This window comes from Triticum urartu, chromosome 5 (assembly GCF_003073215.2).
Source record: "Triticum urartu cultivar G1812 chromosome 5, Tu2.1, whole genome shotgun sequence".
Classification (NCBI taxonomy): domain Eukaryota; kingdom Viridiplantae; phylum Streptophyta; class Magnoliopsida; order Poales; family Poaceae; genus Triticum; species Triticum urartu.
In genome coordinates this window covers 449877771-449949257 of record NC_053026.1, presented here as the reverse complement: position 1 = coordinate 449949257, position 71487 = coordinate 449877771, and the positions used below count along the sequence as shown (strand labels likewise).

At 47.4% G+C, this 71487-nt stretch overlaps 4 protein-coding genes and 1 pseudogene across 4 annotated transcripts in view; all 5 read left to right on the top strand.

The window, feature by feature from the left end:
• The window catches only part of LOC125509702 (peptidyl-prolyl cis-trans isomerase FKBP16-4, chloroplastic), a 2242-nt gene extending 665 nt beyond the window's left edge, over positions 1-1577 (top strand). Inside the window, exons 3-5 of the mRNA XM_048674726.1 lie at positions 176-253; positions 1139-1179; positions 1260-1577. Coding sequence (XP_048530683.1) covers positions 176-253; positions 1139-1179; positions 1260-1287 — 147 coding nt within the window. The 3' untranslated portion in view covers positions 1288-1577. The remainder of the gene's footprint in view (positions 1-175; positions 254-1138; positions 1180-1259) is intronic.
• A 21355-nt stretch (positions 1578-22932) lies between these two features.
• On the top strand, positions 22933-25420 carry LOC125509701 (probable polygalacturonase). Its single transcript, XM_048674725.1, has 3 exons — positions 22933-23664; positions 24077-24408; positions 24736-25420. Exons 1-3 carry the CDS (start codon positions 23111-23113, stop codon positions 25221-25223), a joined length of 1374 nt encoding a protein of 457 aa, XP_048530682.1. The 5' UTR covers positions 22933-23110; the 3' UTR covers positions 25224-25420.
• Positions 25421-26272: 852 nt separating this feature from the next.
• On the top strand, positions 26273-26993 carry LOC125509700. Its single transcript, XM_048674724.1, has one exon. It carries the CDS (start codon positions 26392-26394, stop codon positions 26749-26751), a length of 360 nt encoding a protein of 119 aa, XP_048530681.1. The 5' UTR covers positions 26273-26391; the 3' UTR covers positions 26752-26993.
• Positions 26994-34161: 7168 nt separating this feature from the next.
• Positions 34162-37109, top strand: LOC125507121 (annotated as a pseudogene).
• Positions 37110-62859: 25750 nt separating this feature from the next.
• LOC125509699 lies at positions 62860-67909 on the top strand. Its single transcript, XM_048674723.1, has 8 exons — positions 62860-63224; positions 64458-65572; positions 65650-65950; positions 66077-66283; positions 66366-66539; positions 66695-66895; positions 67039-67152; positions 67263-67909. Exons 2-8 carry the CDS (start codon positions 64482-64484, stop codon positions 67593-67595), a joined length of 2421 nt encoding a protein of 806 aa, XP_048530680.1. The 5' UTR covers positions 62860-63224; positions 64458-64481; the 3' UTR covers positions 67596-67909.
• The last annotated feature ends 3578 nt before the right edge of the window (positions 67910-71487 follow it).

Genomic DNA, 71487 nt, shown 5'->3' with positions numbered 1-71487 from the left:
TATAAAGATTACATAACAATTATTTCTCGGTTCCGATGAATTATTTATTTTCAGTGACCACTTTATACATGTGAGTATTTTGAGGCATGAACACACATACAAATTCGGCTCCTGACATGATTTCTTATGTGGAGATCACTTTCATTCTGCAATATGACAATAATGAAAATTTCAGAGGTTGGTTATTGTTCCTCCTGAGCTAGCTTATGGAAAAAAGGGCGTTCAAGAAATTCCTCCTAATGCAACTATTGAGGTAAACAGTCATTTATCTTCATGGAGTAGGATTTTCTACAATAGCTTACCACAGAACTAGTTCTCAAAAGTTCTCAAAAATTTTGAAAAAAATACCGAACCAACACACCTATAATATAACATGATCCAACGGTGGGATTGAAAAAATATGTCTGGATGTGTGCTGGACAAAAATAACAAATGTTTCAGTATATATTGATCCTGCAGTGAGTTGAAATGCTTGTTTTTTTCGCCGAGGACACATCAATGCATATTTTCACAATCACACCGTTGGATTATTTTATTAAATTAGAGTGAGCCTCTCCTATTTATTTCATATTTTTTAATAACTTTTAAACCGTTAAATGTTTAACAAGTCTTGACTAGTTCTGTGGCAAGCTATGATAGACACAGTTTTACCGCCATTTACATCAATAGTTATTCCATTCTTCTTCAGCTTGTTGCCAGTGTAACTTTGTTGGGATGTGGGGTTGGTGATGGATGGGATCTAGGCTGACGGCGGGGATGTAGGGCTGATGGCACGGGTCAGCTCCGACGGGAGGCCTCGTGTGCGGGGGATCTTTTTTTCCCATGGGGGAATTTTATTGACGGGGATAGAACTGATAGGTGCCCCCCCACCCCCACCCCCCCCACCCCTGGTCATAACACGTCCAATGTAACGGTCAAACAAACGGTGTTGACTTTTATGCCACATTAGTGCTTATACGCGGGCCATCCCTGTTATAATCGTGTCAACTTAAAAAAAACAAGCATACATGTTTTTTGCTAAATTTTGCTCCAATACCAGTAGGTTTTAGCGAAGAAAAAAAGTGGTAATTTTTTGAAATCCTAACGCCAATTGTGGTGATTTTTTGCTATTTACTCAATGTTTATCTGTTTTTAACAGCTGGATGTCGAACTACTATCAATCAAACAGAGTCCATTCGGGTATGTGCAGTTATTAGATAATATGCACATGATATTATTTTTTTCTTGCCATTACTAATGAAAAACAATCTGTTCCACAGGAGTCCTGTGAAGATCGTTGAAGGATAATTGTGCATTGACTTCTGCAGAAAATGATGTATATTTGAACATGCTGGAGAGTGTTACTGCAAGAAAGGGGGCTAGATGTATCAGATTTCAGTGGTGCTATTGTGTAAATAAGTGCACCATAATGTAATATTTGACTTTGGAGGCTTTTTTTTTGGCTGGTTGGAGAATAAGCAAGTTCCATAAATTATAGTATATATTCAATTCCTTTTTGCATTTTTTTCAGGTACAATCCCTCTCTGTCTCTGTCTGTAACACACACAGTTCTCACTTGTATAGCCTTTGCAGCTTCATCATCTTGTTCTGACTTTTGATATTATTTTTTAGTTCCAGTACTTGATTTTAAGGGTTTCAGTTCCTCTGCAGTTGACTTTTTGCCGGTACTATAGCTGTCAAAATATGCCTCCTATTGCAATCCAATGGCTGCCCTTAGTAGTGATGCGAGCGCCAAATAGGAAATTCCTAGATGCTCTTAGTAGCGATATGTATTCAGGCAATACGGAATAACACACGCGTTAATTCGGATAGTTTCTGCAGACTATAAGCATGAGTACTTGTAGACGTTCACCACAAAAAACTGGTAGGTAGTAGTCATAATCACAAGATAATGAGCCAATGGTAAGAATAACTGACCTACATATGATGATGTAAAAAATGTAAAATGAACAGAATAATAATGCTCATTTCGAAAGGAATCAATTGGATTATGGTGTGAAATGTTGGAATAACCCTAAACTGAGTAATAGCTTGTAAAATATGCCATATTGAGTTTTTCTTTTGGAAAATGCAAAAAAATGCATCAAATATTACACAACAAACCGCTCGTCACGGCGAGAATAGCCCCTGGTGGGCGCGAGAGAATGGTGAAGAGGGAAACGTGTGAGGCCTTAGGGCACAAGTCATCCCCTCTAAGGTATAGGTGCTTAGGAAGGTGTTGTTGGGGATCGTAGCAGAAATTTAAAATTTTCTACGCATCACCAAGATCAATTTATGGAGTCATCTAGCAACGAGAGGGAGAGGAGTGCATCTACATACCCTTATAGATCGCAAGCGGAAGCGTTCAAGAGAACGGGGATGATGAAGTCGTACTCGTCGTGATCCAAATCACCGAAGATCCTAGCGCCGAACGGACGGCACCTCCGCGTTCAACACACGTACGGAGCGAGGACGTCTCCCACGCCTTGATCCAGCAAGGAGGAGGGAGAGGTTGAGGAAGAGGGCTCCAACAGCAGCACGACGGCGTGATGGTGGTGAAGCAGCAGTACTCCGGCAGGGCTTCGCCAAGCTCTTACGGAGGAGGAGAGGTGTTGGGGAGGGGAGGGGCTGCGCCTTGGATGTTGTATGCAGCCCTCCCCTTGCCCCTCAATATATAGGGGAAGGAGGAAGGGGGCTGGGCCCCTCTAGATGAGATCTAGAGGGGGCGGCGGCCAAGGGGAGGGGGCTTGCCCCCCAAGCAAGGGGGGCGCGGTTTCCCCCCCAACCCTAGGCGCATGGGCCCAAGGGGGGTGCGCCCAGCCCATGTAGGGCTGGTTCCCTTTCCTCAACAGCCCATTAGGCCCTCCGAGAGAGGTGGCCCCTCCCGGTGGACCCCCGGAACTCCTTCGGTGGCCCCGGTACAATACCGATACGCCCCCGAACATTTCCGGTGACCGTATGACAACTTCCTACATATAAATCTTCACCTTCGGACCATTCCGGAACTCTTCGTGACGTCCGAGATCTCATCCGGGACTCCGAACAACATTCGGTAAACACATACAAGTCTTCCTAATAACCCTAGCGTCATCGAACCTTAAGTGTGTAGACCCTACGGGTTCGGGAACCATGCAGACATGACCGAGACAACTCTCCGGCCAATAACCAACAGCGGGATCTGGATACCCATGTTGGCTCCCACATGTTCCATGATGATCTCATCGGATGAACCATGATGTCGAGGATTCAAGCAATCCCGTATACAATTCCCTTTGTCAATCGGTACGTTACTTGCCCGAGATTCGATCGTCGGTATCCCAATGCCTCGTTCAATCTCGTTACCGGCAAGTCACTTTACTCGTACCGTAATGCATGATCCCGTGACCAACTACTTAGTCACACTGAGCTCATCATGATGATGCATTACCGAGTGGGCCCAGAGATACCTCTCCGTCATACGGAGTGACAAATCCCAGTCTCGATTCATGCCAACCCAACAGACACTTTCGGAGATACCTGTAGTGCACCTTTATAGCCACCCAGTTACGTTGTGACGTTTGGTACACCCAAAGCACTCCTACGGTATCCGGGAGTTGCACAATCTCATGGTCTAAGGAAATGATACTTGGCACTTAGAAAAGCTCTAGCAGACGAACTACACGATCTTGTGCTATGCTTAAGATTGGGTCTTGTCCATCACATCATTCTCCTAATGATGTGATCCCGTTATCAATGACATCTAATGTCCATAGTCAGGAAACCATGACTATCTGTTGATCAACGAGCTAGTCAACTAGAGGCTCACTAGGGACATGTTGTGGTCTATGTATTCACACATGTATTATGATTTCCGGATAACACAATTATAGCATGAACAATAGACAATTATCATGAACAAGGAAATATAACAATAACCATTTTATTATTGCCTCTAGGGCATATTTCCAACAGTCTCCCACTTGCACTAGAGTCAATAATCTAGTTACATTGTGATGAATCGAACACCCATAGAGTTCTGGTGTTGATCATGTTTTGCTCGAGGAAGAGGTTTAGTCAACGGATCCGCGACATTCAGGTCCGCATGCACTTTACAAATATCTATGTCTCCATTTTGAATATTTTCACGAATGGAGTTGAAGCGACGCTTGATATGCCTGGTCTTCCTATGAAACCTGGGCTCCTTGGCAAGGGCAATAGCTCAAGTGTTGTCACAGAAGAGAGTCATCGGGCCCGACGCATTGGGAATAACTCCTAGGTCGGTAATGAACTCCTTCACCCAGATTGCTTCTTGTGCTGCCTCCGAGGCTGCCATGTACTCCGCTTCACCTGTAGATCCCGCCACGACGCTTTGCTTGCAACTGCACCAGCTGACTGCCCCACCATTCAAAATATACACGTATCCGGTTTGTGACTTAGAGTCATCCAGATCTGTATCGAAGCTAGCATCGACGTAACCCTTTACGACGAGCTCTTCGTCACCTCCATAGACGAGAAACATATCCTTAGTCCTTTTCAGGTACTTCAGGATATTCTTGACCGTTGTCTAGTGTTCCATGCCGGGATTACTTTGGTACCTTCCTATCAAACTTAAGGCAAGGTTTACATCAGGTCTGGTACACAGCATGGCATACATGATAGACCCTATGGCCGAGGCATAGGGGACAACACTCATCTTTTCTCTATCTTCTGCCGTGGTCGGGCATTGAGCCGTGCTCAATCTCATACCTTGCAATAGAGGCAAGAACCCCTTCTTGGACTGATCCATATTGAACTTCTTCAATATCTTGTCAAGGTACATACTTTGTGAAAGACCAATGAGGTGTCTCGATATATCTCTATAGATCTTGATGCCTAATATATAAGCAGCTTCTCCAAGGTCCTTCATTGAAAAACACTTGTTCAAGTAGGCCTTTATGCTTTCCAAGAATTCTATATCATTTCCCATCAATAGTATGTCATCCACATATAATATGAGAAATGCTACAGAGCTCCCACTCACTTTCTTGTAAACACATGCTTCTCCATAAGTCTGCGTAAACCCAAACGCTTTGATCATCTCATCAAATCGAATGTTCCAACTCCGAGATGCTTGCGCCAGCCCATAGATTGAGCGTTGGAGCTTGCACACCTTGTCAGCATTCTTCGGATCGACAAAACCTTCTGGCTGCATCATATACAATTCTTCCTTAAGGAAACCATTAAGGAATGCCGTTTTGACGTCCATTTGCCATATCTCATAATCATAGAATGCGGCAACTGCTAACATGATTCAGACGGACTTCAGCTTCGCTACGGGTGAGAAAGTCTCATCGTAGTCAACCCCTTGAACTTGTCGATAACCCTTAGCGACAAGCCGAGCCTTATAGATGGTCACATTACCATCCGCGGTTGTCTTCTTCTTAAAGATCCATTTATTTTCTATGGCTCGCCGATCAACGGGCAAGTCAGCCAAAGTCCATACTTCGTTTTCATACATGGATCCTATCTCGGATTTTATGGCTACCAGCCATTTGTCAGAATCTGGGCCCGCCATCGCTTCTTCATAGTTCGAAGGTTCACCATTGTCTAACAACATGATACCCAGGACAGGGTTGCCGTACCACTCTGGTGCGGAACGTGTCCTTGTGGACCTTTAAAGTTCAGTAGCAACTTGATCTGAAGTTTCATGATCATCATCATTAACTTCCTCCCTAGTCGGTGCAGGCACCTCAGGAACAATTTCTTGAGCTACGCCACCCTCCGGTTCAAGAGGCAATACTTCATCAAGTTCTACTTTCCTCCTGTTGGGGAACGTAGTAATTTCAAAAAATTTCCTACGCACACGCAAGATCATGGTGATGCATAGCAACGAGGGGAGAGTATGATCTACGTACCCTTTGTAGATCGCAACGGAAGCGTTGACACAACGTAGAGGAAGTAGTCGTACGTCTTCTTCCCGATCCGACCGATCCAAGCACCGTTACTCCGGCACCTCCGAGTTCTTAGCACACGTACAGCTCGATGACGATCCCCGGGCTCCGATCCAGCAAAGCGTCGGGGAAGAGTTTCGTCAGCACGACGGTGTGGTGACGATCTTGATGTTCTACTGACGCAGGGCTTCGCCTAAGCACTACAACGATATGATCGAGGTGGAATATGGTGGCAGGGGGCACCGCACACGGCTAAGGAACGATCTCAATGATCAACTTGTGTGTCTAGAGGTGCCCCCTGCCTCCGTATATAAAGGAGCCAAGGGGGAGGGGTGCGGCCAGCCCTATGGAGGCGCAGGAGGAGTCCTACTCCTACCGGGAGTAGGACTCCCCCCCCAATCCTATTCCAACTAGGATTCCCAAGGGGGAAAGAGGGAGAGGGGTGGCCGGCCACCTCTCCTAGTCCTAATAGGACTAGGGGAGGGGGGGAGGCGCGCAGCCCTTATGGGCAGCCCTTTCACCTTTCCACTAAGGCCCACTAAGGCCCATATGATTCCCGGGGGGTTCCGGTAAAATCCCGATTTCACCCGAAACACTTCCGATGTCCAAACATAGGCTTCCAATATATCAATCTTTATGTCTCGACCATTTCGAGACTCCTCGTCATGTCCGTGATCACATCCGGGACTCCGAACAACCTTCGGTACATCAAAATGCATAAACTCATAATATAACTGTCGTCGTAACCTTAAGCGTGCGGACCCTACGGGTTCGAGAACAATGTATACATGACCGAGACACGTCTCCGGTCAATAACCAATAGCGGGACCTGGATGCCCATATTGGCTCCTACATATTCTACGAAGATCTTTATCGGTCAGACCGCATAACAACATACGTTGTTCCCTTTGTCATCGGTATGTTACTTGCCCGAGATTCGATCGTCGGTATCCAATACCTAGTTCAATCTCGTTACCGGCAAGTCTCTTTACTCGTTCCGTAATACATCATCTCACAACTAACCATATTAGTTGTAATGCTTGCAAGGCTTAATGTGATGTGCATGACCGAGAGGGCCCAGAGATACCTCTCCGACAATCGGAGTGACAAAACCTAATCTCGAAATACGCCAACCAACATGTACCTTGGAGACACCTGTAGTACTCCTTTATAATCACCCAGTTAAGTTGTGACGTTTGGTAGTACCCAGTGTTCCTCCGGTAACGGGAAGTTGCATAATCTCATAGTTATAGGAACATGTATTAAGGTCATGAAAGAAAGCAATAGCACATACTAAAACGATCGGGTGCTAAGCTATGGAATGGGTCAATGTCAATCAGATCATTCTACTAATGATGTGACCTCGTTAATCAAAACAACTCATTGTTTCATGGTTAGGAAACATAACCATCTTTGATTAACGAGCTAGTCAAGTAGAGGCATACTAGTGACACTTTGTTTGTCTATGTATTCACACATGTATTATGTTTCCGGTTAATACAATTCTAGCATGAATAATAAACATTTATCATGATATAAGGAAATAAATAATAACTTTATTATTGCCTCTAGGGCATATTTCCTTCAGTCTCCCACTTGCACTAGAGTCAATAATCTAGATTACACCGTAATGATTCTAACACCCATGGAGCCTTGGTGCTGATCATGTTTTGCTCGTGGAAGAGGCTTAGTCAACGGGTCTGCAACATTCAGATCCGTATGTATCTTGCAAATCTCTATGTCTCCCACCCGGACTAGATCCCGGATGGAATTGAAGCGTCTCTTGATGTGCTTGGTTCTCTTGTGAAATCTGGATTCCTTTGCCAAGGCAATTGCACCAGTGTTGTCACAAAAGATTTTCATTGGACCCGATGCACTAGGTATGACACCTAGATTGGATATGAACTCCTTCATCCAGACTCCTTCGTTCGCTGCTTCCGAAGCAGCTATGTACTCCGCTTCACATGTAGATCCCGCTACGACGCTTTGTTTAGAACTGCACCAACTGACAGCTCCACCGTTCAATGTAAACACGTATCCGGTTTGCGATTTAGAATCGTCCGGATCAGTGTCAAAGCTTGCATCAACGTAACCTTTTACGGTGAGCTCTTTGTCACCTCCATATACGAGAAACATATCCTTAGTCCTTTTCAGGTTTCAGGATGTTCTTGACCGCTGTCCAGTGATCCACTCCTGGATTACTTTGGTACCTCCCTGCTAAACTTATAGCAAGGCACACATCAGGTCTGGTACACAGCATTGCATACATGATAGAGCCTATGGCTGATGCATAGGGAACATCTTTCATTCTCTCTATCTTCTGCAGTGGTCGGGCATTGAGTCTTACTCAACTTCACACCTTGTAACACAGGCAAGAACCCTTTCTTTGCTTGATCCATTTTGAACTTCTTCAAAACTTTGTCAAGGTATGTGCTTTGTGAAAGTCCAATTAAGCGTCTTGATCTAATCTCTATAGATCTTTATGCCTAATATGTAAGCAGCTTCACCGAGGTCTTTCATTGAAAAACTCTTATTCAAATATCCCTTTATGCTATCCAGAAATTCTATATCATTTCCAATCAATAATATGTCATCCACATATAATATCAGAAATGCTACAGAGCTCCCACTCACTTTCTTGTAAATACAGGCTTCTCCGAAAGTCTGTATAAAACCAAATGCTTTGATCACACTATCAAAGTGTTTATTCCAACTCCGAGAGGCTTGCACCAGTCCATAAATGGATCGCTGGAGCTTGCACACTTTGTTAGCTCCCTTTGGATCGACAAAACCTTCCGGTTGCATCATATACAACTCTTCTTCCAGAAATCCATTCAGGAATGCAGTTTTGACATCCATCTGCCAAATTTCATAATCATAAAATGCGGCAATCGCTAACATGATTCGGACAGACTTAAGCATCGCTACAGGTGAGAAAGTCTCATCGTAGTCAACCCCTTGAACTTGTCGAAAACCTTTCGCGACAAGTCGAGCTTTGTAGACAGTAACATTACCGTCAGCGTCAGTCTTCTTCTTGAAGATCCATTTATTCTCAACTGCTTGCCGATCATCGGGCAAGTCAACCAAAGTCCATACTTTGTTCTCATACATGGATCCCATCTCAGATTTCATGGCTTCAAGCCACTTTGCGGAATCTGGGCTCACCATCGCTTCTTCATAGTTCGTAGGTTCATCATGATCTAGTAGCATGACTTCCAGAACAGGATTACCGTACCACTCTGGTGCGGATCTTACTCTGGTTGATCTACGAGGTTCAGTAGTGTCTTGATCTGAAGTTTCATGATCATTATCATTAGCTTCCTCACTAACTGGTGTAGGTGTCACTGAAACAGTTTTCTGTGATGTACTACTTTCCAGTAAGGGAGCAGGTACAGTTACCTCGTCAAGTTCTACTTTCCTCCCACTCACTTCTTTCGAGAGAAACTCCTTCTCCAGAAAGGATCCATTCTTAGCAACGAATGTCTTGCCTTCGGATCTGTGATAGAAGGTGTACCCAACAGTCTCCTTTGGGTATCCTATGAAGACACATTTCTCCGATTTGGGTTCGAGCTTATCAGGTTGAAGCTTTTTCACATAAGCATCGCAGCCCCAAACTTTCAGAAACGACAACTTTGGTTTCTTGCCAAACCACAGTTCATAAGGCGTCGTCTCAACGGATTTTGATGGTGCCCTATTTAACGTGAATGCGGCCGTCTCTAGAGCATAACCCCAAAACGATAGCGGTAAATCTGTAAGAGACATCATAGATCGCACCATATCTAGTAAAGTACGATTACGACGTTCGGACACACCATTACGTTGTGGTGTTCCGGGTGGCGTGAGTTGCGAAACTATTCCACAATTTTTCAAATGTACATCAAACTCGTAACTCAAATATTCTCCTCCACGATCAGATCATAGAAACTTTATTTTCTTGTTACGATGATTTTCAACTTCACTCTGAAATTCTTTGAACTTTTCAAATGTTTCAGACTTATGTTTCATTAAGTAGATATACCCATATCTGCTTAAATCATCTGTGAAGGTGAGAAAATAACGATATCCGCCACGAGCCTCAATATTCATCGGACCACATACATCGGTATGTATGATTTCCAACAAATCTGTTGCTCTCTCCATAGTACCGGAGAACGGTGTTTTAGTCATCTTGCCCATGAGGCACGGTTCACAAGTACCAAGTGATTCATAATCAAGTGGTTCCAAAAGTCCATCAGTATGGAGTTTCTTCATGCGCTTTACACCGATATGACCTAAACGACAGTGCCACAAATAAGTTGCACTTTCATTATCAACTCTGCATCTTTTGGCTTCAACATTATGAATATGTGTATTACTACTATCGAGATTCAATAAGAATAGACCACTCTTCAAGGGTGCATGACCATAAAAGATATTACTCATATAAATAGAACAACCATTATTCTCTGATTTAAATGAATAACTGTCTCGCATTAAACAAGATCCAGATATAATGTTCATGCTCAACGCTGGCACCAAATAACAATTATTTAGGTCTAATATTAATCCTGAAGGTAGATGTAGAGGTAGCGTGCCGACTGCGATCACATCGACTTTGGAACCGTTTCCCACGTGCATCGTCACCTCGTCCTTTGCCAGTGCCCGCTTATTCTGTAGTCCCTGTTTCGAGTTGCAAATATTAGCAACAGAACCAGTATCAAATACCCAGGTGCTACTGCGAGCTCTAGTAAGGTACACATCAATAACATGTATATCACATATACCTTTGTTCACCTTGCCATCCTTCTTATCCGCCAAATACTTGGGGCAGTTCCGCTTCCAGTGACCAGTCTGCTTGCAGTAGAAGCACTCAGTTTCAGGCTTAGGTCCAGACTTGGGTTTCTTCTCCTGAGCAGCAACTTGCTTGCTGTTCTTCTTGAAGTTCCCCTTTTTCTTCCCTTTGCCCTTTTTCTTGAAACTAGTGGTCTTGTTAACCATCAACACTTGATGCTCCTTCTTGATTTCTACCTCCGCAGCTTTCAGCGTTGTGAAGAGCTCGGGAATAGTCTTGTCCATCCCTTGCATATTATAGTTCATCACGAAGCTCTTGTAGCTTGGTGGCAGTGATTGGAGAATTCTGTCAATGACGCAATCATCTGGAAGATTAACTCCCAATTGAATCAAGTGATTATTATACCCAGACATTTTGAGTATATGCTCACTGACAGAACTGTTCTCCTCCATCTTGCAGCTATAGAACTTATTGGAGACTTCATATCTCTCAATTCGGGCATTTGCTTGAAATATTAACTTCAACTCCTGGAACATCTCATATGCTCCATGACGTTCAAAACGTCGTTGAAGTCCCGATTCTAAGCCGTAAAGCATGGCACACTGAACTATCGAGTAGTCATCAGCTTTGCTCTGCCAGACGTTCATAACATCTGGAGTTGCTCCAGCAGCAGGCCTGGCACCCAGCGGTGCTTCCAGGACGTAATTCTTCTGAGCAGCAATGAGGATAATCCTCAAGTTACGGACCCAGTCCGTATAATTGCTACCATCATCTTTCAACTTTGCTTTCTCAAGGAACGCATTAAAATTCAACGGAACAACAGCACGAGCCATCTATCTACAATCATAAACAAGCAAGATACTATCAGGTACTAAGTTCATGATAAATTTAAGTTCAATTAATCATATTACTTAAGAACTCCCACTTAGATAGACATCCCTCTAATCTTCTAAGTGATTACGTGATCCAAATCAACTAAACCATAACCGATCATCACGTGAGATGGAGTAGTTTTCAATGGTGAACATCGTTATGTTGATCATATCTACTATATGATTCACGCTCGACCTTTCGGTATCCGTGTTCTGACGCCATATCTGCATATGCTAGGCTCGTCAAGTTTAACCTGAGTATTCTGCGTGTGCAAAACTGGCTTGCACCCATTGTAGATGGACGTAGAGCTTATCACACCCGATCATCACGTGGTGTCTGGGCACGACGAACTTTGGCAACGGTGCATACTCAGGGAGAACACTTCTTGATAATTTGGTGAGAGATCATCTTATAATGCTACCGCCAATCAAAGCAAGATAAGATGCATAAAAAAGATAAACATCACATGCAATCAATATAAGTGATATGATATGGCCATCATCATCTTGTGCTTGTGATCTCCATCTCCGAAGCACCGTCATGATCACCATCGTCACCGGCGCGACACCTTGATCTCCATCGTAGCATCGTTGTCGTCTCGCCAATCTTATGCTTCCACGACTATCACTACCGCTTAGTAATAAAGTAAAGCATTACATCGCGATTGCATTGCATACAATAAAGTGACAACCATATGGCTCCTGCCAGTTGCCGATAACTCGTTACAAAACATGATCATCTCATACAATAAAATTCAGCATCATGCCTTGACCATATCACATCACAACATGCCCTGCAAAAACAAGTTAGACGTCCTCTACTTTGTTGTTGCATGTTTTACGTGGCTGTTACGGGCTTAAGCAAGAACCAATCTCACCTACGCATCAAAACCACAACGATAGTTTGTCAAATAGACTCTGTTTTAACCTTCGCAAGGATCGGGCGTAGCCATACTCGGTTCAACTAAAGTTGGAGAGACAGTCGCCCGCAAGCCATCTATGTGCAAAGCACGTCGAGGGAACCGGTCTCGCGTAAGCGTACGCGTAAGGTTGGTCCGGGTCGTCTCGTCCAACAATACCGCCGAACCAAAGTATGACATGCTGGTAGGCAGTATGACTTGTATCGTCCACAACTCACTTGTGTTCTACTCGTGCAAATAACATCAAACCATAAAACCTAGGCTCAGATGCCACTGTTGGGGAACGTAGTAATTTAATTTCAAAAAATTTCCTACGCACACGCAAGATCATGGTGATGCATAGCAACGAGGGGAGAGTATGATCTACGTACCCTTGTAGATCGCAACGGAAGCGTTGACACAACGTAGAGGAAGTAGTCGTACGTCTTCTTCCCGATCCGACCGATCCAAGCACCGTTACTCCGGCACCTCCGAGTTCTTAGCACACGTACAGCTCGATGACGATCCCCGGGCTCCGATCCAGCAAAGCGTCGGGGAAGAGTTTCGTCAGCACGACGGCGTGGTGACGATCTTGATGTTCTACCGACGCAGGGCTTCGCCTAAGCACTACAACGATATGATCGAGGTGGAATATGGTGGCAGGGGGCACCGCACACGGCTAAGGAACGATCTCAATGATCAACTTGTGTGTCTAGAGGTGCCCCCTGCCTCCGTATATAAAGGAGCCAAGGGGGAGGGGTGCGGCCAGCCCTATGGAGGCGCAGGAGGAGTCCTACTCCTACCGGGAGTAGCCCCCCCAATCCTATTCCAACTAGGATTCCCAAGGGGGAAAGAGAAGAGGGAGAGGGGTGGCCGGCCACCTCTCCTAGTCCTAATAGGACTAGGGGAGGGGGGAGGCGCGCAGCCCTTATGGGCAGCCCTTTCACCTTTCCACTAAGGCCCACTAAGGCCCATATGATTCCCGGGGGGTTCCGGTAACCTCCCGGTACTCCGGTAAAATCCCGATTTCACCCGGAACACTTCCGATGTCCAAACATAGGCTTCCAATATATCAATCTTTATGTCTCGACCATTTCGAGACTCCTCGTCATGTCCGTGATCACATCCGGGACTCCGAACAACCTTCGGTACATCAAAATGCATAAACTCATAATAACTGTCATCGTAACGTTAAGCGTGCGGACCCTACGGTTCGAGAACAATGTAGACATGACCGAGACACGTCTCCGGTCAATAACCAATAGCGGGACCTGGATGCCCATATTGGCTCCTACATATTCTACGAAGATCTTTATCGGTCAGACCGCATAACAACATACGTTGTTCCCTTTGTCATCGGTATGTTACTTGCCCGAGATTCGATCGTCGGTATCCAATACCTAGTTCAATCTCGTTACCGGCAAGTCTCTTTACTCGTTCCGTAATACATCATCTCACAACTACCATATTAGTTGTAATGCTTGCAAGGCTTATGTGATGTGCATTACCGAGAGGGCCTAGAGATACCTCTCCGACAATCGGAGTGACAAAACCTAATCTCGAAATACGCCAACCCAACATGTACCATTGGAGACACCTGTAGTACTCCTTTATAATCACCCAGTTAAGTTGTGACGTTTGGTAGTACCCAAAGTGTTCCTCCGGTTAACGGGAGTTGCATAATCTCATAGTTATAGGAACATGTATAAGTCATGAAGAAAGTAATAGCAACATACTAAACGATCGGGTGCTAAGCTAATGGAATGGGTCATGTCAATCAGATCATTCAACTAATGATGTGACCTCGTTAATCAAATAACAACTCATTGTTCATGGTTAGGAAACATAACCATCTTTGATTAACGAGCTAGTCAAGTAGAGGCATACTAGTGACACTTTGTTTGTCTATGTATTCACACATGTATTATGTTTCCGGTTAATACAATTCTAGCATGAATAATGAACATTTATCATGATTATAAGGAAATAAATAATAACTTTATTATTGCCTCTAGGGCATATTTCCTTCACCTCCCACTTACTTCTTTCGAGAGAAACTCTTTCTCTAGAAAGGATCCATTCTTGGCAACAAAGGTCTTGCCTTCGGATCTAAGATAGAAGGTATACCCAATAGTTTCTTTAGGGTATCCTATGAAGACGCATTTTTTCGATTTGGGTTCGAGCTTTTCAGGTTGAAGTTTCTTGACATAAGCATCGCATCCCCAAACTTTCAGAAACGACAGCTTAGGTTTCTTACCAAACCACAATTCATACGGTGTCGTCTCAACGGATTTCGATGGAGCCCTATTTAAAGTGAACGCGGCAGTCTCTATAGCATAACCCCAAAATGATAGCGGTAGATCGGTAAGAGACATCATAGATCGTACCATATCCAATAGGGTGCAATTACGACGTTTGGACACACCATTACGCTGTGGTGTTCCAGGCGGCGTGATTTGTGAAACTATTCCACATTTCCTTAAGTGCGTGCCAAATTTGTGACTCAAATATTCTCCCCCACGATCTGATCATAAGAACTTGATTTTCCTGTCACGTTGATTCTCAACCTCACTCTGAAATTCCTTGAACTTTTCAAAGGTCCTAGACTTGTGTTTCATTAAGTAGACATACTCATATCTACTTAAGTCATCAGTGAGGGTGAGGACATAACGATAGCCACCGCGAGCCTCGACGCTCATTGGACCGCACACATTAGTATGTATGATTTCCAATAAGTTGGTTGCTCGCTCCATTGTTCCGGAGAACGGAGTCTTGGTCATTTTGCCCATGAGGCATGGTTCGCATGTGTCAAATGATTCATAATCAAGAGACTTCAAAAGTCCATCCGCATGGAGTTTCTTCATGCATTTGACACCAATGTGACCAAGGCGGCAGTGCCACAAGTACGTGGGACTATCATTATCAACCTTACATCTTTTGGCATTCACACTATGAATATGTGTAACATCACGTTCGAGATTAAATAAGAATAAGCCATTGACCAGCGGGGCATGACCATAAAACATATCTCTCATATAAATAGAACAACCATTATTCTCATATTTAAATGAGTAGTCATCTCGCATTAAACGAGATCCAGATACAATGTTCATGCTCAAAGCTGGCACTAAATAACAATTATTGAGGTTTAAAACTAATCCCGTAGGTAAATGCAGAGGTAGCGTGCTGACGGCGATTACATCGACCTTGGAACCATTCCCGACGCGCATCGTCACCTCGTCCTTCGCCAGTCTCCGTTTATTCCGCAGTTCCTGTTTTGAGTTACAGATATGAGCAACTGCACCAGTATCAAATATCCAGGAGCTACTACGAGCGCTGGTTAGGTACACATCAATAACATGTATATCACATATACCTTTGGTATTGCCGGCCTTCTTTTCCGCTAAGTACTTGGGGCAGTTCCGCTTCCAGTGACCGTTTCCCTTGCAATAAAAGCACTCAGTCTCAGGTTTGGGTCCATTCTTTGACTTTTTCCCGGCAGCTTGCTTACCGGACGCGGCAACTACCTTGCCGTCCTTCTTAAAGTTCTTTTTACCCTTGCCTTTCTTGAACTTAGTGGTTTTATTCACCATCAACACTTGATGTTCCTTTTTGATTTCCACCTCCGCTGATTTCAGCATTGAATATACCTCGGGAATGGTCTTTTCCATCCCCTGCATATTGAAGTTCATCACAAAGCTCTTGTAGCTAGGTGGGAGCGACTGAAGGATTCTGTCAACGACCGCATCATCCGGGAGATTAACTCCCAACTGAGACAAGCGGTTGTGCAGCCCAGACATTTTGAGTATGTGCTCGCTGACAGAACTGTTCTCCTCCATCTTACAACTGTAGAACTTGTCGGAGACTTCATATCTCTCGACCCGGGCATGAGCTTGGAAAACCATTTTTAGCTCTTGGAACATCTCGTATGCTCCGTGTTGCTCAAAACGCTTTTGGAGCCCCGGTTCTAAGCTGTAAAGCATGCCGCACTGAACCAGGGAGTAATCATCACTACGCGTCTGCCAAGCGTTCATAACGTCTTGTTCTGCAGGGAAAACAGGTGCTTCACCTAGTGGTGCATCAAGGACATATGCTTTCCTGGCAGCTATGAGGATAATCCTCAGGTTACGGACCCAGTTCGTGTAGTTGCTGCCATCGTCTTTCAGCTTGGTTTTCTCTAGGAACGCGTTGAAGTTGAGGGCAACATTAGCGTGGGCCATTTGATCTACAAGACATATTGCAAAGATTTTAGACTATGTTCATGATAATTAAGTTCATCTAATCAAATTATTTAATGAACTCCCACTCAGATAGACATCCCTCTAGTCATCTAAGTGATACATGATCCGAGTCAACTAGGCCGTGTCCGATCATCACGTGAGACGGACTAGTCATCATCGGTGAACATTTTCATGTTGATCGTATCTTCTATACGACTCATGTTCGACCTTTCGGTCTTTCGTATTCCGAGGCCATGTCTGTACATGCTAGGCTCGTCAAGTCAATCTAAGTGTATTGTGTGTGTAAATCTGGCTTACACTCGTTGTATGCGAACGTTAGAACCTATCACACCCGATCATCACGTGGTGCTTCGGAACAACGGACCTTAGCAACGGTGCACAGTTAGGGGGAACACTTTCTTGAAATTATTGCGAGGGATCATCTTATTTATGCTACCGTCGTTCTAAGCAAATAAGATGTAAAACATGATAAACATCACATGCAATCAAATAGTGACATGATATGGCCAATTTCATTTTGCTCCTTTTGATCTCCATCTTCGGGGCGCCATGATCATCGTCGTCACCGGCATGACACCATGATCTCCATCATCATGATCTCCATCATCGTGTCTTCATGAAGTTGTCTCGTCAACTATTACTTCTACTACTATGGCTAATGGTTAGCGATAAAGTAAAGTAATTACATGACATTTATGTTGACACGCAGGTCATAAATAAATTAAGACAACTCCTATGGCTCCTGCCGGTTGTCATACTCATCGACATGCAAGTCGTGATTTCCTATTACAACAACATGATCAATCTCATACATCACATATATCATTCATCACATCCTTTTGGCCATATCACATCACACGGCATATGCTGCAAAAACAAGTTAGACGTCCTCTAATTGTTGTTGCAAGTTTTACATGGCTGCTATAGGTTTCTAGCAAGAACGTTTCTTACCTACGCCAAAACCACAATGTGATATGCCAATTTCTATTTACCCTTCATAAGGACCCTTTTCATCGAATCCGATCCGACTAAAGTGGGAGAGACAGACACCCGCTAGCCACCTTATGCAACTAGTGCATGTCAGTCGGTGGAACCAGTCTCACGTAAGCGTACGTGTAAGGTCGGTCCGGGCCGCTTCATCCCACGATGCCGCCGAATCAAGATAAGACTAGTAACGGCAAGTAAATTGACAAAATGAACGCCCATAACAACTTGCGTTCTACTCGTGCATAGAAACTACGCATAAACCTGGCTCTGATACCACTGTTGGGGATCGTAGCAGAAATTTAAAATTTTCTACGCATCACCAAGATCAATCTATGGAGTCATCTAGCAACGAGAGGGAGAGGAGTGCATCTACATACCCTTGTAGATCGCAAGCGAAAGCGTTCAAGAGAACGGGGATGATGGAGTCATACTCGTCATGATCCAAATCACCGAAGATCCTAGCGCCGAACGGACGGCACCTCCGCGTTCAACACACGTACGGAGCGAGGACGTCTCCCGCGCCTTGATCCAGCAAGGAGGAGGGAGAGGTTGAGGAAGAGGGCTCCAACAGCAGCACGACGACGTGGTGGTGGTGAAGCAGCAGTACTCCGGCAAGGCTTCGCCAAGCTCTTACGAAGGAGGAGAGGTGTTGGGGAGGGGAGGGGCTGCGCCTTGGATGTTGTATGCAGCCCTCCCCTTGCCCCTCTATATATAGGGGAAGGAGGAAGGGGGCCGGCCCCCTCTAGATGAGATCTAGAGGGGGGGCGCGGCGGCCAAGGGGAGGGGGCTTGCCCCCCCAAGCAAGGGGGGGGGCCCTTTAGGGTTTCCCCCCAACCCTAGGCGCATGGGCCCAAGGGGGATGCGCCCAGCCCATGTAGGGCTGGTTCCCTTTCCTCAACAGCCCATTAGGCCCTCCGAGAGAGGTGGTCCCTCCCGGTGGACCCCCGGAACTCCTTCGGTGGCCCCGATACAATACCGATACGCCCCTGAACATTTCCGGTGACTGTATGACAACTTCCTACATATAAATCTTCACCTCCAGACCATTCCGGAACTCCTCGTGACGTCCGGGATCTCATCTGGGACTCCGAACAACATTCGGTAATCACATACAAGTCTTCCTAATAACCCTAGCGTCATCGAACCTTAAGTGTGTAGACCCTACGGGTTCGGGAACCATGCAGACATGACCGAGACAACTCTCCGGCCAATAACCAACTGCGGGATCTGGATACCCATGTTGGCTCCCACATGTTCCACGATGATCTCATCGGATGAACCACGATGTCGAGGATTCAAGCAATCCCGTATGCAATTCTCTTTGTCAATCGGTACGTTACTTGCCCGAGATTCGATCGTCGGTATCCCAATACCTCGTTCAATCTCGTTACCGGCAAGTCACTTTACTCGTACCGTAATGCATGATCCCGTGACCAGACACTTGGTCACTTTGAGCTCATTATGATGATGCATTACCGAGTGGGCCCAGTGATACCTCTCCGTCATACGGAGTGACAAATCCCAGTCTCAATTCATGCCAACCCAACAGACACTTTCAGAGATACCTGTAGTGCACCTTTATAGCCACCCAGTTGCGTTGTGACGTTTGGTACACCCAAAGCACTCCTACGGTATCCGAGAGTTGCACAATCTCATGGTCTAAGGAAATGATACTTGACACTTAGAAAAGCTCTAGCAGACGAACTACACGATCTTGTGCTATGCTTAAGACTGGGTCTTGTCCATCACATCATTCTCCTAATGATGTGATCCCGTTATCAATGACATCTAATGTCCATAGTCAGGAAACCATGACTATCTGTTGATCAACGAGCTAGTCAACTAGAGGCTCACTAGGGACATGTTGTGGTCTATGTATTCACACATGTATTATGATTTCCGGATAACACAATTATAGCATGAACAATAGACAATTATCATGAACAAGGAAATATAATAATAACCATTTTATTATTGCCTCTAGGGCATATTTCCAAGAGGTGTTTGGTAAAATAAACCGAGTTTTTCTCAAGCATCAGTGTTTGTCTCTATAGGAGGGGTACCTGATTAAGGCCCAGTTCTTTTCAGCTTTCAATTCTTGCCCACAGAATCTGATGTCCAGTTCTTTTCTGAAATTCCAATCTGAGATTGTAGGATGAGTTGTGTTTTGACATGTTTGTAATGTCCCCGTACTAAAATTGTGTGCTAAATTGCTAACACTTAGTTGTTTCGAACAGTTACTCGTCGAATATGAGCATGAAAATGAATATCATAGAGTGCTAAATATTACAATTAGAGTGGTTGTAAAGTTTCTTTCCGTGCAGAAGGGGTCAACTACAAATAGAAGGAATAATCTCAATGTATAAGACTGACAGTAATAGACATTCATCAATTTAACACCATTGACACCGGCCATCGATTTAGCAGAGAGGAGGAGGGCATGGGAGACAAGGAGCCAAGGAGGAAGAGCAACTCGAGGGAAGAGGTGGCCTCCGACGAGCTCATGCGAGGGCCAGCCGAGTTCCGGCGAGGCGAGGCCAGAGCCGCTCAACGAGATCGGGCGAGCTCCGGCGAGGCGAGGCCGAAGGTGCTTGGCGAGACCGGGGCGGTGGCCGGCGCTGGAGGGAACTCAGTGGCGGTTGGGAATGGAGGGAACCTAGTGGCGGCTGGAGTCTAGCAAGAGAGAAAGAAAAACCGTCTGACACGATTGTTTTCGTGCATGCGGTGGTGTTCGGTGAGAGTGGCATATTGGATGTAATTCCAAGCTCTAAGGGGTAGCAGCTTAATTCGAACCATTTTCTTTTGCGGGAGCTCGTAGAATCACTGGAATCATGGGTTTGAGCCAATTTTTCATTGCACTGATTCTGATGATTCTTGGAAAATTTTGAAGAAGCAGTTTAGGGCTCTTTTCAGCTTATTGATTCTTCAAACTCAATTGTTGGGAATCACCAGAAAAGAACTGGCCTTACATATTTTTTTTTCTAAGCACCCTGCATTGTACGTGGTCTAAGAGCATCTCCAGCCGCGCCCCCAACAGGCCCCCCTAGGCCATTTTTCCGGCGCCGACGCCAAAAAAACGCCCCAGTCGCACCCCCATGACGCCGAAAAGTGCCGCTTCGGCCCGTTTTTGGGCCCGGTGATCGCAGACCGAACCCGGCGCACTGGGGGGCGATCAGGGGCTCCGGCGCAAGGGAAAAGCGTGGCTGGCCCACACGGTCAGGCGAAAAGTTTTCTTCCCCGACTCGCCTCCCGCCCCTCGCGCCCTCGGCCGCCACTAGCGGTATCCCGGCGCCACCCGCCGCCCTTCACCGCTAGATAGTCAATCCCCGCCGGAAAAGTAGCAAAGGTTTGCCGAGGCAGCCCCTCCACCAGCAGCTGGGCGATTCCGGCCGCAGAGGGGCAGTTTAGCGGCTGGGTACACGCCCACCGGGCGCAAGGTGTTCGGCGATTTGCCTGCCTCGGCGATGGACTCGGATGACGAGGAAGCGTTCGCCGCGCTGCTGGAGGAGGAAGCCGAGGCCGACATCCATGAAGAAGAGCATCTCATGGTGCTCGCCGCCCTCGCCCAGCTACTGGCGAGCAATGAAAAGCCGCGGCGAGGTGGCTCGGCGCCGGGGCGGGTGAAAGCAAAGAACCGACATCGTCTCGAAGGCTACTGCATGCTCTACTCCGACTACTTCGCCGATGCTCCACTTCACGGTGACAAAACATTTCGGCGCCGTTATCGAATGAGCCGAAAGCTATTCTTTAGGATTGTGAATTCCATCCGGGAGTTCGACGGCTACTTCAAGTGCAAGAAGGATTGCACCGGCAAACTTGGATTCACCTCGATCCAGAAGTGCACGACAGCAATGAGAATGCTTGCATACGGAGCTCCCGATGATTCACTTGACGACTATGGGCGCATGGCCGAGTCCATTAGCATTGAGTGTTTCTACAAGTTCTGTCAGGCAGTGGTGGCAGTGTTTGGACAGCAATACTTAAGAACATCCAATGCGGAAGACACTGCTCAGATCCTAGCACAGAATGCAGCAAGAGGATTTCCTGGGATGCTTGGAAGCATCGACTGCATGCATTGGAAATGGAAGAACTGCCCATTTGCTTGGCAGGGGATGTATAAAGGCGTCAAAGACGGTTGCAGTGTGGTACTTGAGGCGGTGGCCACACAGGACCTCTGGATTTGGCACTCCTTCTTTGGTATGCCAGAAACTCACAATGACATCAACGTGCTGCAGTGCTCCCTTGTCTTTGCCAAACTTGTTGAAGGTCATTCTCCTCCGGTGAACTTCGAGGTCAATGGGCGGCACTACAACAAGGGGTACTACCTAGCTGATGGCATCTATCCGAGATGGTCTACATTTGTGAAGACTATCTCAAACGCTGTGCCAGGAGACAAGAAGTCCTACTTTGCCAAGATGCAGGAGGCTTGCAGGAAGGATGTCGAGCGGGGTTTTGGTGTGCTCCTATCTCGATTTGCCGTTGTCCGCTATCCTGCTCAGACCTAGTCAAAAGATCAAATGTGGGAGATCATGACTTGCTGTGTCATCTTGCACAACATGATCATCGAGAGCGAGCAGGAAGAGCCAGTGTTTAACACTGAACCATACTACATGCAGGGTCCTCTAGCCGAAGTTGATCACCGGCTACTGGCAATCTGGACTGCCTACCTCAGTGTGTGTCAGGAGATCTGAGACCCACAGGTGCATCATCAACTGCAGCAGGATCTGGTGGAGTACCTATGGAGGCTCAAGGGCGACGCCGGGCTCGACGTGTGATGAAATATGAGTTTTTATTTGTTGAACTATTTGTTGTTGCACTATTTTATTGAACTATTTGATTTTCTGTGATGAACTATGTGATAAAAAAAATTATGTTCATAATTGAACGCCGAGCCACGACGAACCACGCCGAATATGGACCGATTCTTGCTCATATGAGGTATTTATTCGTCGAAAGTAGGCCGAAAATTGGGCCAATCTCGATGCCTGGGGGCGACGAATGGACGCCCAACCGCCCCCAGCGCCGATTGTATCGCCTGCTCGTCCTTAAAGGGCGATTTTTATGCCTTGTGAAAGGCAAACGGCTGGAGATGCTCTAAATATCCCCGCTTCAATTCAGGAAGAACAGGTGGGCAGAAACTACTATTTCAAGTGCATTTCACTCATTTAAGCAAGTCAAAAACAGCTCCGATTGATTCGCACAAAAACAGCCGGTCCGACTCCAATCAGCTCCGAGTCACTCTGCAACAGCTTTATGCGGTCACCCGCTTTCAGCAACAAACCCCTTTCTCGCCCCCACATCATCTTCCTCCTCCTCCTCCCCATGACGGCGACATGTCCTCCGATCCAACCGCAAAAGCCGAGCGCCTCGCGTGCGGTTCCTTCCCACCCCATGCTCCCACAGCAGCTCCACCATCGCTAGCTCGGGGACGAGCACAAGCGTCAACACCGCAATGGCGGCACCCCCTCTCCTCCTGCTCGCGGCCCTCCTGCTGCTGCTCCCGGCCGCCGCGCGGTCCGCGCCCGCCCGCGTCTTCTCCGTCGCGGACTACGGCGCGGCGGGCGACGGGTCGCGCTACGACACGGCGGCCATCCAGGCGGCCGTCGACGCCTGCGCGGCGGCGGGGGGCGGCCGCGTGCTCCTCCCGGCGCCCGGGGACTACCTGACGGCGACCGTGCGCCTCCGCTCGCGCGTGGTGCTCGAGGTGGCCCCCGGCGCGCGGCTGCTGGGCGGGACCCGGCAGCGGGACTACCCGCCCGAGTTCCGCCGCTGGTACGTCGTGCTGGCCGAGAACACCACCGGCGCGGGCGTCACCGGCGGCGGCGAGATCAACGGCCAGGGCGGCGCCTTCGTGGTCACGCCCAGCGCGCAGAAGAACGTCATGGTCAGCTGGAACGCCACGGGGGACTGCCTGGGCGACGAGTGCCGCCCGCGGCTCCTCGGCTTCATCGACTCCAAGGACGTCGCGGTCCATGACATCACCCTCAACCAGCCGGCCCTGTGGTGGTCAGCTCTTCTTGCTCCCTAGCTTCGCTCTGATCCAACTCATAGAAGATACATTGGCAAAACCTATGTAGTGTAGTGTAGTCATGTAAATGCACTGACTTGTCTAATCCTTGCACGGTGTCTGGAGTCTAAACTCAAGTGATACTAGAATCAATTAAGTACACACATTCAACATCACCTGCTGTTATTAGTTGTTACTTGTTGTGGGTTCACTCGAGACAGATCGATATTTAGGTAGGATTGGGCGATATTTAGTAGTTAACCAACTACACACATTTGCAATCAGTTGCTGTTATTAGCTCTTACCTGTCATATGTCCACTACAGACTTAAACACACTTTGGTACAATCAATGAACTAGAAAAAGGAAATTTTCTTTCAACGGTTACTTGATACGCTTGAATTCTCTGCAGCCTGCATCTTGTCAGGTGTGAGAACTCGGTGATCCGCAATGTCTCTATATACGGGGATTTCGACACTCCTAACAATGACGGGATTGACATCGAAGATTCAAACAACACGGTCATCACCGATTGCCACATAGACACCGGAGATGATGCGATCTGCCCAAAGTCTAGCACAGGGCCTCTTTACAACTTGACAGCAACAAATTGCTGGATCCGTACTAAATCGTGCGCTATCAAATTTGGAAGTGCAAGCTTTTTCAACTTTGAGAAGCTGCTCTTTGACAACATTACTATAGTTGATTCGCATCGAGGACTTGGAATGCAGATCCGTGATGGAGGTATTGATTTTTTTGCTTCCAATTGTCAATGAACTGTCATACTATCAGGCGGCATAACTGAATATCTTATTAAAGAAAACTGCTATGTTGATTGCCACTTTGAGGCATTGGGGGGTGGGGGGCACCGCCCCCCTCCACTCCTAGCCCAAGCAATAGATAATAATTATCAGTTAGTGCTTGGGCTTAAATTTGTCTCTGGATAAAGTGTTGAATTGGTTTGGCACCTTGAATTTTTTACTTAGCAGTGATCCTATGTTGTACTTTGAGCTATTGCTTTAATTAGTGGGTCATTTAAGCATCCTGATTTGGAGATACATAATTTTGCAGGGAATGTTAGTGATGTGACATTTTCAAACATCAAAATGCGGACTAGGTACTACCATCCTTCATGGTGGGGGAGAGCTGAACCGATCTACATCACTACCTGTCCAAGGCACCCTGATTCCAAAGAAGGCACCATTTCAGATGTTCGTTTCATCAACATCTCATCAGTATCAGAAAACGGTGTTTTCCTGGCTGGATCGAAGCACGGATTGCTTCGCAACTTGAAGTTCAAGAATGTTGACCTGACCTACAAGAGGTGGACAAACTACACTGGGGGCCTGTATGACTACAGACCTGGATGCCGGAAGATGGTGAAGCACAAGACTGGCGGTATGATGCTGGAGCACATCTCAGGCCTGGAGGTTGACAATGTCAGCATGAGATGGTGGAGAGGAAGCCTGGAAGGGTGGGATGTTAACCCGCTCCTCTTCCGGCCATCCACTATTGACGGGCTGTCGTTCCACGATTGGCAATCGCTGGATGTTCAATAGCGGACCAGCTGAATCTCACCCTTATGTCGATATGTATCATGTATCCACGATGAATAAGCCACGATTCTTTGTGTGGTATCTTTGAATAAAAGATCCCAATTCAAAACAGCACACTTTGTTGATTTCTGCATACATGGGGTATTCTTTTGGGAAGAGTATAAATAAACGATCCAATCCCAAACAGCATGATGTACTCATTTCTGCTGTCTGCATATATGAAGGAGATTGCCTGGCTTGGCTGTGTTCTGGGCTTGAATTCAAGACTGTAGAGCTGATTCGTGTGAGCCGATTTGCACTTGTCAGTACTTATTCAAGTGAACCTTCCACCTAAAATGGACGAATAATGAAGTTTAGTATGCTGTGACAGTTTGAAAGAGCTGATCAATGGCTTGTGTTTTGTCCTATTTTTTTTTCATGCTTCAGAATCATTTCTCCCCTATCAAAAGCCAGGTCAAGTAGATGGAGCTATTATCCATTTTTCAGATGTGAGCGTAGAAGTTTCTAGAAGTTTTTGCTGATATATTGACAAAGGAATTTCTTATCAGTATTTGAGATTAACAACACATGTTGTACAATAGTTTTGTGGAAGAAATATGCCGGCTTTATTAAATCATGACTCGCAAAAGAGCAGCCGTAGTACCAAGGTGAAGAGGCGACCAAAATCTAGGAGATAATTTACATATGTAGCTATTTTTTGTAAAACAATCTTAAAGCATATTCTCGTACATTTTTACATATATAAAGTTCTTAAATTTTTTTGGAGAGGGTAGAGCTATAGTAACTAAGTGAACAACCCGACTAAATGTACTGTAGTAAATGGCACACAAATCTAATATTGAAAAAATATGCTTGAAGCATATTCACATCTCATTTGGAGAGGGAATTCTCATATTTTTTTCGGCAGTCCTTAGTGACAATATTACTTTTTTTTTAGAGAATAGTGACAATATTACTTGCTACGGTCCAACCTCCGGCCCACTAAAGATCACCCACTTCTTCATAGTGTAGCCCAACACTGACCAAGTCCAGCCCACTTACACCACTCTCTGCAGCGTGAGCGTCCACACCCCAGCCAGCATCGTCTCCGCAGATCAGCAGCCCCCAAATCGGCGACCCCTCTCTCCGATCTCCAATCCTCCACCTCGCACACACGCACCAACCGGGCACGATGCGGGCGATCTCGTCGGCGGCGGGAGGGATGCTGCGGGCGCGGCTGAGCGCGGCGGCGCGCCTCCGCGGCGGGCACGGCGACGGCGGTGGCCGCTGGACGACGCCCGGCCACGAGGTGCGGCCCAAGGGGTACCCGATGAACCGCACGCCGCCGCCGCCGGGCGAGTCGCGCAAGTGGGAGGACTGGGAGCTCCCCTGCTACGTCACCTCCTTCCTCACCGTCGTCATCCTCGGCGTCGGGCTCAACGCCAAGCCCGACCTCACCCTCGAGACCTGGGCGCACCACAAGGCGCTCGAGCGCCTCCAGCAGCAGGAGCTCGCCGCCGCGTCCGCCTCCGCCGACGCCCTGTCAGAGTGATCCGCGCGCGGGCGCCCCAGGTCTTCCTCGAAACCTAGGTTGCTTCTGTTCTGTTTTGCTTCCAATAAGGGTTGGTTGTGAACTTGTGATGTACCAATCTGATATTGATGGGACCTGGGCTGAACATTATGTTTCTGTTTCTGTTTTGTTGTTAAAATTTATCTGATGATGATGGCAGATGCCGTATACATTTCCAAATGCCCTGTCCCTAAAATATTTTGGAATTTCTCGGCATTGTATTATCTTGTGCGTCCCTTTTTTATTTCCTTGGTCATAATTTGCTACATGCTTTCGGGAGCGTAATTAGGACTGATTATACCTGTCTCTCTTCGCCTGATATGACTTGTTGCAGAAAATGAATAAATCAGTTGTCGCATTGAACAGCTTGAAATGTTGCTTGCTTGTTAGAACTTACAGGTGATGCTTGCTTTTAGAGGGCTTGGGTATTGTCTCTCTTCCTTTTCTTTTCCAATGATGAGTGGACACTCTGTCGATAGAAGAAAGGTTACACGTGACATGTTACTTCAGTAAATGATCAGGCCCTATCTTTATAAAAGATACAGGTAAATAGTATGTGTAGATTACTAAATGAAATTCGAGTCTTAGGATATGCTGTAAGCTTGGCCTTTATTTCTACTTGATAAAATATGAACAATTAGTTGAGTTTGTGTGATTGAAGTAGAGTTTGTTTGAACATTTGTTGCAAATTGTGATGAATCATTTTGTGTAACTCAAAGAGTTAAAATAGATACCATGAACAGTTGCACACTTGAATTTTGCTGATCCTGTGAAGGATGTATAACCCCATTCTATTTCTTGACACCATGGTTGGTGGTAAAATTGCTCTGGTTATTGGATTAGTAGCTAGTTAGGCGTGATAGTAAAGTCAGCAGGAATAACTTTGCACTATGTCTACTATAGTTATTTTCTTTTTTTATTCATACTTCCCAGAGCTTATAAATGCATTGATTTGTTTCATGTCAACTCGGCTATCAATTGTTCAACACAAACCTTCCACACATGCACTATCACTATCAAGGCACTATTAACTCTGAACAGTAGTCTCTTCTTCTTTATTTGTACTCCATTGTGCAGCTAGTTTGGTATTTGCCAAATTGAGGAAAGGAATGGGAGGGAGGGGAGGGCAAAAGGAGTGAGGGGACACGGGTAGAGGGTAAAGGGATAGAGTGAAATCATCTACTCCCTCGCGGACGTTTGACATTCAAAATTTGTCCACAAAAGAGTGTACTTCTATCTTCCCAATGCATTTTGAAGTAGAAAAAAATGCTTCTCTCTCATCACACAATAATCAAGACCAATAACATTCAACACATGGTCTCCTCACTTTCTACATGCACTTAGCTCATTGGAGGTGGGGTAATTAAAGAGGAGAGAGATGGTGGCTTGCACCTTCCCAATGCATTTTTACTCCACTCCATAATCTGTCCTAAAATTTCTATATGTTCACTTATTCGTTCCTTAGTGGCTCATTCCCAGCTAGCCACTTCTCTGTGGTAAACTGGTTTATTCATTCTTGCCGAGATGGCGAAATAACATAAGATAAGACACATGTTCTTTGTAGGATAAACTAGCAAATAACTATCCTGACTCAAATAAGAGGCCAACTCCAACTCCCAAACCAACCAAAGAGTATATGATCTTAAGAATCTCCTAGTAGCTTCCCTACATTATGTACAATGTCAAGGAGATCTTGCCTCATTTGTTGCTTTCTTCTCCAGCTGCTGCACGTGTTGGCTTACAGCAGCTCTGATACATTGTACCCCAGAAGGAGTCCATATTGTTAGAAGCCCTAAGTTTAGGTGACCAAAGCCCAAGATGGTTTACCATCTCGTTTATCTTTGCCCACGAGATCATGAGCAATTCTAAACATGAAAACATAGAGATAATGCTTAAACAATGTTATAGGTAGTGGTTAGTGGCATAGGACATTGGAAATGACTGTTTCTTTATTCCTTATGATCAATGAAGGAGTGTTAACTGAACCAGTACGGTAGTTTGTTCTGTTGGAGAAGTGGCTGAGGAAAGGTTGTGTGACTGCAGGAGAGGTCTCAAACTGAATAGACCGTTTCATGGTTTCCGTGTTGTATCAGGTGAAATCCTGATGTAATTACTAGCTGATATTTGTGGAATGCCTTCGTACTGGTAGATCAGAGGGGTCAAGATGAGTATCTGGATATAGCACCTGTCCCAAACCTGTTGTGTGATACCCAGAACCCCTATGTAAAATAGAAAGAAACCAAGGTACTCCTCATAGATAAACGATGTTATTGGTTTCTCAAAAGATTATGGGTGGAATAATTCATGAACTGGGCCACCTTTGTTGGAAAGAGAAATTCGGACGACTGAAATCTATCACTGCAGATGAACATTCTTGGCCATGCCTCATTGCCCCCCTAGTGTACTGTCAGTGTTCTTTTTCCTGTGACACTTAGTGTAAATGTCAATTATGAATACTTTAATTCATCAGGTTTATTAGTTTCACAAGTGATTTCCTTGAAGTGTGTGTACTGTGTGCGTCAATACTGCCGTTGCAACTTTGTTTACAGAAAATTCCTGCTTTCTTGAGAAAATATAGCTTACATTTTCACGCAATCAATGTTTTCTCTGACGAATGATATGTTAACAAGATATTTGACTATTTGAGTTCTGATTTTAGCAAGCATGATGCCATACTGTTTTTTATGAGCAAAACACGTGAGTTGAACCTAACTAAGCAGAAAAGAATGAGATGAATACTATGGCATATTGGCATTGAAATGTAAAGTCACGCAGATTCTCCTCATTTGTTGACTTGTCCTTGTCATATTACTTCAGCAAACTGATACTCCCTCCGTTTTTTTAGTTCGCATATAAGATTTGGTCAAAGTCAAGCTTTGTAGAGTTTGACTAACTTTATATTAAAAAATATAAACATTCACAATATGAAATCAGTATTATTAGACGCACCATGAAACATATTTTCATACTATATGGTTTTAGTATTGTAGATGTTCGTTTTTTTAATATAAATTTGGTCAAACTTTGTATAGTTTGACTTTGACCAAATCTTATATGCGGAGTAAAAAGAAGGGCACTGCTAGGCGCCGGCGCACCGGCCGAACGTTTCGGCCGGTCCTACCCTAGCCGCCCGATCGGCTCCTCCCAAGCCGCTGGATCCTTATCCATCCAGGTCATCTTCTTCCCTCATGCTTGTGAGAAAAGGACCCTCCGCTTCTCATCAGCCACGCGCTCTCCAGTGGCCGCCCGCCTCGCTGGTCCCCACCCTTGCCGGCCGTCCCTGTCGCCGGTCCCCGTCCTCGTTGCCAGGTCCCCATCCTTGTCGTCCGTCCTCGTCGCCGCCTCAACCCATGTAGTAGCTGCACCGGTGGTTGCAGCTCTCGGCAGCGACGCTCGTAGCTTCGGTGGCGACGGCCGCAGCTCGCCGGTGTGCTTGCCGCTGCTCATGCCCGTCCAGTCGCAGCTCGTCGGTCACATACCTCGTGGTTGCAACCTCTCGCTCACCCTGTTCCAGCAAAAAATCTAGCTTCACTTCTGGCAAAAAAATGCATGTTGTTCGATGCAGCAAACCATGATTGCAGTTGTAGCTAGATATGACACCGGTCATGGCAAAATCCAGGACCGCTTGTAGCATGTAGCATGAAACCCACGACTTCCATCCTTGCCGAATGTTGCTTGGACTACTCGTGGGTTGAAGCTATTTTCAACTACAAATGAAGCTTATCTGTGAACGTTTGTAACTTTTTCCGTGGAGCAATGCCCGATTGAAAACTTTGTACATATTTTGGTTGAAGCTTTTTTCATCTAATTAAGGTTGGAGCTTTTTTGGTAACGGTTGCAGCTTTTTCAGTTTGAAAGTGTTTGTACATTGAAAAGCTTCATCCATGTTCTCGAAAAGCTGCAACCGGCGAGCGTGGTGACCGCGTCGGTTGCAGCTGATTGTAGCAAAATGAGATGCTGATTGTAGCACAAACGCAACGTGGTTGTAGCAAAAAAAATGCCGGTGGTAGCCAAAAAAACATCTTCGTCGCCGTCCCAACCCAGTCGCATCTCTGGCATGAACGGATGTAGCAAAATTTCTCGCCGGTCGTAGCAAAAACTGATGACGATTGCAGCAAAAACTCGTCTCCGCCGTCGCGGATTGTAGCTCCACCATGAATGCATGTAGCAAAAAATGATGCTGGTTCCAGCATGCCGCGACGCTGGTTCCAGCATGCGGCCGCCATGGTCGCATGTTGGCCGGTGGTGATTCTCCCATAGATGCATCTTCGCTGGGCTCCGGTTGCAGCTCCTTTTCCCAACCCCCATGTCGGAGCTTTTCAACGATCGGTTTGTGGAGAAGGAACTTGAAGACGACCACGCGGGGAAGAAGATAACGGAGGACAGAGTACGACGCATCAGATAGGATGAGAGAAAGAAAAACAGTCATGGTGGGCCTAGGGCACGCGGGTGGGCCGAGGAAAGGAAAAACAAACAACGAAAAACATTGGCCTAGCGCTAGATCCCTTCGCGATCGAGTGGCGCGCGAGCGACCGGCCGAAGCTTCGGTCGGTCCACCGGTAGGCAACGTTTCCCTAAAAAGAAATAGAGGGAGTATAAGATGTGCTATTTTTTGTGAATCAGATGTATATAGACATGTTTAATTGTGTTTATTCACTCATTTCAGTTCGCATGTAGTCCATATTGAGATATGGAAAACATATTATATTTGTGAATAGAGGGAGTATTAACAGCCATCCTAGTTTATCTCAACACGTTAAAGATCTCATATCTGATGACATCACTGTTAACTAATGCCCTGCTTGGATTGGATGTAAATTTTATGTGCTGCCCAGTATTCAGTTCAAACTTGCGCTAAATATTGGGGAACACACTCATTTTACACTTAATCCATGGGCCCTAAGATGTTCCTTTACGCACTTGTGCACTCCCTCTGTTCTTTTTTATAAGACGTTTTGGACAGGTGACACTTGACCTGTTTTCTGCTATCTGAATTGTCTAAATGTCTTATAAAAGGAACAGAGGGAGTAGTAAATTAGAGTGCAGACATTTATTTTTGCGTGGATCTGAAGACGTAGCATGTCCTCTATGTGCTTTTCGCCAGCGCTGGGGAGAGGGTAGAATGTCCTCCATGCACTTTTTGCCAGTGTCGAGGGAGAGGGGTATGAGTGATACGTCGCATTCGGGATTGGGAGGGATTGACTTAGGCTTGGGCCCTCTTTGAAATGGATGTAATTTATTTGTACCCATCGGTATTTAATTTAAGTTCGAACTAAATACCGATGGCCACACAAAATACACCCATTTCAAACAACCCTTCATAAGGCCAGTTAGGGTAATGTCTACTAAAGGCTCGAAGTGCAAAACTGCAAACCCCAAGAGTTCAGACTCTGCTGGCAGTTGGCACACAAGACGTCAAGCTTCCAAACTGTCAGGTAATTTTTTTAGCTAAACTGTCAGGTATTTAGGTCCGACAAAACAAACCGCCAATGAGTTGGCCCTCGGCCTACCTACCATAAAGCTCCACCTAGTTTCACAAAGTAAGCATCGAGGAGTAATAAGTGTTGAATTATAGATGGGCTTTGGCCCATAAAAAACAATAGTTCCTATTAATCCCATAGCAGGATCAACAAATGATAACTTTTCTATCAACACAATTTGGGATCCACGCATCTTCCCAACTACTAATATTATTTAACCATGCTTCAGAAATTGACTCCCGCCATAATACTTGGCCTTTTATTAGTTTTGCATTCAACATATCACCTTCCGAAAAAATACTTGGCTCTCAAAACTGTGGCAGTAAGAGAGTCTGGGTCCTCGAGGAGACACCACACTTGTTTATGGAACGCCGCCAAATTAAAACAATAGATATCATGAAAATCCATCACTCCTTGAGTTTTTGACACATATTTTTCACCAAGTCATCCAGTGCATCCTCTTTTGATCATTCAACAAATCACCTTCCGAAAAAAATACTTGGCTCTCAAGACTGTGGCAGTAAGAGATTCTGAGTCCTCAAGGAGACACCACACTTGTTTATGGAACGCCGCCAAATTGAAACAATAGATATCATGAAAATCCATCACTCCTTGAGTTTTTGACACATATTTTTCACCAAGTCATCCAGCGCATCCTCTTTTGTTTGTCCTCGTCACCCCACCAAAGATTCCTTTGCGAGTTTCTTTAAGGATTAAGCAGACATAGCATATGTAAAAATAGCTTGAACAACATAGACTTGAGGAGAACTAACTTTCCTCCATGAGATAATATAAAATTTCGTTCAATCCATGTCTTTTTATGATAAAACGGTTGGTCTTGTCAAAAAAAAAAGAATGCTTCCAGTGCACAAAAACATGCTTCCATCATGGAAAGCATATCTTACTAAATAAATTATTCATTAAGAAAAAACATAATTTACCAAATTATTTTCAAAATAGCCTCATTTGTTCTTGAAAAGGAGACCGGACGTGATTCTAAGAAACAAATACTAGGAAACAAATCAAAATTAACTAAGACCAAAGCATTCTCAAGGGGAAGCTCCCATTCAACGCCCGATAGGACGCTAGGGAGTGGTAGTCCGATTACCATACCTGGATTTGATTTTATGGCAACGGCTGCAGAGCTTCTTCACACTCAACTGAACCGTGGAGGGAACTTTCTCCACGACATATTTACCAATAACCCCCAGCCCTTTGTGGGCGTGCATGATCATACTCCTGCTTTTCGGGTTGCATTCACCTTTTTCCCCGACACAAGATCTTTCAGCGTCTCCATAACTACTATTGTCGTATATGGCGTCCGAGGTAAGGCGCTCGAGCGAAGTCGCATTCTCAAGAATATGGCAGGTTAGTTCGACCATGCTCTTTGCAGAGCAGAAGCCCATTATCCTGACATTCTTGACGCTGCAATGGAGATGTCCTGGCACCCTTCTCATGTTCATATCTCCATCAGAAATCAGTTCATGCTTTACTCGAGTCTGTGATACCTACATCCATAGGAGCAACACACGAGTTAAATGGTTCCACAGCATGCAGATACTTGATATCATGGTTGCAAGCTAGAGGAGAAGTGACTTAGGGCATCTCAAGCCGTTCGGCCCCCCAGGAGGCATTTTTTTCGCCGCTTGGGGGGCTGCCGGCGAAATTTTTAGCTTGGGGGTGAAAAGATCTCCAGCCGTTTCCACCCCCAAGCGAGGCCGTCGAACGCGTCGCCTTCCAGCAGCTCGCGCCCGGGCCTGGTCGTGGCCGCCCTCCGCTGCTGCCGCCCGCGCGTGCACGCACGCACCGGCTCCCCCCTGCTCGCTCGCGGCCACAGGGACGGCCACTGCGAGGACGAAGAATACGAGGCCCTCCCCGCCCCGGCCATGCGCGCGCGAGCCCCTCCGCGGCTATGCGTGCTCCGCTCCGGCCACAGCCGCGCGAGCGCGAGCCCCCGCCCCGGCCATGCGCCGTGGAGTGCGCGGGCGGGGGCATCGACGCGCACGTCGACGCGGTGAGGATCCTGGCCACCATGGCGCCGGAGATGGTGCCCTACCTGACCCGGGACGACACGGAGAAGCATGGACGGGTCAAGATGGCCGTGGAGGCCATGGCTGCCGTCTTGTCTGCGGGCGGAGTCAGCGAAGATGCCAAGAAACCGATCTGGCGAGGATCCTCAAGGAGGCCGCATCTGTTGGAAATATGCCCTAGAGGCAATAATAAAAGTATTATTATTATATTTCTTTGTTCATGATAATTGTCTTTATTCATGCTATAACTGTATTATCCGGAAATCGTAATACACGTGTGAATAATAGACACCATCATGTCCCTAGTAAGCCTCTAGTTGACTAGCTCGTTGATCAACAGATAGTCATGGTTTCCTGACTATGGACATTGGATGTCATTGATAACGGGATCACATCATTAGGAGAATGATGTGATGGACAAGACCCAATCCTAAACATAGCACAAGATCGTATAGTTCGTTTGCTAGAGTTTTCCAATTTCAAGTATCTTTTCCTTTGACCATGAGATCGTGTAACTCCCGGATACCGTAGGAGTGCTTTGGGTGTACCAAACGTCACAAAGTAACTGGGTGACTATAAAGGTGCACTACAGGTATCTCCGAAAGTGTCTGTTGGGTTGACACGGATCAAGACTGGGATTTGTCACTCCGTGAGACGGAGAGGTATCACTGGGCCCACTCGGTAATGCATCATCATAATGAGCTCAAAGTGACCAAGTGTCTGGTCACTGGATCATGCATTACGGTACGAGTAAAGTGACTTGCCGGTAACGAGATTGAACGAGGTATTGGGATACCGACGATCGAATCTCGGGCAAGTAACATACCGATTGACAAAGGGAATTGTATACGGGGTTGCTTGAATCCTCGACATCGTGGTTCATCCGATGAGATCATCGTGGAGTATGTGGGAGCCAACATGGGTATCCAGATCCCGCTGTTGGTTATTGACCGGAGAGTCGTCTCGGTCATGTCTGCATGTCTCCCGAACCCGTAGGGTCTACACACTTAAGGTTCGATGACGCTAGGGTTGTAGGGATATGTACATGCAGTAACCCGAATGTTGTTCGGAGTCCCGGATGAGATCCCGGACGTCACGAGGAGTTCCGGAATGGTCCGGAGGTAAAGATTTATATATGGGAAGTCCTATTTCGGCCACCGGGACAAGTTTCGGGGACATCGGTATTGTACCGGGACCACCGGAAGGGTCCCGAGGGTCCACCGGGTGGGGCCACCTGTCCCGGGGGGCCACATGGGCTGTAGGGGGTGCGCCTTGGCCTACATGGGCCAAGGGCACCAGCCCCAAGAGGCCCATGCGCCTAGGATTTCAAGGATGAAGAGTCCTAGGAGCGGAAGGCACCTCCTAGGTGCCTTGGGGAGGAGGGATTCCTCCCCCTTGGCCGCACCACCCTAGGAGATTAGATCTCCTAGGGCCGCCCCCCCCCCTTGGCCCTCCTATATATAGTGGGGGATATGGGGGACTTCTTACTTTTGCCTTTGGTTGCCTCCCTCTCCCTCTCCAACACCTCCTCCTCCTCCATAGTGCTTAGCGAAGCCCTGACGGAGTACTGCAGCTCCATCACCACCACGCCGTCGTGCTGCTGCTGGTGCCATCTCCCTCAACCTCTCCTTCCCCCTTGCTGGATCAAGAAGGAGGAGACGTGGTTGTTCCGTACGTGTGTTGAACGCGGAGGTGCCGTCCGTTCGGTGCTAGAATCTCTGGTGATTTGGATCACGTCGTGTACGACTACCTCATCCCCGTTCTTTGAACGCTTCCGCTCGCAATCTACAAGGTACGTAGATGCATCTAATCACTCGTTGCTTGATGAACTCATAGATGGATCTTGGTGAAACCGTAGGAAAATTTTTGTTTTCTGTAACGTTCCCCAACAGCATCACCGACAGCCATCCTGTGCATGGCCGCAGCTGTGCAGGTACGCGCGCGGCCCGCCCGAGCGTCGATGGTCCGAGCCGACGCAGTGCCCGCGCTCGCGCTCGCTGTGGCGGCCGCGTCCACAGCCGCGGCGGAGTCCGCGCTGATGCTGTAGTAGAGGCGGCCCACTACAGCCGCGCCGGCGGCCGTGATGGGCAAATGGGGCGCGAGGCCGTGGTGGCGTTGCTGTGGCTGTCCTGCTGCGCGGGAGGCGGGGAGCGGAAGATGAGGGAGGCGCTGGCAGCCGCGCCGGAAGCGGTAGGGAAGCTGCTGGTGGTGATGCAAGGGGACTGCTCGCCGGCGACGTCGAAGATGGCCGGCGAGCGCGAGCCCTGCCCCGGCCATGCGCTGTCCGCTCCGCGCCGGGCACGAGCCCCTCCGCGGCCATGCGTGCTCCGCTCCGGCTGTGTGTGTGGTAGGTGGCGGATGGAAAAGAAGAGGAGAGAAGAGAAAGAAAAAAGAGAAAGGAAAGGAGAGAGGAGAGAGGGGGAAGAAAGATGGGCTGGCAAGTGGGCCTGTGCATGCAAAAAAGACATGCCGGTGTCCCCAGCTGCCCCCATGGGCCTGGGATTGGGGTGGGTGTGCCGGCGCTAACTTTCGTCAAATTCGGCGAAAAACAGCTTTCTGGGGGACCGAGTGGGGCGTTTTTTGCCCACCAGCGTCTAAAAAGTGGCCTGGGAGGGCGTCTTGGGGGACCGGCTGGAGATGCCCTTACACCCAAGACAAACTTTTTTAGGACAGGACAAGCATTCAGGAAATAAGCTAGACAAAAATAATCATAGGATGGGGAAAAGCTCCCCATTTGTCCATCATTAAGATCAATCAGCAGGTTCTTCAGGAAGAGGAATCTGACAATTAAGATTGGTGTATTAAACATCTGCATATAGATCTTGGTTAAATACTTTCTTCCCTTAAAAAAGGTTAAACATATTCAATGGCATGACTACAACTATATATATGAAACAATACCTGTCTCCGACAATCAAATCTACTGCTAGTCATCCTTGCAAAAACAATAATGGGAAAACTAAAGTTTGAGAATATACCTCTCCAGCCGAAGATAGGTTAAGGGTTTCAAGATTTGGCATAATGAATGGAAGCTTGGAACAAGCATCATGAATAATGTCAGATTCGTAGTAATCCAACATGTGTAGTCTCTTCATTTGCAATAAATCTCCAACCGGAAGTTTCTCTACAGCACCATCAATACGAACAAAGCAAAGATTTGGAGCTCTATTCTCTATCACTTCCAGAGACTTGCAATGAAACACTGACAGGCAGCTGAACCGATTTAGCAGGCAAGATATCTTGAGGCGAATTATCTTATCACAACTATTGAGACACAACTCTTCCATAGCAAGAGAACTGGACAGAAGGTGCCCTAACTCATCTCCCGCGATGCACACCTCCAACAGAAACAGCCTTGTCAAGCAACCAAGCCCGGCCGTGGGATGGAAGGCGCAACGGCTGAGGTGAAGATATCGAATCGAGTTTCCACTCCCGTTGGATAAAACCGGGCATGGGAACTCGTAATGAACCGCGGTGCATCCTAGAGGCATTGAAAGTTTGACCTCTTCAATCCCTGGAGTAACAGCAATCTCAAGACACCTGTTGAGATAACTAGTGTCCAGAAAAGAACGAAGGTAATTATACTTCCTCTTTTCCGGTTTATAGGACTCAATTCAAAAATCTCACCAACCAAGATAGATGGTGAGTGATGGAATACTTTTTGTAGTTTGCAAAAGCACCTAATTAATGCTCTCATTTTCCTTAAAACATTATGTTTATCAATGCATTAATTGCAATGCATGCATGCATAAAGTACATGCACTGGTCAATTTTCTCTTAATACTTGCATGCAATAATTTAATGCACCTTGGAATATGAACATGTGATGGGAAACAACCAAATTAAGCCTTATAAAATGGAAAAACGAAAATTTTGAGATAAGTCCTATAAACCGGAAAACCGGAAAGGAGGGAGTAACTAAGGTTGAATGTCTTCACGCCGCCTGAGTGTTTTCTCATAATGCGGTTGACTCTCTTGGTGAAAACCCGTGCCAGTTTATCTTCTCTGCATGTATGTCCATCGAGGCGCAGCGTTTCCATACTTAAGGTGAGGTTAGGATGGGATCTCCAGGAGCTTCGAAATGTTTGAGACACACAGCCAGCTCGCGCAGCATCTGGCAGTGGCAGAAGGGACAGTATATGATGCCAGATGTCCTGCAAACACAAGAACAGGAGAAAAGCTAAGCAAGTGGATCCTTTAACCAGGGGGGTAGGATCATATGCAATACAACTGTGTTATTAGTGTCTTTCCTAAAAGAAAAATGTGACCTAATGTTGATTAATAAACAAGTAAACATCGCATTACTTGTTCCTAAAAGGTATAGCACTGAAACCGATGCTCTACTTGGAATTTTGAAGCTAGGACATAATGTGCAGAAGCACACCATCTACTACTTTCCATGCAGACCCATGGTTGCAGTAACAACTTCAACAGTGTAGTGAAATATCACACTTGCGCTTCTGCGGCTCTCAAAGTGCGTACGTGTATGCTTCTGGCTTCTATCATATCTTGTTTTTTTTTTATTCAGCAACTAACTAAGATTCAATCGAAATTGCTCAACCTGTTGGCTTTGATTTCGTGACCCAGAAAAGGACGAACCACCTCAGTTAAGCAGAGGCCGTCTGTTAAGCAGCAAGAATGACAGTGAACTGAGACTGGCAGCAAGCCAGCAAATGAAGTCCTAAAATAATCTTGTCACAGCTTACACTCAGCCTAGCTTACGTCCAGCAGATTTGTGAAATAGAGTGGTCTGGCACTGAATATCAATCAGTGTTCGGCTAGGAATCCTCCTCAGCGTCCTGTTGGCTTGGGCCTGGGGATCATCGTCCTGTTGACCGGATGAGCCCTTCCGTTTAGCCGCTGAAGCAGTCGACATTGTACCTAAGATAGGGCACATCATCCATGGTCATGAATGGTGCAGACATTAACGCAAGGAAACAGCAGCAAAGGCGACGGCCTGCGCGCCGGGAGGGAGGGGCGAGATCCGACTTACTACCACCACGGGGGTGGATTTTCACCTCCTCCTGGAGCCGCCGAGCCGACGCGAGAGATCGGGGCCAGCAATGGCGACCGCGGCTCTATTTGCAGCTTCGATTTGAATCGGACGAGGACGATTCGCGGGAGAGGAGATCGGTGCGGTGCCGCCGCGCGCCACGGCAGGCAGAGTGAACCAAACCCTAAGCTGCTGACTTCGCGAGTAGGCCTTGCTGGGCCTCTACCTCGTCCTCGAGGCCCGCCTTTGCCAGCCCAATGGGAGCCATCCTAGTCTTGACTGGATACGTTTGATTCTAAAAAAAAAAGACTGGATACGTTTAAAAAAATTTATTCCTAAAAAAACGTTTTAAAAAAATTGGTCTTGAATGGATACGTTTTTACACGCTTGTGCCGTGAATTGTCTTTCAGACAGCTTATTCATCACTCAGGTGGAGTAAGATCCTTTCCACCTTGTCGCTTTATTTCTTTTGTCATGAAACGCATCTGCTTTGCTTAATACTACAGCCTTTTGGATCTAGGAATGTCACACATTTGGCAGACCAACCTTGGTATGATCATACAGTCGTTAACTTTTGCGTAGATCCAAAGGCATAGCATGTCCTCCGCGCTTTTGAACATGGCTGTCAGTCCTTTATTGGATCGTGGTTAATAAAATAACCAACAATTCGGTTATAATGAGTTGTCATGTCATCTCGAGCCAAACTAATAGTCGATATGTACAATAGTAAATTTTAAATATGTACTACTTTATTAATGGAGGGCTCACTTTATAGTCTCACTAAGTGTCTTGAGTCTCATGTTATAGCTGGCTCTCATTCTACAGCCCGTTTTCATTATCTCCTTTTCTCTCTCATCCAACCAAGCAAAGATATAATATTTAAGTTCTTATAGTCTGCTTATGTCATCTTATTGCACTTGCTCTTACTATTCTACTACCATTGACATTCTAAAGTTGAGCATCGCAGAAGATTATCCCTGAACTGGTGAACTCAGTAGTGTTTTATCCTCAAGTTTTCTTTCCTCGGTCTTTTCTTGCAGCAGCAACATCTGGGCATCTGGGTTGATGACGCTCCAAAAGATTGTCCTCCTACATCAGGGTTTCATGAATTGTTATTTCAACAAGTATTTTTACCTATGGATGCAGAGGCGATTTTTGGCATACCATTGTGTACGTGTAACGAGGATTTCTAGGCTTGGTATTTTGAAAAAAAAAGGCGAATGTTCAGCATCAAATCAGCTTACTGGATGCTTGTGGAGACAAAGATCCGTCGTGAGAATTGGCCGAAGGGCGTGTCAGGCTCTTTCATTTCGGAGCAAGTAGCAAGAAACATGGACAAAATTACTATGGAAAGTGTCGGTTCCTTCTAAACTGAATCATGTGTGTGGTGGTTTGCTCACCAATCCATACTTTCAGCCATTGTTAAGGAAATTGGTAACTGTTAGCTGCTCGGTTGGTTTGGGAGTAGCGATTAATCGTTGAATCGGCCTATTAACTGGGTTAATCGGTCTACCAGTAATAGGTAGATTAAATAGGAACATGCCACCAGATATCTAATTTTTTAGGTATTATACAATACTATCATGCTCTCAGCTATGTAATATACCAAAATATGTTACGATTTGGTCGAACCCTAGCTATTAAGGGGCGAGAGGGGGATAGGAGGGATTACAGTCCAAAAATTTGGGCTTTGCTTCCCCATAAGTTAATGCGCCTGCAGTGATTAATCGGCCTGGCAACCTATTAATCGGTCTCACAAGCAAGTTAATCTGCCTGGAAAGTTAACACAATGAATAGGTGCTATTCGATCCGGCCATCCTACGAGTAACGATTAACTGGCCCTTTAACTGATTAATCGAACGAATTCTTGAACAGTGCTTTCAGCAGATGTTTTGCACCATAGGAAGATGGCACCATCTAGTGCATGCGCCCTTTGTGGCTGCGCCAATTCATGGAGCCGTTCACTTGTGGACTGTATAGTGGCAATGTGCACCTGGGCATTATCGGATGCAAGTCTAACTGAACATATGATTTCATCCAACGAGCCCAATGCCAAACAATGGATGTTCTTCATGAATGATACCTTATTGCAAGAGGAGTTTACAAGGATGATCGTTACCTTGTGGGTAATTTGGACCGCTAGATGAAAGGCTATCCATGACAGCATATTCCAAAGTTCTGAGCAAATTCATCGATCTGTTGAGTCATACTTGTTCGAGCTAGGGACAATTCAAGCTAAATATGTTCGGGTGCAATTTTCATCGGCAAACAGGGAGACAAGGAGGCGTTGGGTTCAACCAAGTCCGGGCCATGCTAAAGTGAATGTTGATGGCGCCTTCTCTCGGGATGGCACCGTTGGAGCGGGGGCAGCCTTCTGTAGAAACAAACTAGACGATTACATGGGGGCGTCTGTCATTGTTGTAGCCAATGTGACCGATCCGACTAGTTTGGAAGCTCTGGCATGTCGGGAGGGTCTCTCTCTTGCCGAGGATCTCAACCTTGTAAGGATTCACCTGGCCACCGATTGCCAGGGGCTGGTGGAAGAAATCAAGAGGGGCTCCAACGCAAGCTACGGCGCAATCATTCAAGAGGTTCAGGCTAGACAAAATTATTTTACAAGTTATTATTTCATGTATAAAAGTATAACTTGTAACTTTGAGGTGGGCGGCACGTTTGGCTCGATCTTCCCTATGATCCAGTCACCATATCTGTAAACATTATGCAAGAGATTTAATGAAAGCGTGTGTTTGCCTTAAAAAACTAACGCTGTAGGCATGAGATAATTTTTCTATTAACGCACTAAAAGAGCAGATGCTCGCGCACATACACTCAACTCTAGAAACACATGCACCGATACATCTTTTCTCATTGAACAACACACATCGACGAAAAGTCTGAAATAAGTCCAAAAAATACAGCCACCAATATCAAATCTAAAACTCAGACTATGATGATTTAGTTTGAACACAAGGAACCTAATCTTGTGAGCCACACCCAGTTATCATAGCCAGTACATATCGCCTTGGATGCCGTTCAGCCCCCATGGCACGATTACTGTCACATGTCAGAACTTTTGCTTTAGTGTGTGGGGCGATACGTTGGACGCTTGCACATGCGCGAGTACTGGTCACAGCAGCAGTGATTGCAGGCAAGACTGTTAAGGTGTTAATGATCTGATGCTATGCTAGCCAGCTACCGCCCACTGTCGCCGTGCCCCACTCTAGATGGAGACCGGTTAATCCATCGGACCGTTGGCCTCTCCTTTTCCTCCGGTCTGAAATATCCCTGTGCCTGCCAGCCGGTGATAGAAAATGAGCAATGTTTGCAAGTCCTGAGTGTAATCCGGGTATCTGACCCTGGATGCTCGATAACGAAAGGAAATTGTTGTCGAGCACCAAAGCGGAGTGTCGGTAGCTTGTCCTCGTCTCTTTTTTTTTGTCCTTGTCCTCGTCGGAGTGTGGACGTCACGAGTGAGGCCCTCCGCTCCGGCCGGGCCAAAACTTTTTGTCCCCAAGCCGCAGCGGGCCTTTTTGATCCAATGAAGCTCGTCCAAGCGCATGCATACTCTTCCCATCTCTTGCTTGAGAACATTCCATCTCTCCCGGCAACATACATGCATCATCCCGGTCACATGGGGCGGGCCCGGCTCGCAGAGAAGCACTGTGATTTACTCCGGTGGTGGTCGTTAGCGGTCCAGGTTGCAGACAGCTAGCTACCATGGTCTCGCCATGCGTCCATGTACTGGAAGCCGGCTCCATACCCATGCGTCGGGATGTACGGTACCGCTCTCAATTATTTCGTACGTATATATAAGCTTCCAAAAACTCCTTGGACATGGGGTGAAGCTGGGAATAGGACAATATCACTTGTCAGCTAGTGAGTGAGAGTACCGTAACATTTTCCCTCTCAAAACAGACTTTCGTCTACAGATAAAATACAAACCAAAATACACGGTCAAACGGTATACCTTATTTTTTAATAGTTGTAGTTCATTATATGTTTTTTTCTCTTCATGCAACTATGCCACATCATCAAGTCATGCATGTGGTTATAGGTTACAATTTATGCACTAATCTATCAAGTCATGCATGTGGTTATAGGTTACAATTTATGCACTAATCTATTCATGCGACCATGCCACCTCAGCAATCATGTATGGATTTGTTTCACTAATTTTTGTGCACAACATACTGTCATGTTACACATTTCTGTGTCATGACCTACATATATTTGTATGTTAGACGCTTGGAGCAAATATATGTAGGTCATATTACACATTTTTGTTAAAAATGACACCCCGTTTGACTTCAATCCAATAGATTTCTCTTTTTATATACTCCATTTGTCCCATAATATAAGACCATTTTTTACACTAGGGTAGTGTCAAAAACGTTCTTATATTATGGGACAGAGGGAGTAACATTTTGTGACATGCTTCATATACTTTATTATTTTTAATAGTTTTAGGCTTTCAACATCTATTTATGCAGTAGTTTTAGGCCTTTAACATCTATTTATTGCCTTTTGCAATTGTTTTAGGCTGTTAACACCCCATTTGACCGAGAGCATTCTTAAATTTGTTTTTGCAATAGTTTTAGGATTTTAACATCTATTTTATGCGTATGTTTACCAAGGTTCCTGCAGCAACGTTTGGGGTATCATCTAGTATATAGTAGTGAGGAAGCCCTCTTAAATATCAGATCCCGGAATGATCAGAAAGCCTAAAGGCACGCAACTACATTGCCGAAAAATAGCACAGTAGGTCTGAATACGACGCCATGACATGCCCTATGACACGTAAGCTCGACAACAGCGCCCTGAAGAGGGGAAACGGCATATGTAACAGAGCTAAATCCGGTAGATCCCTCGGTAGGGTATCCTAAGCTAGGTGTTTTGGGACAATGGTAGTAGTGACACAAAGTTACTGTTCAGACTCTTCAAAAAGTTAAAACCATACAACATACTTTCTACTTTATTGCATTGGAGTATATCTACAGTACAAAGTATCGAGAGATTGTTGGCTTCTTTATCTATGAGTATGGCCTCTCAGCTTATATAGCTAACCCGCGGGGGGGGGGGGGGGGGGGGGGGGGGGGGGGGGGGGGGGGGTTGGGCTAGGGTACATGGATCATAATCAGCTATGTACGAGGAGGTAGATTTGTCCACGAATACAGCTTCCTGTCGGCAAGTCTTCTGGAGTTTTCCTATTATCCACGATGGGCTGCCCAATGTGGCTCAGGTCGATAACCAACAAAGGGGTCCTTAGCCCGACCCACCAAGCTCGGAGTCGACATGGTGAGATGTCACTTAGCCGGGACACCGTCACTATGCGTCCTCGCTACCGAGTCTTAGACGGACTAAGGTGTTCATCCAGAACTCTAGCATGGAGATGAGAACCACAACAATGTCCTCAAGAGGAGAGCGGCACTTGCAGGTGGCACCATCGTCGGCGTCAAAGCGTGAAATTTTCGCTTGATAGCTCAATCATACCACCAAGATGCACCACAACCACAAGTCCACAACGAGCAAAAGCCACCATATCTAGATCTGGGCATTGCCACTGCTTGAGCGGAGAACGAGCCCGAGCTACCCGCCGCTACACCCCTCGCCGCCCAAATAACCAAAAGACACACCGCCGCCGCCTCAATGATGCCCCTCGTTACACCCCTCGCTGCCTAGATGACCAAAAGACACACCATCGTCGCCGCCATGATGCCCGTCGGAGAGCCAAGCATGCGAACCACCATCCGGAGTCGCCGCTCCAGATTTCATCCCCTAAACACTACCAACTATCCACGTCACATCCACCCAATCATGGTAGCAGGAGTGAAGGTACTGTCTTCCACTCCTAGCCCGACATCAACCATCGAGTCTGGGTCATCACCTACACGGTAGGAAGCACCCCGCACCTACGTCCCCAACCAGTCCTGGTGGATCAGGGTTGGGATACAACTTAGTGACTACCGACGACCGCCGTCCATCGACACCAATCCGTCCGACGACACAACAACGCCTAGAGAGGCCGACTCCAACAGACAACATGCGAGAAGAGCACAACACTAGGGCAACCAACGTCGCCTCCCTATACCTGCTCACTACTGGAAGTCGTCCACCACCCCCACCACGTACCATATCCGCGCCGCCTGCCAAAACCAGCCTGCAAATCAACGACCTGGATCGCACCACCGCCAAACCACAACAGTCGCGCCATCCCATCGCCGTAGAAGACCTCAAGCACCTGGCCAACCAACATGAACCAATGTTGCCGGCCAACCACTGCCCACAGGAGAGGCCAACCCTGCGTCGCAAGGTTCACTAGCAGAGAGTACAAAGGGCCTCCACCAACTCCCTGTGCCGCATGACAACTCCTGCCTCAAACCCATTTTGATGGACGACCTTGAAAATCCCATAACATCCTCATTAGGGCATCTCCTGGCAACTCGTAAATTTCCTCCCACATTCGCCCACGGACAGGGGGGGGGGGCAGTCTGCGGATATGAATGCGGGAAGCCGCCATCCAACTATAGTCGCATACATTTCAAACTGTTTTCAACAAACCGGATGAAATTCATGCAAACAAGGCTGGGTTTCATATAAACATGGCGGTTTCATATAAACACAGTGGATTTTCATTACATTTCGAACACTAAGAACAAGAAAAGACCCGACCCAAAACCTATCATACGGCAGCGGCACCCGACTCCAAGCCCGTGTCGTCCCCCATCCACCGTCTTCATGACCACCGGCGATAAGATTGATGAAGTGAAGGTGAGAGGTTGCGTCTATCCTGAGCCGTCTTCAATGTTGAGTAGCACGCTCTATAGCGGCATGGTGAGAACTCGCGCGGGTGAGGGGGAGAGGTTTTGGTGGGCCAAAGCGGTCCCGCAAAGCCCCCTCCCCCTATGTTTGTCTCCGGTTTGCAGGAGAAATCGCGTTCGGACCATCCAGCGGACCGATACAGGTCAACGTTAGATGACTTCCGCTGTCCGAACAACACGGTCCAGACGCATGCGGGAGATTTGCGGGTCGATGTTGGAGATGCCCTTAGACAACGGACCTTCCCTCTCCGAGTAAGCTTAGTGACAATAACACTCCAATGATTGTTTCATCAATCTCGACGCTCTACAACACAGGTCCTCGATAGAAACTGTTTAAGTACATATACGTGTCCATGCAAAGGAAAAGTACATATATGTGCTTCTAGTAACTCGTACCCCTCGCCTCGCCTCCCCCCGGGCGACGCCAGGGGCCCCAACCCTAGCGCCGCCAACAGCTCTCCCTCCACCCCCTCCTGCCGCCGGCATGGGCCGCGGTGGCGACGGGCCCGGTGCCAAAGGTCCTGGGCGGGGGGAGGCGGCGGATCCCATCTGAGGCGGCGGGGGTGGCCCTTCTCATGAGATCCAACGGCGGCGGCTAGGACGGAGTATCCGGGCTGTGCGGCGGGGGCCCGAGCACCATCGTCGGCGGAGCGGCGGCCCTGCATGGACGGCGGCGGTGGCAGTGCCCCATCCGGCGAGGTGGGTTGTCCTGCTCGTGATGGTGACGACGGCTACTGCGGATCCAACGCCCCGTTTGGATCCGTCGCGGGGAGGCCTTTCGCCGACCGACGGCGCGTGGAGGGACCGGTGAGGAGATGCCGGATCTCCGCCGGAGTACCGACGGTAACATACGTCTTCGTGGCGAGGTTCCGTTCGGTTCCAGTCAGCCATGAGGTCGGGAAGACGTGGCTTTCGATGAAAATTGCGCCAGACTGTGGTCTTGGCGGACGATGGCGGCGTCTCAGACGTCGTTTCCTTCTAGAGACATCGTCGTTGCAGGTCTCATCAACCTGATCGGGAAGTTCCGGGGGAAACCCTAGATCTGGGTCTACTGGATCGGACGATGACGGTGCTATCGGTATCGTTCTCCCTCATGGGGGCATTGTTTGGAGCGAGTGCTGGTTGGAGGGGACAAGAGGAGGAGCGGTGTTTCATCTGCTTCATTGATGACGGCGGATCTCGGCGGCGTGGCGCAGTGGAGACTCGACGCCTGATGAGCGGAGATGGACTCGCGCAGGAGGGTGACGCTGCCTGGCGTCTTGGTGGCGTCGGCGGCAGTTGGACCGGCCAAGGTTGATGCAGCAGTACAGCTCTGAAGATGAATTCATGGCAGGTGGCTGCGGCGGCCTCATACCCAGCAGGGGTCCTGATTGAGAAGCATGCCGGACTGGTGGGTGCCCATACCCGGCAGGCGTCCTGGGTGGGACCTCAAGTCTTTAGATGTTTAGGTTTGGCTGCGTGGTCTGTTTGGTATTAGGCCCAGACTTTCAGCGCACCTACATCAACTGAATAGGGATAGCGACAGATGTTGCTTTGTTTGGTGGCTTTAATCTTATTATTGTTGTATGACTTTGTACGGTCTTGTGTCAATAATTAATAAAGTGGCTGTATGCATCGTCCAGATGCAGAGGCCGAGGGTCGTCCTTTCATTTTTTTAAAAAAAAAGTAGTGTGCGTGCCTGCATTTTACTCGGAATCCCATGTGCCTTTGCCTTGTCTTGCTTGTATTTTCTTTGGGGTGGGGGCGGGCGGGGACGTGAGAGGAGTAGGCATACGGCATACCAACGTGGATACATCACGGTGAGCCGAAGACAGAAGTCACGCCTCCTGCTTTGCATTGCAACCCGGAGCCTAATCCGATTCTGTGACGACGATGATTTCCAAGGACAGCGCGCCGGTGGCACCGCCGCCACCGACAGCATGTGCCGGTCACCGTTGTACGGGATTCGGTGTCTGGTATATCTGGCCATCCCTCAGGCCGGGCCGGGCTTTGGGCCGGGCCAATCAAAACCCGATACAAAAAACTCAGGCCCGAGCCTGGCCCGGCTGTCGGGTCTAAAAATCAGGCCCGAGCTCGGCCCATCATACTAAAAGCCCGTCGGGCCTCGAGCCACGGGCCAGGCCTTTTCCTCAAACGGCAAAAACAACGGGCCCGGCCTGGCCCGTGCTTTGGGCTCAAAACCTAGACCCAAGTCCGGTCCGTGTATAAGGTCAAGCCGGGCCAGGTCAGACTTTTTTGGGCCGGGTCGGGTCGGGCTGCTCATGGCCAGGACTGATGTCTGGTCACCACTTACTAACTAAAATACATTCTGATTTTCCAAATAAATAGCTCATGAGAGCTTGGCAACCTAAAGAGTAATTGCAATAATCCACAGTTATAAATTAGCAGCAAAATTAAAAAATAAAATAAACCGGCAGCTATGTTGTTTTCGCCATGCGGCTCGCAATTCTCATGAGATTGTTCACCTATAAAGTACGTATATTATAACTTTGTTAGTATAATCTCTTTTTAAAATATCAATAACTATCGATGTGCCAATGTCTTTCATTCTTTGTTTCTCTCCATAGAATTAGGTGATCCGACATACCAACAATCAAATGTTGCGGGAGGAGAAGATTTGATCATGTTCATGGACACGATTAAACGCTCAAGTCAGCCAACATGTGTATATTAAGACTACTTGTGATAGTTAAAGTATATTCATGAAAAATTGTGAAGAGACATATACGGATATAATAAAAAGTTGGTCGGTCAAGGACAAAATAGGCAATGGCCTAATAGAATTGTCATAGACTCAATGTCAAGACAAAGCCTAAATTTATTAAAGAGATCTCTTTATTAAATCCCAAGCATAATAGATGGACATGCCAAGTTGGTTTGTTTGCACCCGTTATTTTGCCTATATTGTTCTTTGACACTTTGCTCAATCGTCTCAAAGAGTATGGTTATAATCATTTTCATCACAAAATGAAACAATTATAATCATTTCTTTTTTTCGACAAAGGACATTTTTATTGACTCATAATGTAGTATCAAGGGATACAATCATAATGAGCATACACCCGGCCTCTGCATAACTAAGATGCACACATCCAACACTAACACACACATGCGAAAGATCACGCTGGCAAAGAGCAAATTCATATAACACCGAAGCTATGCCTAGACGGAGAAAGAAAACCGAAGCAAAGACAATGAGCAAGGTTCTTCAGAAGCAACACCTTCATGAAGGAAACGACATGATCCAACCATCGAAGGTCAGATCATGGGTTTTCACCCTGAAGATAAAGTCCGAGCAAACTATAAGCAATGCCTTCAACAAGGTAACGATGCAAAAATACCGCCATTGCTAGGTATAACCAACTAGGATTAGATCAACGGTTTTCACCCCGAAGCTCGAGACCAGGTACTCGAAAAACACCATCCAATCGAAGTCATTATATGTTGTCACCTCCACTTGCCACAATCCTAGCAGCTGTAGACTTTGACGAAGGAGGAAGATCACCGAGGTTGCCAAAATCCATAGTCAGGACGCTTTGGCGGCCCCGCGGCATCCTAAACAAGTGGCAGCCGATGACTTATCCGCATCAGATGACGTCTCCACACGCCGCCATTATCTTCGTCGTTCTCTCATGTGGCAGTAGATAAGACCGAGCTGCTGGAGCACATGGATGCCGTCATGCATCGCCATTAACAATGCAGATCGCGAACCCCGTTGGACGTGAAGGTCCAAGCCTCTCCAGCGACAACCATCCAACAATGTCGCATCCAATGGGGCATCACCAGACAGCCATCCACGCCCGACACTGCATAGCAGCAGGCAGGCCAGGTCACGTGCGATGGCCCCGACATCTGCTGCATTGCCACCACCGCATCCTCGTCGGGGAAGTGGGCAATGGCTGCTGCATGTGCTGGCTGTTGCATGGCCACAACCTTATCCCACGGGAGCACCGGCCATGGCTTGGTGGGCGGGCTCTCCAGATTGGGGACATGGCGATCTTGGCTCAATTCCTCCGTCGCATCGGCTCCCGCTATACAAGGGAGGCACGCCACTGCGGCCGCTGCACCAAATCCACCTTCAATGCGTCAAGTCATCGCCAGTACATCGCCTACACGTCGTCCAAAAGCCATGGGAACGAAGCCTCGCCGCCGCCGTCCACCGCGCAGGCAAGCCCGGCGGCGGCGAGGGGAGGACGCGCAACGAAGTGCCAGCTGGAAAAGCGGATCGGCAGCCGCCTGTGTCGCCCAATGATTTCTTAGTCAAGTACATCGCAAGGTCATACAATGCTTAATGACACGAGTAATAGTGTGAAGCAAAGTGAAAGAACATGCGGTGCCCCCATGTTTGGTTTTGGAAATTGATGACAATCTCTATGGACTAATGGTTGCCTTGAGTTATATTTGAAGGTTTTGTCCATAGACTTTTCTTGGAGTACATGTGTTGGTTTCAAGAAAAGTTTGTGTCGACCAAGGTGCTATTCAAGGAATTATCCAAAGATTGGTCATTTGAGAGTTGAGCTTATTGCAAGCATGTCTTGAAGAAGAAGATTGTGTGATCATTCATGTTTACCTTCAAGACATCATCCAAACGAAGAGAGTTGGAAAGATTCAAGGTTGATCAAGACTAAGTCAAGAGTGAATCAAGTTGATCAACTCACAAAGCATAGAAGATGTACCGAGAGGGTTCAAGTGATCCCATGGTTTGGTAAGCATTGTCCATTGTGCCTTGTGTACTAACCCATGGTCTATGTGAGAGTTCTACGTGGGGTTAGGTACATGTTCATGGGCTTGTGTCAAGAGGAATATATCTCTCAACCCATGGAGAGGATGACATCAAGTGGTGATCGTCATCAAGATTGCCATGTGCAAGTTCAAGTGGATCATCGCGAAGAGATCAAGTGCTTGAAGCTTGCCGGCCATTGTGGTGACAATGGACTTGTGAAGATGTGCCGAAGAGTGGCTCACCCATAGTGGTCTATGGGGGAGCAATCATCTAGTCTTCATCGTGCCAACACAATCAAGAAAGGTGGTCCAACTTGAGGAAGTCAAGATCGTCATCATCTAGCTCAAGTGGACCATGTGCAAGGCAAAGGTTTGCCCTTGATAGGTTTTCTATTTTACCGGTCTCATGATGGTAGTTGGGAGACCGGGTTATAGGATCGATTGCCGTACTATCAAGGGGGGCTCTCGATGAGTAGCTTGATCGTATCGTTCGTAGAGAGCTCAAACCATTGCATCCTTACATCATCTTTCTTGGCTCTTGTTTGGTTCTCTTTGTGAGTCTTAGAGCTTATGGTCATCTTGATGACAAGCTTGAGTTCATCGAAAACGGAGTTCGCATGCTTCTTCTATGATGTTTTCGATGTTGGAGGTTTTGCCAATTCTTCTCGGTTGGAGGTTTCACTCCTCTTTTTGTTGGCAATCCTCCCCTGCCTCTTCTTACTATAACCAGTCGCTGTTTTGATGCTACTCGTCGTCTTGTTTTCAACAAGCTTGAGTTTTCTCAATTCGGAGCTCATATGCAGAAGTTATGGCAGTTCTGATTTTCTTGAGTGTGGTTTTTGTCAGGGTCCCAGCGGTAGTACCATGGTACCCAACGGTAGTACCGCTGAGGAGTCACAAGCGGCAGTACCGCTCCGCAGCGGTAGTACCGCGGGCCACAGCGGTAGTACCGCTTGATGGTCTCAGCAGTAGTACCGTCGCAGCTCCGTGCTCCTACCGCCTCGACTCGAGTGCGCTTTTTCTCGTGTCGGGTTTTGCGGCACTTGCTGCGGTAGTAGTGGCGGTAGTACCGCTTATTAGCGGTAGTACCGCCCTGCCTCCACGGTAGTATCGCTCTGGGTCCCAGCCCCAGCCCCTTTTCTTCTGGCGAGGCAGTACCGCTGAAGGGGAGCGGTAGTACCGCTTATGAGCGGTAGTACCGCCCTGCCTCCGCGGTAGTACCGCTCTCTGCGGGGTTGAGTGGGGGATAACGGTTGGATTTTCCCCCTCCTATAAAAGGGGGTCTTCTTCCCCTTTGAACCTTATCCTTTAAGCTCGTGTTCTTCCCCCATTGTTGACCTTCTTCGAGCTTGCTAACTCTCAATCCCTCCATGGATTCTTGCTAGTTTTTGAGGGAAAAGAGAGAGGAGATCTAGATCCACATTTCCACCAATCACTTTCTTCTCTATGTGAGGGGAACCCCTTGGATCTAGATCTTGGAGTTCTTGGTGTTCTCTTTCTTGTTCTTTCTCTCACCTTCCTCCCTAGCATTAGTTGCTTCGGTGGGATTTGAGAGAGAAGGACTTGGGCACTCCGTGTGCCCTTGCCATTGCATTTGGTGCATCGGTTTGAGTTATCCACGTGATACGTGGAAGTTACAAGTTGAGAAGCTTATTACTCTTGGGTGCTTGGTATCCTTGAGCTTGTTCCTCTTGGGTGCTTGGGCGCCCTAGACGGTTGTTGGTGTTCGGAGCTCAATCATTGTGGTGCAAAGCTCCGGACAAGCGTCGGGGTCTCCAATTAGGTTGTGGAGATCGCCCCGAGCAATTTGACGGGTACCGGTGACCGCCCCCAAGGGTTGCCAAAGTGTACGGGTTCAGTGACCGCCACCAAGGGTCGCCATTTGTATGGGTTCGATGACCGCCCTCAAGGGTCCCTTAGTGGAATCACAGCATCTTGCATTGTGCGAGAGCGTGAGGAGATTACGGTGGCCCTAGTGGCTTCTTGGGAAGCATTGCGCCTCCACACCGCTCCAAACGGAGATTAGCATCCGCAAGGGTGTGAACTTCGGGATACATCGTCGTCTCCTCGTGCCTCGATTATCTCTTACCCGAGCCCTTTACTTATGCACTTTACTTTTGTGATAGCCATATTGTTTCTTGTCATATATCTTGCTATCACATAGTTGCTTATCTTTCTTAGCATAAGTTGTTGGTGCACATAGGTGAGCCTAGTTGTTTTAGGCTTTGTGCTTGGCAAATTAATCGCTAGGTTTATTCCGCATTTGTTCAAGCCTAAATTGTAATTATTTTAAAATGCCTATTCACCTCCCCCCCTCTAGGCGACATCCACGATCTTTTACAAAGTAATAAAACATGAGTGCAATAACATAATGGGACATGTCCCTAAATCTTCAAGAGGTAATTACACCTGTGATACATAAACTTGCGGCACGGTAACAAAATCATACCTAATTTTGAACACCTCGTAAAAGTGGTATAACAACTTTGGTCTGGGTTTGCAAGGGAATACCATTTTCACTCCTCGAAATAAGCTTTTGCCCCGTTTTATAAATAAAGCAAACATTCATTCAACCAGATCCATAGTGACAAAGCAGCTAATATGGCTGGGGTAACAACACAATCATGGCCAAAAAACGCACAAAAGAAATGAAGAAAAGGCACCTAGTGGCAGTAGGCACAACGTCACTATGGATAGGAGAGACGGCACACGTTTGCCAGAAGCGCATCAAGCATGAGTCTAAAACGGTTGCAGTCCCCCTGTCTAGATAACGGGTGCTAATGCTGCAAGAAAGTAAGGAATCAAAGAACAAGTCAGAGGCCTTCCACGAGAAGACCCTCTTTATCAGCATTTTATTATGCGTCGTCCATAGAGTCTATCCGACATGCAGAATTGACTTGGATAAAAACAGTAACCCTAATGGTATAAGGAGAAGAGAGCGGCGTTTCAGCGCTCGGGCTCAGATGAGCCCGGGCAAAATAAAAAATTCACAAAAAATTTCAAAAAATTTCAAAAAATTCCATTTTTTTTGCAAGCAAGATGCTTGTGTGCTTGATATTCGTGCAAAATTTGGTGGAGTTTTGACATTCGAGGAGCGTGCGACAAAAAAGACAAAATTCAGCTTTGTGAGTAAGGTTACTGTTCACGCACTATTTTGGCCAGTTTTCTTTTTTTTGCCACGAGCTCCACAGATGGTCAAATGGGATGAAATTTTGCACGCACATCCTACACTCAAACATCTTACATGAAAAAAAAAATCTATTTTCATGGTGTTACTGTTCACCTGGTTCATCTGGACCCGGGCACCGAATTGGATATTCGTAAGGAGAAACCCTATTTTGTTTAGGTACAAAATCAACCCAGAGACAACACATGGAGATGTATTTTAATTAAATCACCTCTGCATAATTCCCTTCATTCCACAATGTAGTGCTTTCTCTATCCACGTGCTTCAACTTTGACCGTAAATTTAACTACCAAGACCGATTGCGGCGGGTGCAAAAATTATATCAGTGAATTCGTATTCGAAAGAAGTTTTCAATTATATAATTTTTTCTCCCGCCGCAGTTGGTCTCGTTGGTTAAATTTATGGTTAAAGTTGGACTTCAGAAAGCACGGACGCACTATATTTTGGAATGGAGGGAGTATTATTCTTCCTCAAATTCAGCGCCTGAAACCGCTGCTACATCGATGATTTTTTGGCCATCACTTCTACAAACTCCTGGGTTTTAACAAAATTGTTTGGTTGAGACGGAGGCTTGGAGGTAGCAACGGACTTTGCTCACGGCGCGCTGATGGATATGGAAGAAAGAGGTGCTGATTTCGTCAAGGGTCAATTTTATTGAATATATGGTCTTTGGCCTTTTCAAGAAAAAAGTCTAGCATGAAGATGCGTGTGAGACCTAAGGGCAGCTCCAACGAAGACCCACAAAAGTCCTGCATGTGGTGTCCGCACGACTTTTGTTTACTTTTGCAATTTAATGGGGACCTGTATCAGTCTGTGAAGTAGTTCAGACGTCCAAATTCCGGTATTCTGGAGACAAACGTGGGTGAGTTTTGCCGGAGTCCAGACATGCACTTGACAAATCACATGCATGTCCCTCTCTTCTCTCTTTCCCTCCAACCGCATATGCATGGTCGCTCTCTTCTCTCTCTCCCTCCAACCGCACATGCATGGTCTCTCTCTTCTCTCTCTCCTCCCAACCGGACACTAAACCACAAATATCCCACCACATGCATGGGCCTCACCTATTTTTTCTCCTCTCAGTCGGATACTTTGTATTTGTGTTTGATGGCTCCCTCCCGTATCATATCCACGTAGCACGTCCAGATACAAAAATGGACATATACCGGAGGAATTTGCGGGTCAGCGTTGGAGATGCCCTAATTGATGTAGAAACATGGAAGCGCTACAAATATGTAAAATACATAATTTAGGGGACAACTTGACAACTTGTGACGTGATCATGAGCGTACAATGCGTTTTTCTTCCACACTTACACTAATACATCTGTCGATACTTCTTTTGTCGTGTATACACATAGAGTTATCTTGTTGCTCGGCTATCATGTCAATTGTCAAGTCCAAAGCTATATGCTTTAGTGCAAAAACGGCTTTTGAGCAGTTGCCATCCTTTTTTTTTGAGAGAGAAACGTCATCTTTATTGATTACTTAGAACAAAGTTACAAAGAGTCTTCCGGATACATTCCGGAGCAGAATGAAAAACAACAAGACTACGTAAATACTTACAAGACTTAGCTAAAATATGAGCAGCTACATTAACTTGCCGACGGACATACTTGAACTCCACATAGTCAAAGATCCTCGAAGCAACCTTGATATCATTTACCATAGAACCGATGATGGAATGGTTAAAGGTGATGGCATTAATCCTATTCACAAGAGACTGGCAATCTGTAGCAAAAATTACATTGGAGAAGTGTTTATCGCATGCTAGTTGCACAACCCTTGGAAGAGCCATAGCTTCCACAAGTTTAGATTCTAGTGCACCTTGAAGAGGCTCAGTGAATGCGACAACACAAATTCCCTCATGGTTTAGGGCCATCGCACCAGCCCCAGACATGTTGATATCTGGAAATACAATAGCATCCGAATTTATGACAATAAAACCTGACGGCGGCGGAGTCCAATTGTGTTGGAAGAAAAGGACTCACGCCGGATGACAGATTCAGAGGTGAAAAGGTGTTGCACGATAAAATCAATGTAAGCACAAATTTTCTCCGCCATATGACGAGGCCGAGGAACGGTGGCGGAGACGAGGGGGGACCAGCAGGGGCCCTGTCCCCCCTAACAGCAGAGATGAAGTGCTAATTTGCTGATAAATAGTGCAAAAATTAGTGATTAATTCCTGTCAAATGCATGTTTTCCATTGGCTTGGCCCTCCCCAAGCAGTTTTAACATCATTCGGCCCGTTGATACAATTTTCCTGGCTCCGCCATTGCCGAGGAATATCAGGCGAGTGGCGCGCCTCATTACGAGCTTCCCATATATGTCACAAAAACACAGCCATAATCGTGGCATCTTTGTCTGAAGATCTTGAGAAGAAATTAAAGAGCCATTGTTTTATGTTTCTAAAGGAGGATCGACAGAGTTGGATGCCAGACCACACATTGATCGCGTCCCAGACCGCCCGAACACGAGGATAAAAAAGTGTAGCATGTTCAACACTCTCAAGACGACCGCAGAAGCAGCAACTCCAGAATCAGGAATATGGCGCCGCTGCAACTGAGCTCCTGATGGAAGACAATCATGAGCAAATCGCCAAAGAACGACCTTCATCTTATTGGGAGCTTTGATAGACCAGATTGCCTTCCAACACTTCTCCTCGACAACTACGTTGGAGGTTTGGCCAAATCCATTCTTGTTGTGAGTTTAAAAAATCTAACCAACCTTGCCATGTTGTACGCAGAGCGCATTGCCCAGATTTTGCGAAAGGCCAACAAGTAAAATCTATTCTGCCATACCTGCTAATAGGAATGTGTAGTATCTCTGCAGCAATATCATCACGGAAGAAATAATTGACTGAATCCACATTCCATGAACTAGTTTCCTCATAAATCAAGCATTTTACCTTGGCATTTGCAGGTCTAGGAAATAGACGATGAAGGCGTTGTGGTGGCACTACTAGGAAAAAGCCTAGTAGTAGCACGGGTTAAATAGCTAGTAGTAGCGCGGATACCCGCGCTACTACTGCGGTGCTACAGCTAACTGGTAGTAGTAGCGCGGTGCATCCCGCGCTACTAGTACGTGTGTTAGTAGTAGCGCGTGTCTGTGACCCGCGCTACTACTATTAATTTCAAAACAAAAAAATCTCGACCCTGTGCATGCTATCAATGGTGGCAATGTTCGATCCAGCGACAACGGGGGTCGCCGGAGGTGCGGACGGGTAGCAGCAGACCAGATCCGGCGACGGCTATTGGAGAGGGACCAGATCCAGTGTAGAGCAAGACGACGGTGTGAGGATCCTCTTCGCAGTCAAGGCGGAGAGCTCTGGTTGGCCATGTCGACGACCTGCACAGGCATGGGCATAAGAGGTGAGTAAAATCGAAGGGAGAGGGAGAGGGAAAAAGAGAAATAAGGAAGAAAGAAAGGAGATGGAGGGCGCATCGGGGCTGGTCACTGGTGGTGAGGTGCTCTGTCATGGTGGCATGGAGGCGAGGGGGAAGGCGGGCGAGCTCCTGGACGCCAGCGACGTGAGGAGGAGGACTCATTGGGCGCCATGGAGGAGACGTGCTTGGGCAGGAGCACCATGGGAGAGCCTATGGAGAGAGGGGAGAGAGTGAGGGAGAGAGAGGAGGGATTCGGCCGAGGATATGGGGACTTCACCTACCTCGTGCTTAGTAGTAGAGAGGGGTATAAACCCGTGCTACTACTATCAACTTAGCAGTAGTGTGGGTTTATACCCCTCGCTACTACTATGGCATGTCCCGGGGGAGGGCATGGTAGAGACTGCTTAGTAGTAGCGAGGGGTAAAAATCCGCGCTACTACTATCAACTTAGTAGTAGCGAGGGGTAAAAACCCGCGCTACTAGTAAGTAGCAGTAGCGAGGGGTATAAACCCGCGCTACTAGTAAGCGTCTGCCTATAAGCTTTTCCCTAGTAGTATGGGGTCGAGGGGATCCAATGATCCGAGAGTATACACACATTTTCACCATTGCCAATGCCCCACGTGACACCCTTCTGAAGCAGATGCCGACCAGCCAAAATTGCACGTCAAGTAGCAGATGCTGACCTTGGAGCCAAAGCATTCCAGAAATCTAAAGTAGGAACATATCATCCCTTCAAGACATGAGCACAAAGAGACTCTGGATCCATTAGTAACCCCCATCCCTGCTTGGCAAGCATAGCGAATTGAATAGTGCCATATCACGGAAACCCATGCCACCAAGTGCTTTAGGAGTAGTGAGCCACTCTCAAGAATGCCAGTGCATTTTTCATCTCCCGTCTTCGTAGCCCCACCACTCGTCGGCAATAATCTGACAAAATTTCTCACAAGTATCAACGGGCAATTGGAAGCAGCTCATAATATATGTAGGGATAGCCTGTATGATTGACTTTAGTAAAGCTACTTTTCTAGCTCTGGATATTGGATGTTCTGACCACCCAAAGATGCTAGCCCACGCTCGATCAAGCAGAAACTTGAAAGTGTTAGTTGGTGAATTTCCAGCCTCAGTTGGCATACCAAAATATGAATCCTTAAAAGCTTCATCTGAAATCCCCAATAGATTTTTAACTCTTTGTTTGACCTGTTCTGGAAAATTCCTTCCAAAAAACAATGCATATTTTTTCCTTATTGACTGCTTGGTCAGAACCTTGACAATAAAGATTCAAAGTAGACTCCGCTGCCACCACACTACGTGTATCACTTTGTGCAAAGAAGATGCTGCCATCGGCAAAAAGGAGATGTGAGATAGGTGGACCAAGACGGCCATTCTTAATACCATGTAGCTCGCCACGATTCTCCTTATGAAGTAACAGGCTCGACAATCCTTCAGTACACAAAAGGAACAAATAAGGGCTGATTGGGTCACCCTGCCGGACGCCTTTAGAGGGTACAACTGGTTTAGTAAGCTCTCCATTGACCCTGACAGCATAGCGGACATTTGTAACACATCTCATAATAGAAGAAATCCATACTGGGTCAAAACCAAGTTTGGAGAGGCAGCCATGAAGATAGTCCCATTCTACACGATCATAGGCCTTCATCATGTCTATTTTCATGGCAAAGAAACGTTGCTTAGCCCGTTGTCGACGAATAGTGTGCAGTCACTCATATGCAATAAGGGTATTATTAGTAATTAAACACCCAGGTACAAATGCACTCTGAAAATCCGAAATGATAACTGTCAGCAGCAACTTCAAACGATTAGCAATAACCTTGGAAGCAATCTTGTACAACACATTACAAAGACTGATGGGTTTGAAATTTTTTAGTTGCTTTGGCCTAGCCACCTTAGGAATAAGCACAATCACAAAATCACAAAAAACATCAGGGATAGGATTACCTCCAAGAAAGCTACTGACAGCGTGACAAATTTCCTCCTCAAGAAAGTCCCAATGGGTTTGGTAAAATAATTGCGGAAAACCATTCAGGCCTGGCACCTTTGTTGGCCCCATCTGGAATAAAGCAGTCTTGATCTCCTCATTAGAGTATGGCTGCACAAATCATCATTCATCTCTGAAGTAATTTTCTGAGGAATAACATCAAGAACCGCAGCAGAATCACATGGTTGAGAAGAAAAAAGCTCTTCATAAAAATTATGTACCATATTTTTCATCTCTTCTTGTGACTCACACAAAGAACCATCATTCCGTTGAAGAGAGTGTATTATGTTGGCGCGTCTCCGAGCCTTCGTGCGGGCTTGGAAAAAACCAGTGTTTCGATCCCCTTGCTTGAGCCAGTCAATCCTGGAGCGCTGGCATTCCATGATCTCTTCCATCTCAAATAGCTCACATAACCGTTTCTCAAGATCACGTTCATCGGCTACAATTGCAGCCGAGACCGGGGCAGACCTTACATACAGAAGTCGTCGTTCTAGTTTGTAAATCTGCTTTCGAACCGAACCAAAACACTCACGGCTCCAAGTCTTCAAAGAAGCAACAACTTTCTGTAAGTTATCCCATATGGACTTGAGAGAGACCTCGCCATTTCTACCATCAGCCCAAGCTTGCTCTAACGTATTTTTGTAATCGGTGGCGCGAAGCCACATAGCCTCAAACTTGAAACCTTGTTGCACCGGGCGACGCACATCTTCCTGTACAGAATGAGAGAGCCCAATTCGGATGGCATAATGGTCAGAAGAAGTGGCAACAATATTCTCCACATAACAACCATCATAACAATATGTAAATGGACTGTTCACCACAACCCTATCAAGAAGGACTTTAACATGGCTGTTTGGGTCCTGATGATTGCACCAAGTAAATTTAGGACCGGAGAAGCCCAAGTCCCTTAACTCGCAGTCCCGCAAGCACTCACGAAATGCAACAATTTGTTGCTCCGAGTGGTCACGAGGGCCAATGTGCTCATCTTGAGAAATAACCTCGTTGAAATCCCCACAAATAATCCACGAACCATTCCACATCGTCTTCAGACGCCGAATAAGGCTCCAAAAATGAACTCTATCTTCTCTCCTTGGTTCCCCATAAACAAAAGTAGCTCTCCATATAGGAGCCAAGTCAGAAGATACATGAACATCAATACATCTGGAATTGCATGCCTTCAGAGAGAGAGTCACCGAATCCTTCCAAAAAAGAGCTAGTCCACCACTTTGACCCTCTGAACTGTTAGCAAAGCAACCAGAAAAACCAAAAGACCACATAAAATTATGGACAAGGGGATCCCTCATCTTTGTCTCAGGCAAAAAGAGGAGGGTTGGTCGGTGAAGCTTCACAAGCCAGCGAAGCTCGTCAACTGTCGAGGTCGACCCTGATCCTCGACAATTACAACATATAATACTCATTGCGTCTGGCGGGGCTGCTCTGCAGCTTCCACCGGATCCGCCAGTCGATAAGGTGAAGTATGTTTTTTTTGACAGAAAGACTGTAAGGAAGGCCCCTACAGTATAATTGGTGCAACAAACCCAAATTGCAAGTACCATGCCTTGAATCTGGGTGGGTGGGAAGGTGAAGTACGTTGTTTTTTTGTTCAAGACATAATCTCCCACCTCTGTGGAAGTGCCACCATCTTTGCTAGATTTGTCAGAGACCACAATTGCCAGATCGCTCACAAAATTTGAAGTATGCTCATCAGACAAATTTGCAACAGCTGGATTCTTGATGGGCTTCCTTTTCTGTCCAGACATGTTGTCGATCAATCTTTGAATTAGTTTACTTTCCTTACCAGCGTCGTTAGTCCGGCCACGGCCTCACCCATGAGAAGATCGACCACATCCTCCGCCTGACTGGTTATTCTTGAGACGAGAGGACCCCTCAGCTTCCCCATCATACAACCTACATTGAGGGGAGGAGTTGCCACGTACGGCATCAACATGCCCAACATCAGCAGAAGGTGATCTACTACTCTGGTTCTTGGGATCAAAAGATGAATTAAAAGACTTGCTACTCAACTTGACCCCACTAGATCTCCCGGACATTCCTCTGGAGCACACAACTTCTTGGCAGCGTAAGGTAAGTCTCCATTCACATCACGTGTCCCCGGGTTTGGACATAGCATAGAAGAGTGTCCCAACAAACCACATGAGAAGCAGTAGAAAGGTAAACGCTCGTACATAATAGCATATGGCTCAATTGTCTTCGTCTTCACAGAATTGACAGTAACATACCGAACCAGAGGTTCGTGTACATGATTTATGCACGAGCACACATGAAAGCACCCGAACATCTTCCCTCTACATTTGATTCCACACGCTCAATCCTACCAATTGGCTTAACAAATTCCATCCCCGGCTTGGCCTTCATCAATCTGGGCGGGAGGGCCATGATGCGTGCCCAAATAGAGAGAGTTTTGAACTCCACTTGTAGCGGATGTACATTTGGATCAAAAAACTTGAGTAAAACAACATGTTTGCCCACCATCCACGGTGAGCCTTCCAGAACACGATCTCTATCCATCTTATTGATGAATTCTGCCACAAACAGGTTGTCTCCCACTGGGTGAATCAGCAGGCCCTTTGGATTACCCCAGGCCCGTCTCATTGCCGAAGAAATAGTATTGGTGTGAAGAACAGTGGGAGAGAGAACCATGCCCATCAGTGCGCAATCCGGGTCGACCGGATCAGCTTCGTCGTCATCATCCACCATCACCGAATACGCCTCGACTATCGTAAGACAAAGACGCTCCATCATGTCTTCAACGCCAGAAGCAGAGCCAGAAGCACCCGCTTCCCGCGTAGAATCAAGGGCCGCAACAAGGACTTCCAGGACGATCGGCGGCGATGCAAAAGCACCACCCCTCTCAGCCAAAAGAAGATGATCCACCTGCGCGCCAGTACACCCACCATCCCCCGTTGTCACCATGCTGGTAGCCTTGACAGGACCTCGTCCCACCATCGCCAAGGGTGGGCAGCAATGCAAGGATTGCCCCTGAATCACCCCGAACGAGGCAGCGCAACGAAAAACTATCGGTTTCACAAGAAGCGCAGGGCAAGAATAGGGGAAGGGAGAAATCACAGCGAGAAAAACACGATCAAATCACGGTCTCATACAATGCTCAAACCCCTGGGAACTGCCATCGCAAGAGCGTTGCCATGCCGAGGAGAGAGAGAAAACAAGAACACAAAGATCAAAGAATATGTTTCCCTATTAGGCTACCATGTGATGACACCGGAACGGAATATGTTCAGTATGCATATATAGTAAACTAAGATCAAAGATCCCTACAGGAAAAACTGAGACACAGTTTATTCTTCCAAGTGTTTTAAAAAAAAACAATTCTTGCAAGAATGGGCGAGAAAACAGCCCTGCTAAAAAATACGAAAAGAAAAAGACCGGCGGGAAGCGGTCGCTTAACCACACCGCCCGGTGAAGCGACCCGATCGGAAGACCTCGAAGCGCGCGTCGATTGACATGAGAGCATTGCCAGCCCAAACCCACCACCGCAACCCCCACGCGCTGCACGCCTGTGACGCCCCTCCCCTCGCCGTAGCATCATCAGCCCCTGCACTGGCCGCTGGCCGCCTGCGCCGTCCCCTCTCCCCCTCCCGCGCCGGCCGCCGCCCCACCCCAACATTCCGCACCGCGCCCAGTCGAGGCCGCTGCGCCGCCCCTGCGACCCCTCCGGAAGCGCCCGGTGCCGCTCGCCCGGCATTATATTATTATTAGAAAAAGAAACAGAGGAGGAGCAACCGCTCGGTTTGGTTTGGTTTCGCGGCTCCCGTCTCCCGCTCGCGCCGCAGGGACCGAGGCGGCCACTGCAGCAAGAAGAACCACGGTGAGGACCCCCTTCTCGCCGTTCCCCTCCACAAAACCCATCCCCGAATCCCTGCTGTTTGCGCAGCGGAGAGCTTCCCGTTCTGAAGTGGTCGATTATTCTAGATTTGGTGGCTGTACATTGCTTCTTCTCTTCTTCTCTCCTCGTCGTACTTGCCAGTTCTGCCGATGTGGATCCGGCATTCCTTCAATGCTTAGCTAGTCGAACCACTTCGGACCGAAACCATACCCGTGCAGCCAGTTCGTGGCGGTGTCTTGTTAATTCGCGTTCGCGGATCGAGGGAACCGAGCCGTCCGCTTCTTTCCTGTTCTGTTCTTGAATACGCATTTGGGTTCTCGTGGCGCATTCTGTCATCCGCATTTCTGGAATTCAGTTAGTCTGGCCAATTTTGAACTTCTCCGCGGTGGCCATTTGCTTGCAACCATATGGATCGGAGCACTGCACTACACTTGCATAGTTGCATAGTTTCTTGCTTGGCCTGACCGGTGATGGGGAATTCCGGGCAACGACTAGGACGCGTCCATTGTTCTTGGAGTCACGTACTTCGCCGGTGCCGAGTTTACATTTGGTACAGCTTGTCAGATCTCCCTGCAGTCCAGTTTCGGTACAGCTTTGTGTCCAATTGGGAGTTGGGACCTCATTCTCCATCCAATGCAACCCAGTCCAACGGTCGTACACCCTCACCGTGCCCCACCGCCATGTGCCTCCCAACCACCTCCCTCCCCCTCAAGTGAATTGCACTAGGAGACACATTGCCCGTACCCAATTCTCTTGCTGCTGTTGGGGCATTAATTTTGTTGGTTAGATGTGTCTTTTGGTGTGTGTTTTGACTAGCTGTCCAGATCTCGAGGCTTGATGGAGGAGTACTAGCTGTTTGATCCGGCTTCTTTTACACTTTTACGGCATGAACATTTGCTTCTTACTATTATGCTAGTCGGTAACAAATTAATCAGTCAAGCGAATGCCTTACTGAAATCTGCATTCTATGTTTAGTACAGTGGAGATTACTTGTTTGCTCTGAACTTCTACTGCACTGTCTGCACAATTCTACACAAACTTCACATTTTATTCAGTTAAAGCTCGTTATATGCAATCGTTTTCCATGTGCCCCTTGCCATGGCATAATCATCATGATTGACCTTCCTGGATGTCACTTTCTCTATCATGCCTATTGGCTCACTCAAGCTGCTAGGCATTTGCTCATGTTACTAACTTTGTTAATGTTCTGTCTAGGTATCAAGTTTCTAGTACACTCAAATGGGTGCTAGGGAGAACGGGGAAGAGAGAAATGACCATTCAACTCATGTGGAAGTGGAACGAGATGCTAAACTAGGGAAGGAAGCTGAATCAGAGTATGAAGCAGCTAGGGACTCCTTTTCATCTCAAGGTGAGTCTAACAGTAATGAAGATACTAAAGTGAAAAGAGTCTCAAGGGTTCCGAAGAAGCTAGCAAAAAAGGAGACCAAGCCAAACAGCTCACGTCTGGCCAGAACTAATTCCACTCGTATAGTCAACAAGAAGCTGCAATATATTTCACCAAACAATAGTCCGAACAAAGCACCGAAGCCAAGCAAAGCGGCTAATGGTGTTAAAACTGTTGAAGTTCAAAAGCCAGAAACTGTAGAAGTTACTTCTTGTCCTTCATCTGATGTGTCTGAGGAAACAAATGATAAAGCTATTGAGGGCAGAGCCACCGATGATAAGTCCACCGAGGGCAGGGCCAATGATAATAAGACCACCGAGGGCAGGGCCGATGATAATAAGGCCTCCGAGGGCACAGCTGCTGATGATAAGGCCGTTGAGGGTGTAGCGACTGATGATAAGGCCATTGAGGGCGTAGCGACTGATGATAAGGCCATTGAGGTGATAGCGACTGATGATAAGGCCATTGAGGTTATAGCGACTGATGATAAGGGCATTGAGGGTGTAGAGACCAGTGAGATAGCCATTGAAGAAGCAAAGGAAATTGATGTCTTAGACGAAGCTCCGAAATGTGATCAGAGTACTGGCACTGATGATGAAATTGCTGATACTGAACAGAACATACTTGATGATGACAACTCAGTAGCATATGAAAAGAATGATGAGAAGAGTGAGGAATTAGAATCAAAAATTGAAAAGCTGAAGCAAGAGCTTCGTGAAGTTGCTGCCCTCGAGGTTTCAGTCTACTCTATTGTGCCAGAGCATGTATGTTCATCACATAAACTGCATACACCAGCTCGGCGTCTGTCCAGGTTATATATCCATGCATCAAAGTTTTGGTCCCCAGATAAGAAAGCTTCTGTTGCAAAAAACTCTGTTTCTGGGCTTGTGCTTGTAGCAAAGTCTTGTGGCAATGATGTTCCAAGGTAAATAAACGGGTTATAGTATGTCTTAACTTTATTAACTCTTGCTAATTTTATTTAAGAATCTAATTTTGATGTAGGTTGACATTCTGGTTATCAAACACAATTGTCCTACGGGAGATCATTGCACAAACCTTTGGCATTTCAAGCCAATCAACTGCAGTTATGAATGCTTTCACTACGAACAGTAAGAGTAACGCAAGAAATCTTTACAAGAATTCCCTGCCAATGCGATGGAAAATGAATTCCAGTGGCAAGCAGGCTAGACCTACTATCACGCAGTTTCCCAATCATTGGCAGGAAACTGGCACTGTCTTGGCTGCATTAGAGAAGATTGAATCTTGGATCTTTTCTCGGATTGTGGAGTCTGTGTGGTGGCAGGTAAAGGTTCACCTTGTTTTATGCTGGCAATTTTGTCAGAGCCTTAAATTTGACCTGCTAGTTGTAAAACATGACTGAAAATGTTTCCAATTCAGTCAATATTCTGATCGGTGTTTCTCTTCCCAGGCACTGACTCCCTGTATGCAAACTCCTATTGATGATTCATCAACTCCAAGCGTTAGGAAACCGTTAGGGCATTCTTCAGCTGATCAGCATCAAAGCACTTTTTGTATTGATCTTTGGAAGGCTGCATTTTGCGATGCATTCAGCAGAATATGTCCTCTTCGTGCTGGTGGACATGAATGTGGCTGCTTACCCGTATTAGCCAAACTGGTAAGCTTTAAGTTTCCTTTCATCATTTGAAAAGAATAATATTCTTTTGAAATGTGTTTATGAGCTGTTCTGCTATCATCAGGTGATGGAGCAATGTGTAGCCCGTTTAGACGTGGCTTTATTTAACGCCATCCTCCGTGAATCAGAGAATGAGATACCATCTGATCCAATATCTGACCCAATTCTCGACTCCACGGTTCTGCCAATTCCAGCTGGCAACTTAAGCTTTGGATCAGGCGCACAGCTGAAGAATGCGGTATGTACCTAAATGCAGATTGAAATCACATTGTTTTGGTTTGATGCTTTCAATTCCATGAAGAACAAACTAGAGTAGGGCATTTCGATGATCTTAGTTCACTCCTTCCAAACAAATTCTACCATTAAATGTTGACACGTGAAATGACTCCCCAGGTTGGAAGCTGGTCCAGATTGTTGACGGATATGTTTGGCATGGACGGTGATGACTCTCGCAAGGATGGCCAAGGTGCAGAGGGAGATGGCAATAGCAGAAGAGATGGAGCTGAATCCAATTCTTTTAAGCTGCTCAATGAGTTGAGTGATCTTCTGATGCTTCCGAAGGACATGCTTCTTGAGAAGTCCATCAGGAAAGAGGTCTGTGTCCGTGCATAACTCCTTGCTACACTCGTATCATAGGAGTCCTATGTCCTCAAAACACAAGATGTTAAATTGTTACGATTTTATCTTATATGGAACTGTCAGATGTGGTGTAGTTGAAATTTTGAATTTTTTGATAGGTCTGCCCGTCGATTGGCCTTCCACTAGTAACAAGGATACTCTGCAACTTCACTCCAGACGAGTTTTGCCCTGATCCTGTTCCTGGCATAGTTCTAGAGGAGCTGAACTCTGAGGTATGTCCTCCCTTGCTGAAGTTGAATGAATCCATTACGTTGTGCACACAGAATGTCATGAAGGTAATTATAACTAAACTCTATTGACCTTTGTCATTAATATCGCACAGAGCTTGCTTGAGCGCTTCACGGAGAAAAATCTGATCAGTACATTCCCATGCACTGCTGCTCCTGTTGCGTACCGCGCCCCTTCATTGGAGGGTGTAGCGGAGAAGAGTGGCAGCGCAGAGGTGGAGCAAAGGGCCTTGATGGTCCAGAGGAGAGGGTACACCAGTGACGACGACCTGGACGACCTAGGCTCCCCCTTGATGTCCCTCTACGACCGGAGCTCTCCGCCGTCGCCTTGTAACGGAGTCGCACATTTCAGTGCTCGACAAGAAGGCGCCGTGGCAAATGTAAGATACGAGCTCCTAAGAGAAGTATGGTCGGAGCGCCGTGATTGAGCGAGCGACCTGCAGGACTTGTTTGGGTGTTGCTTTGCATAAAATGGCGAACCAAGTGTTAGGGGCGTGAAGAATTTGCTTTTGCATCCGGCTCCGAAGAATCAAAGAGGGATGATGACTCCTCGCTGGTGTTGTTTGCTTTGTCCACTGCAGAATTTCTACCCCCTCATTCGTTAGCCGGTGAGCTCGTTCGTTAGTTGCTCTTTTTTTCTTCTTCTCATGTACTAGCATACATAGTGGAAAATTGTAAGGAAAGGATGGTGAATTCGATACTGGGTGTAAAATATTAATGCGAGTATGGACCTATGGTGTAAGAGCAACTCCAACGGGGCGACCCCAACGAACGCGTGCTTTGTCCGCTTTTTGTCCGTTTGGGTCGGCTAGGCGGACGCCGGCGTCCGCATTTTAAAATGGGTCGGCTTGACCGCCCAACGGGGAGACCGACCCAAATGTGGCGGCGTGAAAAAAAAACAAGTTACACGAAATAAACATAATTAAACATAAAACTGGTCGGTCAAACGCCGGCCAAAGTTCACCTACATCTAATAAACATTAAATAAAAACATTAAAAAAGTCTGCGCCCGCCTGCTGCTGCCCCGCACGCTGCCCTAGACGTCGTCGGCCTTGCCCTTGCCCTCGACGTCGTCGTCGTCGGTGAGGTCGATGCAGACCGGAGCAGGGCCAGCCCACCCGAACGCCGCCTGGTACGCTGCCAGGGCAGCCTCCTCCGGCGTCTGCTGGGGCGGCGGCATTGCGGCAAGCCGCGCGCGCTCCTCCTCCTCCTCCTCCTCCTCGAGCCGGAGCGCCTCCGCGTCGCGTTGAAGCATGGCCTCGTAGCGCATTTGCTCCTCGTTGTCGCCCTGCTCCTGGCGGAGCCAGTGCTCCTTCCATCGCTCGAGGTGGGCCGCCTCTTCCTCCGGCGTCGCGGTGAAGTAGACGGGAAGCGCGCTCACCCACCCGCGGTACTGGCCCGTCCACGAGTAGGCCTCCTGCGGCTAAGTGGGCGGAGGTGGGGAGCGCTTACGCTCCGGCTCTGGCTCCGGCTTGGGCTGTACGGGCGGCGACGGCGGCGGCGGCACGAGGAGCGGGGTGTGGACGGAGTCCCCCGCCGCCGACAGGGCAAGGGCTTGCTCCAGCCCATCCCAGTGCGCGTCCTCCTCGATGCGGCTAGCCTCCAGCGCGTGCTGCAGGGCCTCCTCGAGGGCGGCTTGGTACTCCGCCTCCGCCTCCATGTCCTCCGGCTCTACCTGTGGGGGTGGCGGTGGGAACGGCGGCGGACGGCGTCGACACCCGAGCGCCGTTGCTCCTCGTGTTGGAGGGCGAACCAAGCCTCCCAGTTAGGAGAGTCGGCGGCGTACTCGGGCAGCCGACACTGCTCCGGTGTGAGCAGCGCGCGGCGCCGGCGCACCTCGTCGTCGTGCGCCCGCTGGGTCCGCGGAACCGCCGGCACCGGGATCCGGTTTGGATCCAAATGCCAATGGTGCGGTAGCGTCACGTCGGGGTAGGGGAGGGGCTGCCTGTACTCCCAGTGCCACCGCGCTTGGTGCACCAGGATGTGCAGGCGCCGGCGTCCAGGGCAGAAACGCGCCGGCAGTGGAGGGGGAGGGGGAGGGGGAGCACGGGATGACGAGGCGCCGGGGGTGCCCTTCCCCTTGCCATTGCTTTTGCCTAAGAGGTCCATGGCGCGCGCTAGGGTTTGCGGTCGCCGGCGAGGAAGCAAAGGAAGTGGTGGGGGGCCAGATGTGGACGGGAGAAGTGGATGAGGCCGACCCCGCCGCACGCGTGGTTAAAAAAGGACGCGCGCACTGGCTGACGCGTGGGCCCGCTGTCGGTGGTCGTCATAAATAAGACGACCGGTGGCGGTTGGGTGGCCGCCAGGTGGGGACGCGGCGGACGGCGAGGAGACGCGCGGCGCGTCCGCTTCGCGTCCGCGCCGATGCATACCAGGTGCAATTTTGGGCCGGAAATGAGTCGGCGCGGATGCCGGACGAACACGATTTAAGTTTGGATCGGCGCGTTGGGCCGTCACTTTTGTCCGCGTCAATCCAAACGGACACGGGCGGACGAAATGAGTCTCTTTATTGGAGTTGCTCTAAGTAAAGGTTGGAAGCAGTATCATCCTAGACTGGGTACCACGCCTGTTCCGTGTGTGTTTGATCATGATTGTACCTCTCTTCCCCGACAGTTTGCACCTCTGGTCAGAGGACTCCACTGGTGTTGTGCGTGCCTGAGCTGTTTCCGCTTTTCTAGTCTGGCTCCCATCATTGGCGGTGGTGTCCAGTAGAGTAGAACACAACAGCTGCTGCCCTTTTGCATTTCTGAAGGGAATGAACACCAGCAGGAGTGAGTGATGTGCAAGGGGGATGCTGGCTGGTGATTTACTCAGAGTGATCAGACAGAAATGCTGCTGCTGCCTCACGGTTTCAACGGCATACTCTGCTCGATTGACCGCTGGTCTGGTACAAGCAAACTAGCAAAGCATGTACCGGACCGGACCCGTACCTGGACTGAGCGGAGATGTTGTGTGCACCAGTTCTTGTGATGGCAAAGCCACTTGGCACGCTGGCAGGCAGCAACGGAGAAATCGGGCGCAGGACCGATGCAGCCACCAGCCGGATCTTTGCAGTCGGAGCATTCCTTGGTTGCACAATTGTTAGCAAGTTCATGGTTCGGTTCCTTTGATGTACTCCTTCCGTAAAAAAAAAACTAGCACATATGCCCGTACGTTGCAACGGGAGAAAAATTATTGTGCCCACTATTCATCGAAACGACCGTCGTCATGGCATGATTAGATCCGAACGATGTTAGTGTGGTGATTTTTTCTCTTGTTCAACTCGGTGACGTCCCTCGTACTCTTGATCCAGCTAAGGCCGAGGGAGAGTTTCGTCAGCACGGCGGCGTGATGACGGTGATGATAAAGTTACCGACGCAGGGTTTCACCTAAGCACTACAACGATATGACTGAGATGGAAATCTGTGGAGGGGGCACCGCACACGGCTAAGACAACTGTCAATTTGTATGTCTATGGGGTGCCCCCTCCCCCGTATATAAAGGAGGGGAGGAGAGGAGGGCCGACCCTCTCTATGGCGCGCCCAAGGGGGAGTCCTACTCCCAGTAGGAGTAGGTTTCTTTTTCGCGAATACGCCGCGGTTGGCGTATCATTTGATTGATAGGGGGGAGAACATACAGAGTGGTGTCACGGTCGCGTACACAAGAAGGCACGCTCATGATACGGAGCGAGCATAGAAAAGGGATGCTCAGCCCCAAACAAGATAACTAGCCTGCAGGGATGATAGCACTAAGTCCTCTCGCTCCGGCATAGGCCCAGGAGCGGGCGTCATTTTGAATCACGGCCAGGAGGGAGGCAGTAGAGGGTGTGCCCTTGTCGAAGATGATGGCGTTACGGTGGCACCAGATTGCCCAAGCGGTGAGAAGGGCAATGGTGGAGAGCCCTCGCTGTCATGGATCTAAGACTGACAGTAGAATGGGGGGTAGGTATGAGGAGGCAAATCCTAGCTATGGAGTAGTTGTACACACGAGTTTACGAGTTCAGGCCCTTCTCGGAGGAAGTAACAGCCCTACGTCTCGGTGCCCTGAGGCGGTCGACTGGATTATATGCGTGTGTGAGTTTACAAAAGATGTGAACCCCTGTCCTGGAGGAGGGGGGTGGCTTATATAGAGTGCGCTAGGACCCCAGCTCCCCTCCGTTATGTGGGGTTCAATGTACATAAAGAAGGAGCGTTACAGGTAACGTCCGTATTAAAGTGCTATAAATGATAGTTAAGTCTATGAGTAAACTCCCGACCGTTGTTGTGTAGAGTGGCTTCAGATCTCCTGTTTGTCGAGTGATTTCTGTGACGGTCGAGTGACCTTGATTCTTATGAGTGGAAT

Bases quoted from the DNA above. Each gene is read 5' to 3' on its own strand.
- LOC125509699 (XM_048674723.1), top strand. From the start codon at position 64,482: ATGGGTGCTAGGGAGAACGGGGAAGAGAGAAATGACCATTCAACTCAT. The intron at 65,951-66,076 runs GTAAAGGTTCAC...TTCTCTTCCCAG, and splicing joins TGGAGTCTGTGTGGTGGCAG to GCACTGACTCCCTGTATGCA. The intron at 66,540-66,694 runs GTATGTACCTAA...ATGACTCCCCAG, and splicing joins GCGCACAGCTGAAGAATGCG to GTTGGAAGCTGGTCCAGATT.
- LOC125509700 (XM_048674724.1), top strand. From the start codon at position 26,392: ATGCGGGCGATCTCGTCGGCGGCGGGAGGGATGCTGCGGGCGCGGCTG.
- LOC125509701 (XM_048674725.1), top strand. From the start codon at position 23,111: ATGGCGGCACCCCCTCTCCTCCTGCTCGCGGCCCTCCTGCTGCTGCTC. The intron at 23,665-24,076 runs GTCAGCTCTTCT...AATTCTCTGCAG, and splicing joins AACCAGCCGGCCCTGTGGTG to CCTGCATCTTGTCAGGTGTG. The intron at 24,409-24,735 runs GTATTGATTTTT...ATAATTTTGCAG, and splicing joins AATGCAGATCCGTGATGGAG to GGAATGTTAGTGATGTGACA.